At 39.7% G+C, this 72,089-nt stretch overlaps 1 long non-coding RNA gene across 2 annotated transcripts; it reads right to left on the reverse strand.

The window, feature by feature from the left end:
• Positions 1-6,214: 6,214 nt before the first annotated feature.
• Positions 6,215-32,333, reverse strand: LOC122688633. 2 transcript variants are annotated; one of them, XR_006339524.1, is made up of 3 exons: positions 30,684-32,333; positions 30,330-30,449; positions 6,215-9,986 (listed from the first exon to the last, which is right to left on the reverse strand). It is a non-coding gene; the product is annotated as an uncharacterized LOC122688633 (long non-coding RNA). The 2 variants fall into 2 exon arrangements; XR_006339523.1 differs by having other exon boundaries at positions 30,330-30,526.
• Between the last annotated feature and the right edge of the window lie 39,756 nt (positions 32,334-72,089).

A 72,089-nucleotide genomic window follows, 5' to 3' on the forward strand; every position in this document is an offset into this window, starting at 1 on the left:
AAGCAACTCAGAGAAAGACAAATATCATATGGCATCACTTACATGTGGAGTGTAAAAATATGACTCACATGAACTTATTTCAAAACATAAACAGACTTCCAGACATAGAAAACAAATTTATGGTTACCAAAATCCTTCAAGCTAGGCTTCAATGCTATGTGAACAGAGAACTTCCAGATATACAAGCTGGATTTAGGAGAGGCAGAGGTACCAGAGATCAAATTGCCAACATCTGCTGAGTCATAAAAAAGCAAGCGAAATCCAGAGAAACATCTATTTCTGCTTCATTGACCATGCTAAAGCCTTTGACTGTGTGGATCACAACAAACTGTGGAAAATTCTTCAAGAGATGGGAAAACCAGACCACCTTACTTGCCTCCTGAGAAACCTGTATTCAGGTGAAGAAGCTACAGTCAGCAACAGTTAGAACTGGACATGGAACAACAGACTTGTTCCAAATTGGGAAAGAATTATGTCAAGGCAGTATACTGTCACCCTGCTTATTTAACTTATATTTAGAGTACGTCATGTGAAATGCCAGGCTAGATGAGCTCAAGCTGGAATCAAGATTGCCAGGAGAAATATCAATAACCTCAGATATGCAGATGATACCACCCTTATGACAGAAAGCAAAGAGGAACTGAAGAGCCTCTTGATGAGGTTGAAAGAGGAGAGTGAAAAAGCTGACTTAAAACTCAATATTCAAAAAACTAAGATCATGGCATCTGGTCCCATCACTTTATGGCAAATAGATGGGGAAACAATGGAAACAGTGAAAGACTATTTTCTTTGGTTCCAAAATCACTGTGACTTCAAAATTAAAAGACACTTGCTCCTTGGGAAAAAAAGCTATGACCAACCTAGACAGCATATTAAAAAGCAGAGACATCATTTTGCTGACAAAAGTCTAGACGGTCAAAGCAATGGTTTTTCCAGTAGTCATGTACAGATATGAGAGTTGGGCCATAAAGAAGGTTGAGCACTGAAGAATTGATGCTTCCAATCTGTGGTGTTGGAGAAGACTCTTGAGAGTCCCTTGGAGAGCAAGGAGATCAAACCAGTCAGTCCTAAAGGAAATCAACCCTGAATATTCATCATAAGAAGTGATGCTGAAGCTGAAGCTCCAATACTTTGGCCACCTGAAGCTGAGACAACTTGTTGGAAAAGACCCTGAAGCTGAGAAAGATTGAGGGCAGGAAGAGAAAGGGGAGACAGAGGATGAGATGGCTGGATAGAATCACTGACTCAAAGGACATGAGTCTGAGCAAACTCTGGGAGATAGTGAAGGACAGGGAAGTGTGATGTGCTGCAGTCCACGGGGCTGCAAAGAGCTGGACATGACTTAGCAATTAAACAACAGCAACAGTGGAACTAAATGTGATTTTAAATTGTTGTTTTTATTTCTGTATTTTCTGAATGTTTTTCAGCGGATACACACGTTTTTGTTATAAATTGTGTATACATCCACACACACACATACATGTATTGTGTATGTGTATATATATATATATAGTTGAAAGGAAGGGAGAGAGATAATCTTGCTGCAGAACAGGCTTTTCCCCAGAGTACAAAATGAGGTCTCTGATGATGGTAAAGAAATGTACAGAAAAGTTGTTCATTAAGGACATGAAGATGAGGAAAGCACATCAGAAATCATTCTATATTAAGTTGATTCTGAAAAGAACTGCAGAGGGCACTAAAATTCTGAGTATTTTACACCACAATTTTTTTTTAAATCAGTGAATCCCCGTGGTACTCATGCAGTGATTCTGGCCTAACATCCACATGTGCTATATCTACCCTAACCCCTGTTTCACGACACTGCAAGACTCATGTCTGTCCAAGACCAAAGGTCATCAAGGCAAACATACACTTTGTATTTTTATCATCCCCCCTTCTTCTTGCTTCTTTGTCCTTCTATTCTCTATATTTTCTCTTGTTTTATAACAATACTTAACCGCCCAAAGCCCAAAATTGCCCTGACATTTAAGATTTGGACACTTCTGAGCCTAGCTTGTTTTGTTTGTTTATTTTTCCTCTTTATTTATTTATTTGGCTGTACCAGGTCCTAGTTGCAGCGTGTGGGATCTTCAGTCTTCATCAAAGATCCTTTAGTTGTGGCATGCAGAATCTTTAGTGGGATCTTCAGTTGCAGCATGTGGAATATAGTTCCCTGACCAGGAATGGAACCCAGATCCCCTGCATTAGGAGTGTGGACTCTTACCCACTGGACTAGGGAAGTCCCTAAGCCTAGATTCTTTTAAATTTTGGACCCGTGATCTTGAGAAAGTTACTGGCACGTGTTGGCACTTGTCCTTCCCTTTCTTCAGTGAAATAATTGAACCATGGTTCTCACCTCCTCCAACACACAAGAGATTTTATGGCAATGAATTACCATTAGAGATAGATCTTGAACTTCACTCAAGGTTTTCTCCCTGTGCCTCTGTTCCTGACCTAAAAAATATCTAGTTCCCAATCAAGGACCCTGAGAGAGTTGAATGAGTGCCTAGGGATTTTTCTCTTGTTCTTCCTTTTTCTCTTCTTTTATTCCTCCCTCTTTCTTTACCTTACTTCCTTTCCCTTTCTTTTTTCTTTCTTTTTGTATAGTTATTAATATTTTTAAAATATTACTTCTAGGTTAATGAATCCCTCTTGTCTTCCCAACTCTTCATTAGTGAGAAAAATGACAACTATCCAAATCTATCAATTACATTCCCATAATCAAACTTCCTCAGGAGTATCTATTAAGAACAAGCCTGGGAAAGAGGAGTTTCCTTCTTGGTAAACTTCTGGAAAATGAATCATTTAGGATGTCTGGTTGCTGATATTCAAATGTGGGCAGGGACCCATATGGATAGCCACTCACATTTTCATTAAAGGGGCCTTAGTGTACATGCCTTTACATCAACCATAGAGTCCCTCCTGCCCACACCTGCCATTGTGGGTCTGGAGACTAGGACCCTGAGCCACTCTGGCCCTGGGGAGCTGGCCTCTGGGCTTCCCCTTCTAGTGAGGTTCAGTGTCACTGAAGTTCTTGTCCAGTCCTTTCTCATTTTTACCCTCTTCTGGCCACCACTTTTAAAAAACATTCTAGCATTCTCATGTGTAAATGTCATCTGTGTGACTCCAATGGGAAGAAACGGTAGGATTTAGGGTTCAGAAATCCTGGTAGCAATGGGCTTCTTTTGTTTATATGTGTTGCTCAGTGCTGTTAGCTGCCTAGTTGTGTCTGACTCTTTGTGACCCCATGGACTGCAGCCTGCCTGCCAGGCTCCTCTGTCCATGGAATTCTCCAGGCAAGAATACTGGAGTGAGTAGCCATTCCCTTATCCAGGGGATCTTCCCGACCCAGGGATCGAACTCGGGTCTTCTGCACTGCAGGCAGATTCTTTACAGTCTGAGCCACCAGGGAAGGCCTTCTTTTGTTTCCTCACAGTCAAATAACTTGTGTGTTTAGGTGTAATTTCATTCTGGAGAGGTCCTCTGAGTTCTCCTTGATGACAGTTTCCTTTCAACAAGAAGAAAAAAATATTGCAGAGAAGCACTTTTGGAAGCAATCGGGGTGAATAATGAATAAAGGAAGCAATGAAAAGATAAATCCTTGGGAGCCTAGAAAGGAAACTATTTTTATCCATCTGAAAAGTAGTTCCATCATGTGTATCAAGGTTACATCAAAAGGTTATTTATCCAATGCAACTATGTTTCATAAAGCATGTGCTAAGAATTTTATACACATTTCTTCACTTATGGGAAGTAAATGAATAATAGATATAATCTCCATTATACAGAAGAAAAAAATGAAAGGTAAAAATTTCACCAAAGCTCAAGGTCTATACTTCAATTCCCTAAAATGTGAGTATTATATTAAAATAATTGCACCTACTTCATGACTTATGAGGGCTGCATGAAATAAGGCTTATAAGGAGGTTTGCACAGGTGAAAACTTGATAATTGTTAGCTGCTATTATAATTATTATTATGTAATAAATGGCAAATTCTGAAACCAGTATTCTTGTTCCTAATATATAAGTACAAAAAGGACAGTACTGGGCAAAAACAACAACAACAAACATACAACTGAAAAATGGGCAGAAGACTTACATAGGCATTTCTCCAAAGAAGACGTACAGATAGTCAATAGGCATATTAAAAGATGCTCGATGTTTCTAATTATCAGAGAAGTACAAATCAAAGCTGCAATGTTATCACGCCACATGGGTCAGAGTGTTTACAAATAACATTAAAACGTTTACAAATGACAAATGCGGGAGAGGGTGTGGTGAAAAGAAAACCCTCCTACACTGTTGGCAGGAATGGAGGTTGGTGAAGTCACTGTGGGAAACAGTATGGAGGTTCCTCATAAAAAAATAAAAATAGAATTACCATGTGATCTTGCAATCCCACTCCTGAGCATATAGCCAGACAAAATTATAATTAAAAGATACAGACACACCTCTATGTTCATAGCAGCACTGTTCATAATATTCAAGGCATGGAAACAACCTAAATGTCCATCAACAGATGAATGGATAAAGAAGGTGTGGTACATATATACAATGGAATACTACTTGGCCATAAAGAAGAGTGAAAATGCCATTTCCAGCAACATGGATACAACTAGAGATTGTGATACTAAGTGAAATAAATCAGAAAGAGAAAGACAAATATCTTATGACATCACTTATATATATGGAATCTAAAATATGGCACAAATAAACCTATCTACAACACAGAAGCAGACTCACAGATATAGAGAGCAGACTTGTGGTTGCTAAGGAGGGTGGGGAGGGGAGAGAAGGATTGGCAGTGTGAGACTGCAGATGTAAATTATTATATGTAGGGTAGATTAAAAACCCAGTCCTATTGCATAGCACAGGAAAGTATATTCAATATCCTGAGATAAACCATCATGGAAAAGAATATTTTAAAAAGTATGTATATGTATAGCTGAATCACTTTTCTGTACAGCAGAAGTTAACACAACACTGTAAATCAACTATACTTCAATAAAAATTTTTTTAAAAAGAGAAAGAACAGTGGTGGAAAGGCTGGAGCAGCATCAGGAAGAACAGCAATATAGATCAGGAATAATTCCTGAGCCCATAAAATGCTGTGTTGGGGACAGTGTCCTGACCAATAGGCATGTAGTCACCTGGTCCAGATAACAGTCATGGTAATGCGAAGAGACACCTTAATTCTTCTGGTGTAGCAGGTGCTACCCACACCCACTTAGGTACCTGCCCTTTTTGAAGATTTTCACCACACTTTAAACCACAGGAGAAGATACAGATACCTAACATTTTCTGTGTAAGAATGATAGTTCCTCCCATCCAAAATTTTATTTGCTCTTTCTTAATATGTGTTGTGCTTAATTGCTCAGTCGTGTCTGACTCTTTGCAACCCCATGGACTGTAGCCCGCCAGGCTCCTCTGTCCATGGGGATTCTTCAGGCAGGAATACTGGAGTGGGTTGTCATGCCCTCCTCCAGGGGATCTTCCCAACCCAGGGACCGAACCCAGGTCTCCCATATTGCAGGCAGATTCTTTACTGTCTGAGCTGCCACGGAAGCCCTTTCCTTAATATAACTCTTATCTAAAAGCAATAAATGTAGGTTTCATTTTGAAACACAAAACTTGCAAAATAATTTTGAAAAATAGCAGTGATTTGTGGTTGCCTCTTTCTACAAAAACAGAACAAGTCATTTTATATGTCTTATACTTCGTATGTCTATAACTGCGACTTATAATAATCTTCAAGAACTTGGGAGCACAATGCTTCTTTTGGGATTAGAAAACAGTCATTTAAAAAATTTCAGGGACTTCTCTGGTGCTCCAGTTGTTAGGACTCCATTCTTCTAATGCAGTGGGCACTGGCTTGATCCCGGTTTGGGGAACTAAAATTCCACATATTTTGTAGTAAAAAAAAAAAAAAATTGAATAAAAAAAAATTTACTGGACTTCCCTGGTGGTGCAGTGGATAAAAATCCTCCTGGCAATGCAGGGGACACTGGTTCAATCCTTGGCCAGGGAGGATTGCACATGCCAAGAGGCAGCTAAGCCTGTGCACAACTACTGAGCCTGCGTACCACAACTGCTGAAGCCTGCGTGTCTAGAGTCCATGTGCCACAACAAGAGAAGCCACTACAATGAGAAGCCTGAATACTGCAACTAGAGAAAGCCTGCCCACAGCAATGAAGACCCAGTGCAGCCAGAAATGAATAAATTACTTAATTTTTTAAAAAGTTGAAAGACCATGATCACAGAAACAAAATCTACCTACCTTTCTACAGGACTAAAGTAACAGAGGGAAGTGTGGCAAATATTTCATACTAAATTGGTTAGCAAAAATCTTGGCATTGACAAAGAAATCTTATTCCAGACTTTTGGAATCCACAGATATTCCCTTAAGGCAAGTTACATAAATTTTCCAAGCATGAAAATTTTCATTTACATAATGGAGATGATATAATGATATCTGCTTCTTAAATAACGGAGTAATACATATTGTGGAGTACACAGATAATCAACATAGTCCCTAGTACAGGATTAAGCAATCAGTAACTTTTATCATTAACAATCAGCAAAAATAATAAACAGATTCACAGCAGAGGAGCTGGATCATCTAAGTCACTGGAGAGTCACTCTGGGAACAACTCCTGAAAACCTCATGTAATTCAAAACATGCGTAAGACATCAAGATAGATTTTTTCTTTAAGAATAAATGTAATGAGGGAAATAATAGTCTGAGGGCATGTAAACCTAGGCAAATGAAATGGATTTTTTACACCCAACTTACTGTTTAATGCACAATCAACAATTTTTAGTGAGGGGAATTCAAATTATTTCAGTGGATATGCATAAAGTGAGATCTTAATAATATTTCTCACTGCTCACTGTTTCAAATTTGCTAATTCATATCAGTGTGAAATATAAACACACTGTTTATCCAAAAGCCATTCAGTATCAGAGAGAGGGTATTATAAGAAATGAGGCAGAGGGGAGTGTATCAAAGGATTTCAAGGGATATACTTAAAATACAGAGGAAAACAGTAGGAAATGTAAATCCTGCAACATCTAGAATTTAAATTGTTGGAATTTCTTTTACAACTGTGAAATCTATAAAAAGGTACTTTTTTTTTAATCTGCAAAGAAACCTGAAAAGGAATGTGAAATGATGACAAACTAAAACACCCCACTCCCAAGACACTTGCTGTGATGGAAGAGAACACAGAAATGTGGGAGGGAGAAGGTGGGAAATCCTACCAATTGCATGGACAAAAAACAAATTTCTAATAAAAGTTATGCCTGCAAGGTTTGAATTTCCATGCTTACATTTCTGCCTCAGAGTATAGATCAAGCCTTACCTGATGACCTAGCTTCCAGATTCCACACTTAATGTCATGTATTTAATCACATACTTGTCCAGAGATCACACAGAATGATAAGGTTTTCCTGCCACAATTCTAATGTCAGAAATTGGAAGAGAGAGAGTTTTAGTTCTGTTTTTGACTCTTAATTGGGAGAAGAAAGTTCTTTTAGCTTAAAAATTGAAGGCTTACATCTTCAATTTTTCCTATTTCAATTTTCAAAATGGGATTTAACTATACAGTTTATATGGCAGTGAACTATATCCATGGGATAAAGATGTTAAAAAGATCACATAAGTCAAAACTTGCATAATTCTAGATAGATTATTCCCCCCCAAAGAACAATATAATGTAAGAAATAGTATTCTCGTAATAATAATAATAATAATAATAAATAATCCTACAACATTACAGAGCATTTCTTAGGGTAAATTTTTAGTGTTTTTCTTTTCAAAACTAGACTTTTTCTTTGGAAATTATTTTAGATTTATAGAAAAGTTTTGCAAAGATAGTATAGAGTTTCCTTATACCCCTTACCCAGTTTTCCCTATCATTAACACCTAACGTTACTATAGTACATTTGTCAGAACTAAGAAACTAACATGGGTACTATTCACTGAATTTAAGATTTTACTCAGATTTCATTAATTTTCCCATCATGCTCCTATTTTTGTTCCAGAATCCAACACAATTTTAAAATATTTTTTAGTTTTGAAAAATTCATACTATTCAAAATTTGTGCAAACTGATAACATTTTAAAATCACACTTTCAAATTTGTGACATTAAAATTGGCACGCTGTTTATGCAAAGGTTTTCCATAGTGTTTAATACAAGGATGGCTGAAGAATTAACCTACCGCAGTGCCCTAAGCCAGTGTTGTTTAAATTGGAATGAGAAGTGGAATGGAGAGAGTGTATTTTGTACTAGGTTTCAGCTGAAGATTTCATTTGAATAAAATCACTAATAAGAAATCCAGGGGAAATATTAGAATACAGTGAGAAATACTAAAAAAAAACAAATAAGCCAAAACTGAAAATGATCATGTTATAAGAAACTTGCAGAAAATTGCCATAGGCATCATTTTTTCATACACATAGTTTAAGCTTTTTACTGCAAAGAGCATACAAGCAAACCAGGTAGCCACACATACATTGCAAAATATCGTCCATTTGTTTTCACTATACACGAAATTGTTAGCCAACTATATTGTTTTTGTTTATTCGCTAAGTCATGTCTGATTCTTTTGTGATCCCATGCGCTATAGCCTGCCAGGCTGCTCTGCCCTTGGTATTTCCCAGGCAACAATACTACAGTGGGTTTCCTTCTCCAGGGGATATTCCTGACCCAGGTATCAAACCTGTGTCTTCCACACTGCAGGCAGATAATTTACCATTGAGCCACCTGAGAAGCCCTATTAAAATATAAAGAGCCCTTACAAATCAACAGAAAAATGGACAGAGAGCACAGCCAATTTATGGCCAATAAGCATCTGAAAAACTGTTCAAATTCATTTTCAAAGAATACAAGCTAAACTGCAAAGTACATTTTTAATGTATCAACCTGGTGATGATAATGCAAAGTACAGGCTGATGTGCAAAGAACAAGGCACTCTTGTACATTGCTAGTGAAAATGAAAGTTGCTTAGACATGTCTGACTCTGTGAGACCCCACGGACCATACAGTCCATGGAATTCTCCAGGCCAAAATATTGGAGTGGATAGCCTTTCCCTTCTCCAGGGGATCTTCCCAATCCAGGGATTGATCCCAGGTCTCCCGCATTGCAGATGGATTCTTTACCAGCTGAACCACATTGCTAACATAGGAGTAAAATGTAAAAAATTGTTTTACAATGGCTTGGCAATACATGTGTCCAGTTACCTATTGCTGACTAATTAAAATATCCCAAAATGTAGTGGCTTAAGTCTACAACAATGTATTGTGTCTCACATTTCTGTGAGTTGGCTGCATGGTCTTACATGTCATGGAATGTTGGCTGAGGCCACGCGTGCAGCTGCATTCAGCTGGGAGCCCAGCCAGGGATGGATCGCCTAAGGCTTCTTTTCTTCTCCACATGGCCTTTCTTTCCATGTGGCCTCTCATCATTCAAGAGCCTAGCCCAAGGATCCTTCATGTCAGCTGGATTCCAAGAAAGCAAAAATGGAAGCTGACAGATCTCCTAAGGAGTAAGTCTGGAAGCGATGCTATGCTGGAGCCCATTGGTCATTTATGCCTGTCTCTTTCCAACTACATGCTCTGTGGTATCACACTGGTAGCTCGAAATCAGTCATGCTGGCAGTACTTATACTATGTGCTCAGTTATTCAGTTCTGTCCAAATCTTTGCAACCCTTCGGACCATAGCCCACCAGGCTCCTTTGTCCACAGGATTTTTCAGGCAGGCATACTGGAGTGTGTTGCCATTTCCTATACAGGGGATCTTCCTGACCCAGGGATCAAACCTACATCTCCTGTGTCTTCTGCATTTCAGGTGGATTCTTGGAAATTGGCAAATGCTCTAAATTAGGACTTTTAATTATTTTTCAAAAAGCTGAAAGTCACACAGCTTCACATCCATCACATTCTGTTTCTTCAAGCGAGTCACAAATCCAGCCCAGAGTCCCTGTGGAAGAAGAAACAAATTTTACCTCTTGATCTGAGGAGTGACAAAGAATTTGTGACCATATTTAATCCAACAGAGTCTTCCCTCTGGCCACAAATTATTTATATTCTTTCTCACGCAAAACAAAACAAAACAGACCACCTCCCAAGATATCTCAAAGTCTCATTCCAAGAAAGCATCAGCCTCAAAGTTCAATATTTCTAACTAACAAAAACCTACTATATAGCCCAGGGAATTCTGCTCAATATTCTGTAACAACCTAAATGGGAAAAAAGAATTTGAAAAAGAATAGATAGGTGTATATGTATATCTGAATCATTTTGCTGTACCCCTAAAGTTAACACAACATTATTAATCAACTATTGTTGTTGTTTAGTTGCTAAGTTGTATTCAACTCTTTTTGACCCCATGGACTATAGACTGCCAGGCCCCTCTGTCCATGGGATTTCCCAGGCAAGAATACTGGAGTGGGTTTCTATTTCCTTCTCCAGGGAATCTTCCCTACCCAAGGATCAAACCTGTGTCTCCTGCTTGCCAGGCAGATTCTTTACCACTGAACCACCTGCGAAGCCCCTTAATCAACTATATTCCAGTATAAAATTAAAAGTTTAAAAAAATGTTTTAAATAATAAAATAAACACCCACTTTAAAATTGAATTTTTTAAAAGTTCGATATTTCATGACCTGAATCATGCTCAGATGTGACTGCAGCTCCTCTGGGCCTAGAAAGCTGTGAACTGTGAACTTTCCCAACTCGCCTCCACTCTTCCACCCCTACCAGGCATTCCGTGGTGAGAAGTGGACAGGAAAGTCACCATGATGCTCTTATTCAACAACACAGAGAACAGGTTTATAGCAATTCTGAAATCTACCTGGACATAAGATAAGAAATCCTCTATACCCCACCCCCACCCAGCTCTGGGCCTGGGAGCTCCGCTAGGGCTGAAACATATCAAGTGACTTATCCCCCTGGCTTCTCTAGCTGACCTCTCTTCATTCAGGAGTCTAGGGCAAAGCTCTTTACAGAATGCTAGCTGGTTTCTAGAGAGCAACAGAAGAAACTGCTATGTCTCTCAAAGGCTAGGTCTGCTGATTCGCATTGTTATATAGCAAAAATCGACACCACATTGTAAGGCAATTTTCCTCCAATTAAAAAATAATTTAAAAAAAAAGGCTAGGCCTGGAATAGTAAGTGTCTTCATACCTAGTGTTTCCATATTTAGCAAGTAAAAATACAGAATGCCTCATGAAAAGATGCTCAACATCACTGATTCTTAAACACAAATCACAATGGGATATAACTTTATACCTGTCAGAATGGCTATCATCAAAAAGTCTACAAATAACATATTAATAAGGAAATGGGAAATGGGAACCTTTGTAAACTATTGGTGGGAAAGTACGTTGGTGTAGCTACTGTGGAAAACAGTATGGAGCATCCTCAAAAACCCCAAAATAGGACTTCCATATGACCCAGCAATTCTACTCTTGAGTATATATCTCAAAAAAATGAAAATACTAATTAAAAAATATACATGCACCCCAATGTTCATTGCAACACTATTTATAGCAGCCAGGACATGGATGCAACCCAGGTGTCCATCAACAGACAAACGGATTAAGAAGATTTACTCAGTCATAAGAATGGCTTCTGCCATTTGTAGCAATGTGGCTGGACCTAGAGAATATGTTATGTTAGTGAAATAAATCAGACAGGGAAAGATAAATACTATAGGATATCACTTATATGTGGAACCTAAGAAATAATACAAATTAACGTATGTGCAAAACAGAAACACAAACAGATACAGAAAACCAACTTGTGGTTACTGAAGTGGGGAGGGAGAGAGAGGAGAGACACATGAGGAATATGGGATTAACATATGCAAACTACTGTGCGTAAAATAGATAAGCAACAAGAATATATTGTATAGCACAGGGAATTATAGCCATTGTCTTGTAATAACTTACAACTGAACATCATCTGCAAAAATATTGAGTCATTATGTTGTACACATGACGATAATATTTTATACATCAGCTACACATCAATAAAAAGGTACAGAATACCCAGTTAAACTTGAATGTCAGATCACAAACAATATTTTAGTATAAGTATGTCCCACTTTTCTGTTTATTTGACAGTCTAATTTTACTGAGCATCTTGTATTTTACCTGGAAATTCTATTTTCACTGCATTCTGAAGGTCAAAGTAAGTCACTCAAGGATAAGGAAAGGAGATGTCATTTTGTGTGTGTGTGTGTGATCTTTGTTGCATCGTGTGGGATCTTTCTTTTTTTTTGCATTTATTTTTATTAGTTGGAGGCTAATTACTTCACAACATTGCAGTGGGTTTTGTCATACATTGACATGAATCAGCCATGGAGTTACATGTGTTCGCTATCCCGATCCCCCCTCCCACCTCCCTCTCCACCCGATTCCTCTGGGTCTTCCCAGTGCACCAGGCCCGAGCACTTGTCTCATGCATCCCACCTGGGCTGGTGATCTGTTTCCCTATAGATAATATACATGCTGTTCTCTTGAAACATCCATGTGGGATCTTTCATTGCAGCATGGGATGTCTCGCTGTGGCACATGGGCTCTAGAGCAAGCAGGCCTCAATAGTTGCAGCACATGAGCTTGACTACTTTGAGGCTTATGGGATCTTAGTTCCCTGACCAGGGATTGAACCCACATCCCCTACATTGCAAGGCAGTTTCTTAACCACTGGATGATGAGGGAAGTCCTGAGACATCACTTTTTTAAAATTTAACTTTTATTTATTATTGAAGTATAGTTGATCTACAACGTTGTATTAATTTCTGCTGTAGAGCAAAGTGATTCAGTTACACACATACATATGCTCTTTTTTATATTCTTTTCCATGATGGCTTATTATATGACATTGAATACAGATCCTCATGCTGTCCTGCAGGACCTTGTTGATTATCCATTCTGTATGTAACTGCTTGCATCTGCTAACCCCAGCCTCCCTCTCCATTCCCTCCTAACCCTTCCTTCCCCTCCTTGTCAACCATAAGTCTGTTCTCTAGAGACACCACTTATTGACGGATGAGTGGCATGCTTGTACAGGGCGAGGAGAAGTTAATGATGGCTATTTTTCAGACTATCACCCTTAGCAAAAAGCCTTGAAAATCTGCATCTCATTATAAAACCAATGATTCTATTTCTAGGGATTTTTTTTTAAGCACATGATTAAAGACGTGTCAAAGATTTAGCTACATGAAAGTTCACTGTAGAACTGCTTGTAGTGGTGAAAAATAGGAAAAACCTAGATGTACAAAAGATAAGAAATAAGTATATTTATAGTGGCCCTAATATGCTCAAGCACTGAGTTGACCCCTGAAGAGATAGTGGACAACATGGAAAACCTGTGGCTTCAGAGATTTTAAAGGCTAAAGGCACAAGATTGACATTAAACACATAACCATATATTTGCCTAATTGACTGTAAGCGTGCTAATTGCCACAAAGGAAAACTACTGGGTGCTATGGAATCACCAAGGGATCTAAACTACTGGGGACTGGTTTAGGAGAAGGAGCAGGAAACAAAGAGAAAACATGAGGGAAGAGAGCATTAAGCAGAGTGAAGAGCAAAAGGATCCTAAATGTGTATTTATTTACATGTAAAGGTGATCATAATAAATGGATATGAGATGCTCAAGAGACATCCAAGTGGAGATGCCGAATTGCATTTAGATATACAAGTTGGGATCCTGGGGAAGGTTAGATTTGGATATATACACCTTGAAGTTACCAGTCTATAATAGTCACTGGGCAGTGATATAGGAAAATCAGGGGAGTAGGGTATCACAAAGCAGCTTCCCGCATGGTGCTAGTGATAAAGAACCTGCCTGCCAATGCAGGAGTCATAAGACACATGGGTTCAATCCCTAGGTGGAGAAGATCACCTGGAGGAGGCCATGCAACCCATTTCAGTATTCTTGCTTAGAGAACCCCATGGACAGAGGAGCCTGGAGGGCTACCGTCCATAGGGTGGCAAAGAGTTGAACATGACTGAAAAAACATACCATGACTTAGCACGTACACATGCATGCAGGGTATCACAGAAGCCAAGAAAAGTTTCGAGGAGATCATGGTCACTTGGGACAAATGCCACTGAATTGTTATATAGATGAAGGCAAAATGTGACCACTGAGTTTGGTAACATGGAGGTTACTGATGAATCTTTTAGAAGTTTCATATGTAGTGGGGAGGACAAAGGCCTACATGAAATGGACTGAAAATAGGTGATGCAGTGGGGAAAGGCATTCATTTGAGAAGTTTTTCTGTGAGAGAGCAGGAAAATGGGGTAGCAGCTAGATAGGAATGGGAGGTCAAGAGCAGGTTTGTTGGCTGAAGGAATCAACCCCCTAGAAAGAGGTAAACTGATAATTCAGGAAAGGGACGTCTATTTGTGGGAGTAAAGTCTTTGAGAAAGTGAAAGGGGATGAGGCACAGAGCACAAGGAAAGGGTTGGCTTTATCTAGGAACAGGGATGTTTCCTCTTATGATAGCGGATGAAAGACAGTGGGTCCTGATTCAAGAGGCTGCAGAGACACAGTGAAAGGAAAATGAGAAAGTGTCCATTTACTTCTATTTCTCATGAAGCATGAATCAAATCCACCAGTAAGAAGGGGAAGAAAGAAAGGGGAGATTAGAACAGGTTCTCTGAGTATACTATACATCTCATGTTGATCCTGCTAATTTGAAAATTAATGCACGTATAGACTCTCAGTTCAGTTCAGTTCAGTCATTCAGTCATATCCGACTCTTTGCGACCCCATGAATCGCAGCATGCCAGGCCTCCCTGTCCATCACCAACTCCTGGAGTTTACCCAAACCCATGTCCATCAAGTCAGTGATGCCATCCAGCCATCTCATCCTGTCGTCCCCTTCTCCTCTTGCCCCAATCCCTCCCAGCATCAGGGTCTTTTCCAATGAGTCAACTCCTCGAATGAGGTGGCCAAAGTACTGCAGTTTCAGCTTCAGCATCAGTCCTTCCAACGAACACCCAGGACTGATTTCCTTTAGGATGGACCAGATGGATCTCCTTGCAGTCCAAGGGACTCTCAAGAGTCTTCTCCAACACCACAGTTCTAAAGCATCAATTCTTCAGTACTCAGCTTTCTTCACAGTCCAACTCTCACATCCATACTTGACCACTGGAAAAACCATAGCCTTGACCAGACGAACGAAAAGGAGTACGTCAAGGCTGTATATTATCACCCTGTTTATTTAACTCATATGCAGAGTACATCATGAGAAATGCTGGGCTGGAGGAAGCACAAGCTGGAATCAAGATTGCTGGGAGAAATATCAATAATCTCAGATATGCAGATGACACCACCCTTACGGCAGAAAGTGAAGAGAAAGTAAAGAGCTTCTTGATGAAAGTGAAAGAGGACAGTGAAAAAGTTGGCTTAAAGTTCAACATTCAGAAAACTAAGATCATGGCATCTGGTCCCATCACCTCATGGCAAATAGATGGGGAAACAGTAGAGACAGTGGCAGACTTTATTTTGGGGGGTTCCAAAATCACTGCAGATGGTGATTGCAGCCATGAAATTAAAAGACGCTTACTTCTTGGAAGGAAAGTTATGACCAACCTAGACAGCATATTATAAAGCAGAGGCATTACTCTGCCGACAAAGGTCTGTCTAGTCAAAGCTATGTTTTTTCCAGTAGTCATGTATGGATGTGACAGTTGGACTTTAAAGAAAGTTGAGCACCGAAGAATTGATGCTTTTGAACTGTGGTGTTGGAGAAGACTCTTGAGAGTCCCTTGGACTGCAAGGAGATCCAACCAGTCCATCCTAAAGGAAATCAGTCCTGAATATTCATTGGAAGGACTGGTGTTGAAGTTGAAACTCCAATACTTTGACCACCTGATGCAAAGAACTGACTCATCTGAAAAGATCCTCATGCTGGGAAAGACAGAAAGTGGCAGAAGGGGATGACAGAGAATGAGATTTGGATGGCATCACCAACTCAATGACATGAGTTTGAGTAAACTCCAGGAGTTGGTGATGGTCAGGGAGGCCTGGCGTGCTGCAGTCCATGGGGTCGCAAAGAGTTGGACATGACTGAGTGACTGAACTGAACTGAAAGGAAAGTAACCCTGAATATTCATTGGAAGGACTGATGCTGAAGCTGAAGCTCTAATACTTTGGCAACCTGATGCGAAGAGCTGACTCATTGGAAAAGACCCTGATTCTGGGAAGGATTGAGGGCAGGAGAAGATGGAGGGTACAGAGTATGAGATGGTTGGATGGCATTACTGATTCAATTGACAAGAGTTTGAGCCAATCAGGAGATAGTGAAGGACAGGTAAGCCTGGCGTTTTGCAGTCCATGGGGTCAGGAACAGTCATACATGACCTAGTGACTGAACAATAACAACAACAAAAATGAATAAGGGGCCCAACTCATAGCCTTCCAGAAAAGATAAATGAGTAAACAGATGACCTCCATTTTAATGCAGCATGCTTTGTGAGAAGATGAATAATTAATTTTGCTGGAGAGTCAGAATTAACAGAGACTGAGTGATGTCTGTCCTAGTGACTTAACCAATTATATAAATTGCTTATTTCCATATTAAAAAAGATAAGTAATTGGATAATGCATTTCTCATGACCCAGAGCAGACTGGACATGAATAGACTCTTGTGAGGCAAAGTCAATGTGATAAAATGCAATACACTACTGTAAATTTACACTACTGTAAGTTGTAAAAGTTTTGGAAAGGAGGTGACATATGAGCTTGTAGGATGAACAGCTGTTGGATAAAAGGCAGAGGAAACATGAGTAGAGGTGTGCAGCTGGCACAAGGTTCTGGTCACACAGAAAACAGAGTTAAATGTAGCTTGGGAAGGAAGCACCAACTAGGGACTGTGAGAAATAAAACTGGAAAAATTAGATGGGTGGCAGATTATTAGGGTCTTGTGTGAAGCTGAAGAGTCTGGAATGGATTCTGTAACCACCATAGCATCAGAAACTTACATGCGCTGAATGAAATGGTCAATTTCTATTTTGGGGAAGATAACTGACAGCAGCCTGCTGTGCTCCTTAGAGGCGACACATTCGAAGCCTGGAGAAGCCTGGACCCAGTTAATGTCCAGGTACAAAAGGACGAGGACCACAAATAAGGTATTGTTAAGTAGAGCAGCCACATTTACGATGTGCTTCTGAGCAAAGACCTTAAACTTTAAAACTCCTTACCTAAAATCAGAATTTGTCACAACACACCTATATCTGTGAACTGATGCTGACAATTATCAGACGGTATCACTGGAGAGTTTTTGGCTAACTGACAATGATATCATAACTGCCAGCTGGCTGATAGCAATCATAATATGCCACCCCAAGATAAGTTGCATTCTGATTTGACAGATATGTCAAAATGTGAAGAAGAACTGGTGTGCTTAGAGTTGATAAAATGGGAGCTCTGTGTTAAATACAAAATCCAAGCACTTCTCTCTCTTTCCAGTTTATCATCCTGGTTCAAGTGAACATCATCTCTTCCCTAAACTATTATAGAAGCTGCCTAACAGGTTTCACTAGTTCTGCCCTTAATGTCCCCTCCTCTCCTCCTAAATTTATCCTCAGGAGAGTCAAATCATGTCATTCCTCTGTTCAAAATCCCTAGTGGCTTCTTGTTCCGCTCAGACAAAAAAATCCAAATCCTCATGGAGGCTACTAGGACTCCTCATTAGCTCAGGTTACATGACCCCACCTCCTGCTCCTCTCCCTCCAGACAAACGGGTATCCTCCAACACTTCCACTGCCACCTCAGGCAATTTGTACTTCCCGATCCCTCTGCAAGACCCACTCTTCTTCCAGGTATCTGCAAGGCTCAACTGATAGTCTTTCATCAACATCACCTTTTCAGGGAGGCCTCCTTTATCTTCCTTTGTCTGATATTGTTTTGGTAGGGCAGCGATAAACTGGAAGACTGGGATTGACGTATGGGCCTCCCTGGTGGGTCAGTGGTAAAGACTCTGCTGCCAGTGTAGGAGACATGGGTTCGATCCCTGGGTTGGGAAAATCCCCTGGAGAAGGATTGGCAACCCATTCCAGTATTCTTGCTTGGGAAGCCCCATCGACAGAGGAGTCTGGCGGACTACAGTCCATAGGGTCACAAAGAGTCAGACACAACTTAGCAACCAAACATATACACACTACTATATATAAAATAAATAACTAATAAGAACTTACTGTATAGCACAGAAAACTCTATTCAACACTCTAATGACCTATGTGGGAACAGTACCTAAAAACGAGTGGATTGGCACTTCCCTGGTGGTCCAGTGATTAAGAATCCGTCTTCCAATGCAGGGGATGTGAGTTTGATCCCTGGTCAGGGAACTAAGAGCCCACATGCCTCGGGGCAATTAAGCCCTGCACATCGACTACTGAGCTTGGGCCCTTTAGAGCCCTCCAGTGCCACACCTAGAGCCGGCACGCTGCAAGGAAAGATCCTACATGTCACAACTGACAATTGACCCAGCCAAATAAATAAACATATATATTTTTTTAAATAAATAAAAATAAAAAAGACTGTATATATGTATATATATAACATTGTAAATCAACTATACTCTCATAAAAATTATTTTCAGTGACTTCCCTGGTGGTCCAGTGGTTAAGAACCTGCCTGCCAATGCAGGGAGACATGGGTTTGATTACTGGTCTGGGAAGATCCCATATGTCATGGGACAACTAAGCCTGTGCACAGCGCAGCAAAAAATAATAAGTAAATAAAATTTTAAAATTAATTTTAAAAAATAAATAAAATTGCTGTCACACACTTACCTGCAAATTCTCATTGACTGCCTCTCTACCTCCCTGTTTTATTAAAAAAAATTTTTTTTTCCTTATTTATTAGAAGGAAAAAAGAGTATAGTACCTGTGGACACATGGGCAGGCTCAGAGAGAGAGAGTCCTGGGTCATCCTCCCTGCTTTATTATTTAATTTTTTTGTCAGCACTTATCACTGTCTAATACAGCATATATTTTACTTGCTTATACTATTTATTGTCTACAATGTTAGTAAGGAGTCCCTCTCCTGATTCAAAACCTAAGTGTGACATTTCAGGCCTGACCAAAGGCAATTCAAAGGCTTTAAGCTGGAAGGCCTAGGGTTGGGAGGGGGGAGCTTCCCCATCCCCACACAGTCTCAAGGACTCAGAACCCCTGGGGGAAGTCATGCTCTTTCACTTCTAACCCAGAAGGCTTCATTCCTAGGTTTCTTTATCTAAGGCCTTGGGCAGAGATCTGCAGGCACCTCCAATGTGACCTCCTCATGGGTTTAGGGGAGAGCCTTGACAATTTTTTCTTTCCTCTGACTCAGTACCACCTACTTATGTAGCCTCAGCACGCCCCACCTCACTTTGCCATCCTCCCCTCTTCTCCATAAAACTGCAGGAGAGCCCCAGGTCTGTACTGATCCACCTGACCCTCACCGGAATGCCATTTCGTGGGGGAAATAAAACAGGAGGAAGCCTGCAATTTTCCCAGTTTTAGACTTTCTTATAGCATCACAAGAAGTGATTAAAGGCTTCACTCTGATTTTTGGCTTGTTTTAAAAAGCTATTACAATGGTTTTTTCCTTTCTTAGCTCAGCTAAGTTCCTGACAGCTTCACAAGGGCAAAGCTTTGACTTTAGTCTTTTTAGAGCTGTTTTATGCTCACAGCAAAATTGAGCCCCCACATGAGTGTAGCCTCCCCCACTATCAACAACCCACCAGTGGTACATATCACCCAGAGTCCACAGCTTACCTTCAGGTTCGATCTCGGTGCACATTCTATGTACCTGAGCAAACTGATGACAGGTATCCACCACTATGGTATCAAAGCCAGTAGTGTCACTGCCCTAAAGTCCACTGCCCTGTTCACTCCTTCTACTCCTGCAATAAATACTCATTTTACTGTCATCATAGCTTTGCCTTCTCCAGAATGCCATATTGTTGGGATCATATAGTACGTAACCTTTTCGGATTGGCTTCTTTCACTTAGTAAGTTTACAGTTCCTCCATGCCTTTCATGGCTTGATTGTCCATTTCTTTTCAGCACTGAATTATATACGATGGTCTGGGTGCATCACAGTTACTTATGCACCTTCACTGAAGGGTCATCTTGGTTGTTCCAAGTTTTGGCAATTACAAATAAAGCAGCTATAAATATCTGAGGGATATAATATCCCTCCCCCTAAAAGCATTTTCTTTCTATTCTACCCTTTTTGTGAGTTACAATGGGATAGTAAAGATCACCTGACAAGATCTTTATTGGTCTGCAATCTGGGTGTGTGACAGAATCAACAATGGACACAATTCCCTACATCCTCTGTTTCCTTTGAAATGAGCCCTGATACTTTTATGCCAGGCTTCCTTGGTGGCTCAGTGGTAAAGAATCCACCTGCCAATGTAGGAGATGTGAGTTCGATCCCTGGGTCAGGAAGATCACCTGGAGAAGGAAATAGCAACCCACTCTACTATTTTTGCCTGGGAAATCCCATGGACAGAGGAATCTGGCAAGCTACAGTCCACAGGGTCACAAAAGAGTCAGACATAGTAACTAAAAAATAATCACTTCTATGCCACCTCAAGGCACCCTAAAGTTTTCTGCAGTAGGGCTCATCCACCACTCAATATTCTAGGATTGTTTAACTTTCTTACTACACATTCAAACTTTTAAAATATTCTGTAAATAAAATAAAATAAAATAAAATGAAATATTCTGTACTGTTTTCTAACTGAACTGAACAATAAGATCTGAGGGACAAGAAGATCTTAAAATATTGCTGAGGGACAAGAGCTGAGGGACAGGAAGGTCTTAAAATACTGCCTCACCCAGATGACAAAGTTGTCCCTATTCCTGCCAGTATCAAATGCAACCAAGTAATACTGCAAAAATGATGGATAATAAGCCTCTTCTGCTTTCTAATGTCCATCCCATAGCTGAAGTCACCAACCAGTTCTTGCTGACCTGCCATTGGAAGAAAAACTGCATGCCTGAACTGACTGATGAGTGAGGGGTTAAGGACAAACTTGACTGGCATCCTATCAGTTCTCCCAGAACTCTAAGTTTAACCTGTCACAAAAGTTGAGTGAGTTGCTGGGTGAAGGAGTCTGCACATTTATTACCTCACCGTAGAGCACCTGGGCTCTACAGGTCATCAGATCCGTGACAACTATGCTGTTGTCAGAAGACTGATTTTTCTCAGAAGTGACAGAAGAGGTCATGGTAGGAGACCTAAAAGCCTATCTACCCTGCAGCTGAAAACTTAGTTCACTTTATGTGAACTATTTTTGTTTGTTGTAACAGCTCCAACTGACATTTTTCCAAAGAAGATATACAAATGGCCAATTAGCATGTGAAAGGATTCTCAAAATCATTAGTGATTGGTGGTGATGGTGGTTGGCAGTGGTTTAGTCGCTAAGTCATGTCCGACTCTTGTGCTGTAGTTCACCAGGCTTCTCTGTCCATAGGATTCTCCAGGCAAGAATACTGGGGTGAGTTGCCATTTCCTTCTCCAGGGGATCTTTCCCACCCAGGAATCAAATCCAGGTCTCCTGCATCACAGGCAGATTCTTTACCAACTGAGCTATGATGAAATCCCAAATACTGGAGTGGATTGCCATGCCCTTCTCCAGGGGATCTCCCCAACCCAGGGATAGAACCCAGGTCTCCTGCATTGTAGGCAGATTCTTTACCATCTGAGCCACCAGGAAAGCCCAAGAGGGATATGCAAATCAAAAATAGGTACCATTTTAAACCTTCTAGGATTCATAAAAGAAAAAATAGAGAAAATAATATTCTCTTGCTGAGGATATGGAGAAATTAGAACCCTCATACAATGCTGGTAGGAATTTAAAGTGGGGTAGCCACTTTGGAAATTAGTCTGAAAGTTCCTCAAAAGTTTAAATATGGAGTTATGATATGAACCAGAAATTCCTCTCATAACTATGTACTCAAAAGAATTAAAAAGTAAGTTCACACAAAAATTTTTACCTGAATGTACATTAGTACCATTATTCATAATAGCCTCAAAATGGATACAATCAAAATACTCACCAGTGAATGAATGGATGAAAAAAAGTGGCATATGCAAATGAAAGTGTTAGTCACTCAGTCGTGTCCAACTCTTTGCGACCCCATGGACCATCCACTAGGCTCCTCTCTCCATGAATTCTCCAAGCAAGAACACTGGAGTGGATTGCCATTTCCTTTTCCAGGGCATCTTCCCAACCCAGGATTGAACATGGGTCTCCCACACTGCAGGCAGACTCTTTACCATCTGACCCACCAGGGAAGCCCTGGTAAATGCATATAATCGAATATTAGTCAGCTATAAAAAGGAATAAACTACTAAGATATGAATGACCACTGAAAATCTATGCCAATTGAAAGAAGTCAGGCTCAAAAAAAATCACATATTGTATGAGTCCATTTATATGCAATGTACAGAATAGGCAAATTGATAGAGACAGAAAACAGGTTAGGGACTTCTCTGACCGACCAGTGGTTAAGTGCTTCCAATGCAGGGGGTGAGGGTTAGACCTTGGTTGGGGAACTAAGATTTTTTGGTGCAGCAAGACCAAAAAATAAATTTAAAGAATAATAAAAAGAAAATAGATTAGGCATTGTCAAGGACTGGAGGGAGAGAGGGTTGGAAGTAACTGCTAATAGGTATGATGCACCTTTGTGGAATGATGAAAATTTTCTTATCTTAGATTGTGGATTGTGCTATGCTCAGCTGCTCAGCCATGTCAAACTCTTTGTGGCCTGGCAGGCTCCTCTGTCCATGGGGTTTTCCAGGCAAGAATACTGGAGTGGAGTGCCATTTCCTACTCCGGGGATCTTCCCCACCCAGAGATTGAACCCACATCTCTTGTGTCTCTGAAACATCTAATTAATGAAATTTATAAACTATACCTAAATTGAAATCTGCCATATCAGAATAAGGAAGGCCATATAACATTAAAGGATTATTATTTAATCCATCTAAACTATTTATATTTTCCAGGGAAAAAACAACATTCATTCATAATCAGCTACTAACTGGGTAACCTCAGAAGGGAAAAATAGGTCCCAAAAACACTTTTCCAGTAAGCTTAGTCAGGCTTCCATATAGTAAACAAGAAACTGTGAAGGAAATGAACAAACAGTAGAAAAGTTTTATGTAAAAGAAAGTTTCAATAGCAATCTCAGTGATGTATGCTTGCTCTCCTGGCGGGTCCTTAACTTCTGTGTAGTTCATTCAGATGTCTTAGAATCAGCTGAAGCAGAATGTTTTACAAAAATAAACTAATATGAAAACCTTTTCCCAATGTTCATGCAAAGAAGATAATTACAATTTCAGATGTAACGCCAGACTCTTCCTTTTCACATGATGACCTCGTGGTTTCTTAGCTGTTACACATAAAAAAGGTATTTGACCCAAATTGACTCAATTTGTTATATAGTTTATAGAATGTCAGAAAAAAGAGAGAGAAACATTCCCCCTTCCTTCCTTCTTCCTTCCTTCTTTCTGTCTACCTACCTCTCACTATCTTGACTTTTCTCTACAAGTGTGTGTGTATGTTTTACAACTTGGCAGAGGCCGAAGGCATTTTGTTGTTTTGGAAATCAAACACATTTGTTACTCAGCTGATACATCCCACGTGACAATCATAGGATAAGCTAGTTGTTTTTTCCAAGGTATCACTGCATCATACTTCTCTTCCTGCTTCAAACTGGGTGTCCCTTGTCCTCAGAAATTTATTTTTTTGTTATGAACTTAAAGCTAAAGTCCATACTTCTATTAAAAAAACCTATAATCTACCCCCATATTTAAATGAATAACACTGTTCATTTGGTAAAAGACGGAAGTAACAATTGAGGAAGGCAAATGTTGGGTAAAAGACGTGCTTCTTTCATGAGCTTCTACAATCTCTGAGGCCGATGTGCCTCTGATCAGACCCAGAGCCCTTTCTCTCTACTGAGGCAAAATAATAGGACTGTCTCTTTTTCTTTCACATTCCTCTATCTAGGAATCCAGGCTGTCTGTTGGGACGTTTTCTCCCTCAGAGCTGGTTTTAGAGCTCAGATCAACCCATTATTACCCAGATAGAGTTTTGTTTTGTTTTTAACCCAGCTTCCCACGATACCCAAAACAGTACAAGGTCCTGCTTTCCCTGAAGATAGATGGCCTTGCCCCCTATCTCCCACAGTCCACATTGCATGAATTTAGCATCTACAACCTACAATAAATTTTTATTTATATATTTATAATATATTACCTTACTGTGAAACTTTGTTCTATAATTTTTATTTTTTACTATTATTATTTAGCCGTGCTGGGTATTCATTGCAGTGCACAGGCTTTGTCACAGAGCAGCGGTTTCTCTAATTCAGGTACGTGGGCTTCTCTACTTGTGATGTGCAGGCGTGGTTGCCCTGCAGCATGTGGGATCTTAGTTCCCTGACGAGGGATCAAACCCATGTCCCCGAAATTGGAAGGTAGATTCTCTACCACTGGACCGTCACGGAAGTCCCATTACTGGTCATTTGCAAAACTAGGTGAAAGAAGGCCCTTTGAGTTTCTTTAGCTTTTGTGCTTAATTGGATCGACATTCCATTATTTCAGCTGTTGGTTTTTCCACCTTAGGAAGGGAAAGGATGGAAATTCTTCCCTTGGAGGGGTGCCTTCCCGGCCTGGTGATAGGGAGCAGGCATTCGGTACGCTCAGCTTAGCCCCTGAACTTCATTGTTGCTTCTCTGCCCCACCTCTCCTCAAGCATCTCTCTTTCTATTTCTCCATGGCTTTTTATGTCAGGATCTGGCTGGAATGAGGAGACCTGAAGTTCCATGGAATAAGCTTTCTATGTCAGGATCTGGCTGGAATGAGGAGACTTGAAGTTTAGTCAATCTGGAGGGAACGTCATCAGGGAACCGAATTTTGGTTAATATCCATTCTCCAAACTGTCCCTTTGATTATTTTGTTTTTCAGCTGTAAGATTCTTGTGCCCACTTCTCAATGAGGTTTGAATTCATAGGGTTGAAAGGAAATAATCACTTCTTCTGTAGGAACAAAAACCCCCTCAAGGGACTTCCCTGTTGGTCCCAGCGGTTAAGAATCTGCCTTGCAGGGGACGCGGGTTTGATCCCTGCTTGGGGAACTAGGATCCCACAGGCCATGGGGCAATTAAGCCCGCAGGTGGCAACAGAGACCCAGAGCAGCCAATAAAAAATTAATTAAAGAAATCACACACACACAAAAGCCTTCCAACCTAGTGGCTGAAACAACAAAGGTTTATTTCTCACTTATGTTACTTGTTCACAGGGTCTCTGGTTGTTGTTTTTGACTATACACACCACACAGTGGGAGTTTAGGGGTTTTAAAAATGGCTTAAATATTAGCATCCCTGAGTAGAATTTTATTAGAAAACAGAATAAGAAGAAATATTCAGATTTGAATCCCACAATATAATTATCAAGACTGTCCCAGAGCGCTGTTTTCAAATCTAACTCTTTCTATTGGGGAGATATGTTTATAATAAACAATAAAAAGAGATATGATCTGCTGAATAGGCCTTTTCATATCCCCTGATTTATTTTCGGGAATACTTAATTCAGAGCTTTTCTTTGCGGTGTCGGCACTTTCCCTTTTTGGAAGTGAGTTGTACTAGACTGACCTCTATTATTTCTGGATTACATGCCAGTGATGGAAAGTGAATTGAGTGCTTTGAAGAGGGAAAAAAATCATTACCAGAAAGATGAATAGACTGATTTTGTACTGGGTTCCTAAAAGGGGGGGCTCTGGAAAGATCAGTGGTTTGACTTTTCTGGGAAACATATCTTCTTGGATGCTCTTCAGAGTTGTGATAAATTCCTCCAGCAGCAGGTGGGAGGTAGGTCTATTGATAGCAGACTCTGTTCGGGCCCACTGACTTCAAAGAGAGGCCTCTCTTTGCCATGTGACATTCAGATACAAAGACTGCATTGGCTCTCAGATTTCAGGCTTTTGGAAAAGAGTCAACAGCCAGCCAAGTTTACAAATTTATTCCTTTGCCATAGCATGAAGAAATGTTTTTCAACAAATATGTATTATTTTCTACTATGTGCCACACCGTGCAATGTGCAGACGACACCTAATCTACCTATTAGATACACCTAAAAGACCTATTTAATAGAGCTTTCATTATTGGAGGAAGGAGCTGAATCTAGCAGGTAAACAGCCTACAATTCAGTGTGAGAAATACCAAGCTGAAGACACATAGGGTACCAAGCTTATGTGTGTGCGTGCTTAGTCGCTCATTCGTGTCTGACTCTGCAACCCCATGGACTATAGCCCACCAGGTTCTTCTGTCCCTGGGGATTCTCCAGGCAAGAATACTGGAGCGGGTTGCCATGCCCTCCTCCAGGGGAGTCTTCTCAACTCAGGGATTGAACCCAGGTCTCCGGCATTGTAGACGGATTCTTTACCATTTTTTACCACCACGGAAGCCCAAGAATACTGGAGTGGGTAGCCTATCCCTTCTCCAGGGAAAATTCCCAATCCAGGAATCGAATCGGGGTCTCCCGCATTGCAGGTGGATTCTTTACCAGCTGAGCTACCCAGGAAGCCCTAACTAATCTTACACTGGAGGAAATAAGGGAAGACTTCCTAAAAGAATCAACCTGGAATTGTGATCTCAGGAACAACAGGACTTAATCAGTGGATGAGGGAATGAGCAAAGTCCCAGGGGCTGGAGAGCATATGGCATATTTGAAAGCACGGAGAATATAAAGTTACATGTGGGGTGAAGGAGAGAAATGTTTTTGTTTTTATGTTTTTTAGGGAATAAATGAACAGGAAAAGGCTTGAGGTTAAAGGGGTAAGCAAACGCAACATCATGGAAAGTCTAGCAAACCATGTTACAAAGTGTGACCTCTATCTTTATGGAAATAGTCATTGAATAATTTTTAGCAGGAAAGTGGCATGATTGAATTTGTTTCTGGAGGCCACTCCGGTTGCTATGTTGAAAAGAGATTGAGAAAGACAAAGTCTGGAGATAGGAGATTAAAACTCCAAAGCAGGATCTATGTAGCTATCCAAGAAAGAGACAATGGTCCTCTGAGATCATGTACTGGCTGTGGAATGTACAAGAGGGCAGATTCGAGAAAATTCTAGAAGGTAGAATTGACAGGACATGGTGACAGAGATTAATTATGTGGATGGTACAGGAAACGAGAGTGGAGACTTTAGCCTGACACTGAGATTGCTCAAGTCTCTGCTTGGACACTAGGTTGATAGTGGGGTCATCTATTGAAATAGGGGACCTAGAAGGAAGAACAAAATTTGAGTCTAAGATCTGGAAGTCAGTTTGGGACATGTTGACCTGAGGTGTGTAGTGGACACTGGCGATGGCCTAGTCGTGTCCCTGAGGCCTACAATTCAAGGACATGAGTTTGAGCAAACTCTAGGAGATAGTGTAAGAAAGGAAAGCCTGACGTCCACGGGGTCACAAAGAGTCAGACATGACTTAGTGACTGAACAGCAACAAGTTCGTGTATGTGAAGAAAGCGTCTGCATCTCTCTGTCTGAGATCATTCCTTGCCCATTAAAGTGAGTTTTGCTGCAGGGCACGTGTAGTCAGCTCCAAAGCTCCAGGGAGTTGATGTCCCATGAGTGACCACCTACAGTGAGGTACAGGAACTGATGAATCACAATCCCAGCTATCTTTCTCCTTTTGCCTCCACCACACAGCTTTTGTGATCTCAGTTCCCCCATCAGAGATGGAACTTGGGCCCTCAGCAATGAAACTGCAGAGTCCTAACCACTGGACTGCACGGGAATTTTTCTTGTCTTTCTACACACCACTTCTGAGGCATTTTCCACCCAGTGTCTAGAGGGTCCCATGAGACTAAGCCTCAGGTATCAACCATGATAGCTGTTCACTGACACATCCTCTGCTGATTCTCTTTCTTTTCCTGTCTCATTTCTCACTCCCTTAGAAGGCCTCCAGAGATCACCTCCCCCACAATAAACCATCTGCACCCATACTGGAGTATCAGAGTCTAAAATGAAGGTGTTTTTGAAACAACCAAGTGGAAGTTTCAGAAGGCACATGGATATGAAGATTGGAAACTCAGGTGGAAACTTTCGGCTGGAAGATATTTAATATTTAGGAGTCATCAACATATGCTTTCTCATTGAGATAGTGGATGTAGATAATTTTTAATTGTCTGTAGAAGAAGTGGAAGGCCAATCATAAGTATTATTTAGGGGAAAGGCAAGGGAAGCACTGACCTCAAATGGGAGTGAAAACGAACATCCAGAGAGGTTGAAGGAGAAGTGGGGAAGTGTTAAACCACACAAATCAAAGTAAAATTATCTTAGGACAGAGGAGTTATCAGAGATCTCTGAGAGAAGAAGGCAAAAAATAGTCACTGGATTTAGCTACAAGGAAGTAATTGGTGACCTTGGGAAACACAATTTCAATACAACGTGAAGGCAAAAACATCATAGATTAAGTCATGAATGAGAAGTGAGGAAAGTCTGGGCAGAGAACGTAGACAATAGCTGGAGAAATCTGCTGAAAAGAGAAGGGTTTCCTGTAAAGCTCCTTCAAATTTCTGCCTAACTTCCTTTCCTGCCTCCCTGGATTTGTGATTTCATGCAGCTGAACCAGATAATCAGGATAATCTCAGTTCTTTGAAGTCAGCCCCTTGGCAATCTTCATTCCATCTGCATCCTTCATCCCCCCTTGCTATGTACCATCACATATTCACAGGTCCCAAAGACTTAATGGATTCTTTTTTCATTCCTAGTTCCATTATTAATACTGTGTTATTATAGTGTTGTGTCAAATTCTTCTAGGACTAACCCTTCCAATTTGTGTGATATTCTTATACACAGTAGACTGTTGTACAATAATCTATGTTTGGCCTGAAAACAGTAGTGATTTTATTTATATTTTTATAAGAAACATAAAAATCAAAATTTCAAGCTGAATAGTAAATATATTATGTGGTAGAAAATAAACATTTATAGGACTTTTTCCCTAGCCTTCCTAAAATTGGCAAGATAGCCACTCAAAGATCATGAGGAAACAATAAACAGGAAACACCAATGGAAGCAGCAGCTACCTATAGGCTCCCGGAATGTACAATCTTTTTAAAATTCTTTTTATTTTTGATGTGGACCCTTTTTAAAGTTTTTATTGAATTTGTTCAATATTGCTTCTGTTTTAAATTTTGGTTTTTCGGTTGCAAGGCATGTGGGATCTTAGCTTCCCGACTAGGCATTGAGCCCCACACTCCTTGCATTGGAAGGTGAAATCTTAGCCACTGAACTGCCAGGGAAGTTCCCAGTTGATCTTTATTAATGAGTCTTCTCTGGACCAAGCTCAGATCTGGAAAGTTCTTCATTGGCACTATCCCTATAAGGCTTTAATGAGCCCTATTCCACTCTGATCTGGGAGGGAAGGAGAGAAAAGGAAAGGAAGCAGAAAGATGAGTATCATCAATGTGTACAAGGACCCTGGCCCATGAGAAGGGAGTGCAAGGTGGTGGCCAGTTCACAAAGGGGTCACAGCCCGGGCTGTGGGGCTGACTTGTGTGGTAAGAGGTGCTACCTGAAGACTGCTGATTGGCCCCAGCTGCTCCCAGCCTAAAGTACACTTCTTAAGCCATCATTCTCTAAGTGGAGAAGTCAAAGTCACTAACAACTCTGGGATGATTAGATTCCCAGATTGATTGGCAGATCACCAAAGGACATGAGGGAACAGGACACCATGCCAACAGGGAAGCAGGCAGCAGACCCTGGGAGTGTTGTAGGTCACCCTAAACACAGTAGACAAACTGGGCAGCAAAAGGAATTTAAACACCTTCCTGGAAAGTCCCACCCCTTCCTGGTCATGTGGAAAGTCCCACCCCTTCCTGGTCATGTTAATGACTTAGCAAGTGAAAACAGTTCACACGTCCTGAATACTCATTAAGCCTCGCTAAGCCTTTTATTGGGCTTCTCAGGTGGTGCACTGGAAAAGAATCCACCTGCCAATGCAGGAGATGTAGGAAACACAGGTTTGATCCCTGGGTTGGGAAGATCTCCTGGAGAAGAAATGGCAACCCATTCCAGTATTTCTGCCTGGAGAATCCCATGGACAGAGGAGCCTGGTGGGCTACAGTCCCTGGGGTTGCGGAGTCGGATACAACTGAGCAACCGAGCATACACACAAGCCTCCTACTAGATGCATTATAGACATTATGTGATTTAATCTTACCCCAAGTTCAGTAGGCTCCTTTAGCACCTGTAATGAAAAGAGAAAAAACTGAGGCCAGAGAAGTTTGGTTACTTACCTAAGGTCACACAACTGATGCACTTCAGAGTTGAGATTCAAACTCTAGACTGTGATTCCAGAGCCTTTTCAACCAGGAAATACTTTATGCAGCTTTCTCTTCAGGATCATCTCTTCCCCCCTGGATGGATAATTCGAACCATCAGCCCATTTTGCTCTATAGCAAGTGGCTTTTCCTAGAGCTATTTGAGTTGAAGTCTAGAAGAAATGTGTAAAATAAGTAGGCTATGAAAGAATTACCAGCAGGGGAAATATAAGAATGCCAGGGAGCTGTTTTGCTCTTTCCATGTCTTCAAGAAGATAGTTAACTTCCGACTGCTTAGGTGGGAATTAGGGAGAATATGTAATAGTTTACCTTAACAAGTACTTTAGTGTCTCCTCCAGGAACAAAGGTGACATGCGGTGTTTCACGCCATGTTTCAGGAAAGCCCGTTTGACTTGATTTTCCTTAGAGAGACGTGAAGTTGCCAAGCCAATGTGAGACAAGGAACTGGTGCTGGGATTGCTTTTTCAGATCTGACACTGCCCTGGATTCCTTGGTTCTTTACTTCCGTTGAGTCATCTTCGTCCTGGCACCTAAGGTGTGTTGTAACAGTGAACCATAAAACTGTGTTACAGGGTGGGTCATGACCATCCACCAATGTCAACTTGGCTGGTGCATTCACATGGGAGGGAAATTATGATGTGTAGCCACAGTATTCCTGTAATGATGAGACTCGAATTATTGAATACTTCCTGACTTTTTCTAAGAGAATCATGGGGAGGGTTAGGGTTGTCATGTTGAATAGGATAATATTATTGCAATATCAAATCACCAGCCAAACCCTGCTGACTCTTGGTATAGAAGCAAAATTTAAATGCTAAAATTATGAACTCTAGCTTGGAGATAGCTCTTGCAAGAACCCCCACATTTAAGTGTGTGTGTGTTTTAACCCAAAACATTTTTAGTTTATATATTATTATATAGTTATTTTGATTTTTTGCTTTTGAGATAAAATTCTATGAATTTTAACACATGTTTAGATTCATGCAACTACCTCCATGGCCAGGATATAGAACTATCCCATTATCCACCCTCCAAAAGAGACTCTCTCCTATCATCCCTCTATAGTCACTCACTCCCAGACCCTGAAAACCACTTATCTTTCTTCTTTTTTTACAGTTTGTCTCTGAGAAAGCCATATAAATGGAATCTTACAGCATGTAACCTCTTGAGACAGGCTTCTTTCAATAAGCACAATGCCTGGATGATTCATCCAACTTGTGTGTGTATCAATACTTCCTATCTATTGCTGAGCAGTATTCCATGGTATGAATGAGTCATCATTATTAACCTCTTAAAAATTCATTATATTTTTAATTGAAGTTTAATTCATATGCAATAAAATTAACCCCTTTACCTTAGTTTTACAAAAAAAATGAAGAAATGAGTCATGTGAACATCCTTACTCCATGAAAAGATAAACTTTAAACTGGAAACAGATTTTTGGACATGCCATGTTTGTCTGACTTTCTCCACTAGATGGTTTCTATATTTGGAGAATTGTTCAGTACAGTTCTCTTTCCATCTGCTTGTGCTCATGCTATTAACAAACATTCACTTCTTTCAACTGATTTCATATCGACTCTGCAACATCGTGCATTGTCTCTATTCTTTAGTGTTTTTTAATACATAATACCTGTACATTGCACAAAATACAAAATGGTACATACCAAGATAAATAAGTCACACCTACTCTCTATCTCCCAGTAACTCAGTTTCCTTTCTGGAACTAACAGTGTCCTCAATTTTTTTTTTAAAAGCATCATTAGAGGTATACTATGTATTTACAAATACATACATATATCAATGTATTAAAAGTTTGTATATAGACATACAAATATAGGTATGCACGCATACTCAGTTGCTTAGTCATGTCTGACTCTTTGCAACCCCGTGGACTGCAGCCCACCAGGCTCCTCTGTCCATGGAATTTTCCAGGCAAGAATACTGGAGCAGTTTGCCATTTCCTACTGCAAGGGATCTTCCCAACCCAGGGATCGAACCTGCATCTCCTGCATCCCCTGTATCAGCAGGCAGACTCCTTATCACTAGTGCCACCTGGGAAGCCCCACAAATATATATATTAATATATTTTAATATAAACTATAAATAGATGCATATAAAAATCAATGCATACATATGCATACACACATACATTTTCCCCACACACAAATGGGGGCATATTCTACCCAGTGTTCTGTACTTTGCCTTATTCTTTTAACTTCCCTTTTCTTGGAATTCTTTCCAGAAAATTACACTTAAAGCAGTATAGTAAGTCCATTTTACTCTATTGTTTGAGTGTATTATAATTTAAGTATCACATTACTGATGGTCCAGCAAGCTTCTAAACTTTGCTCACACAATGAATACATTATTTGTATCATTTCATTTCACACAGATGGAAGCATCTTTATAGGATAATTTCTTAAAAGTGGAATTTCTGAGTCAAGGGATATATTCATTTCACTTTTTGAAAGATTTGGCCAAATTATCCTTCAGGGCAGTCACATCGGTTTATATTACATTAGCAATGGATCACAGGGTTTCTACATTTTTTTAGTAACTAATTATTTTAACATGATTTCAGATATTAATGGATATTCAATGATAGGTATCAGAAAATTAGCATTAATAGCTTCTCTATTTTTATGACATTAACACTTTTGAAGAGTTTAGGCCAGTTCAAAAACTGTCCTTCAATTTGGGCCTTTATTTTTTTTTAAACAAAGAGCCAATTGCAAATAACTCAAAGCAAAATACAAGGAAAACTTTCCAGACATAGATAAGAACAAGAAAAATAAAATTCAAAAATATACTTAGTAAGAATACTTATCATTTTGGGGGGCGGGGATAAGAGGAGAGAAATGAGTAAGGGAAATTAAGAGGAAAAACCTTCCAGTTACAAAATAAATGAATCATGGGCATGAAATGTATAATGTGCAGAAATAGTCAATAACTATGTAATAACTTGTATTGTGACAGATGGTAGCTAGACTCATTGTAGTGACAATTGTGAAATGTAAAGAGATACTCAATCACCGTGTCATGTACTAACAGTACTGTAGCTTCAATTTATTTCAAAAACAAACCCATAGAAAAAGAGATCAGATTGTGGTTACCAGAGGAGGTAAGAGAAAGGAGGAATTGGATGAAAGTTAGTCAAAAGGTACAAACTACCAGTTATACTAACACTGTGATATAATGTATAACTAACTCTGTGGTATGTTATATATACATACTTATAAGAGTAAATCTTAAGAGTTCTCATCAAAAAGAAAATTTTTTTTCTATTTCTTTAATTTTCTATCTATATGAGATGATGGGTATTCACTAAACTTACTGTGGTCATAATCTCATGATGAATGTAAGTCAAATCATTATGCTGTATGCCTTAAACTTATACAGTTATATCTCAATAAAACTGGGGGGAAGAAAAGAAGGAATACTTACCATATTTTGTTTGTTTGACTACTTACCATTTTTTGAGCACTTCAGTTCAGTTCAGTCACTCAGTCGTGTCCGACTCTTTGCGACCCCATGAATCGCAGCACGCCAGGCCTCCCTGTCCATCACCAGCTCCCGGAGTTTACTCAAACTCATGCCCATCGAGTCGGTGATGCCATCCAGCCACCTCATCCTCTGTCTTCCCCTTCTCCTCCTGCCCCCAATCCCTTTGAGCACTTATTACATGGCAAATATTGAGTTAAGTATATTGCCTAGGGGTGGCAGTGAAGAGTTACTGGATGCTGAATTTGTGCCAAATGGAGTGCAAAATGTTTTACATGCATTTATCTCCTGTGTTCCTCATAATAATCCTTCAGTGTTCTCCATATAAGGCACGAGTAACCTGCAGTACAGACAGGCATAATCATTTGCCTCTGGTCATGAAATTAGCTCTCTTCCTATTCCTTTCCTCCCCTTCTCTTCTTCTCAAGTTAAAAAGTTAATATGCTCATCAAATCCAGGGGGCGTAAAGTAAAAGTGGAGTGCCTGCCGGCCTCCAGAGGTAACCTCTATTAACAACTGGGTGTGTTCATTTCCACACCATTTTCTATTAGAGCCAAGACTTAAATCCCATCTTTTCTGACTCCAAAGCCTTTTTTCCTAATGAATATTCAATACTGTCTTCCAGGCAAATAGCAAACTATATAATTATATACAATTATATACATAAGCTATAAAATGAAATGGCTCCTAAAACTCTTATCAATGGGATTATTATTGAAAAGCAGGAAAAGCTAAAACATATTAAGTACCATATCTCTGATACAAAGAGCCTTTTTATCCACAGCATAAAGAAGACTAAATTAACTAATCAATTAAAACTAAAAGAGCTTTTGACAAATGACACCCTGCAAGTACCTTTCATGAACTTGCCACTTAGCCAACTGTTGACTATAAAAATAGAAAAAATAAGGCACGTGACCAAAGAGGAGGAACAAAACCAGCTGAAATCGAAAGCAGTCCTGTTGTGCAATAGCTGATCTAGTTGAAGCTTTGCTGTAGAAGAGGCTTGGAGTCATTGGTTCCCACAAAACTCTTGCAGTTTCTAATACTAGATTACCCGTAGAGTACTAACTGTGTGGTTTCCCAATGAGGTTATAATGGTGACCACTAGCTCAGGCATGTTCCACTCTACCTAAGGTCAAGAAGAACAGCAAAGTATCAATGGTAATGGCACTGGGAAATAAAAACTCATTTCTTCAGGTCATAGAAGGATCCAATTTAAAAAATTACCTTTGCATATTGGAGGATGCCTCACTCTTCATAATCTGGGAAACTAGTCAGTGAGGAGAACCCAGCAGTTTCACTCAGTTAAGATTCCCTCTGCCTTCTACTTCCACATAGCAAACATATTTCACTGGATCTCAGACTAAAGACCTCTTTGTTAATTTTACCTCGAAAAATTTCCATCTTTCCTTTTCTTGTATTGCTCTTGTCCCATTTTGGTGTAAAGGTAGTTATACCTTCATAAAATAAAGTTCATGGCTTTCCTCCCCCTCCTTTCTCGCTTATAATTGTACATCTCCTAAAATTTAGGATTATCATTTCTTTAAAGGTGTTTTAAAATGCAGGATAAAATTTTCTGTACCTTTTCTTTTTGTAAGTGAAAAGAGGATTATTGGAAGAGTCCTGAGAACTTTCCATTTCTTGACTGGGTATTGGTTCATCTTTTTTTTTTTTTCCTGCAACTTTGTTAACTTTTGTTTTCTAGGAAAAAATACACTTTAAGTTTTCAGTTTATCGGTAAAAAATTCTTTACACTATTCACCCATAATTTTAAAAGTCTCTGATATTTCTCTAGTTATGTCCCTTTATTTACTCACATCTCTTTCTCTCATATTTTCATTCTCTGTGAGTTTCTCTGTCAATATTTAAAGAAACCTATTTTTATAGACTTTTCAAAGAAACAGCTTTGGGTGTTAAAAGTTTTTGTTTGCTTCCTCTTTGGGGGATTTATCTATTTTTGAACTTGTTCAGTTGAATACTGAATGCTTAATTGACTTGTTTTTAATACTTTTATGTAAATACATTTTCATAATTCCACTTTAGTCACAGGCTGGCAATAGAAAATTTCCTGGGTTTGAATCTCTGCTCTGTCACTAGCTATATAGTCTTGGACAAGCTATTTCACTGAAGCTCTGTGCTTCAGTTTCCCCTTCTTGTTGTTCAAATCAATTATTCATTATCCTTATTAATGTTTTAAATGCTGGATCCATCATGATCCGAGAGAGATGTCTTAAATTCTCCCAGTTTGGGGATGTACATATTTCAAGGCGTTTTTTGGGAGGGTGAGGGGGCAATACATACAAGTACATGATGATTCTATCCTCCTGGTAGACAATTCCTTATCTTAATAGTATATCCCTCTTTTTGCATTAAATTGTATTTTTGCAAGTATTAATATTATTATACCAAATTTGGTTTGTTTAGAGTAGATGTTGACAGATTTGTATTTTTCTGTATCATCATTTTCAAAGACACCAAGCTAGTGAATGGCAAAACCAGTTTTATTTCTAGACCCAGTCCTGTGTTCTTTTTTCCTGGCCATGACACATCCTAGGTCTACCTTCTTTCATGAATCAGCTGTCACTCTTCACTGTGAGGCCTCTGCCAAAACCTCAGCCTATAGTGACTGCTTCCTCCTCCTCTGAATGCTCAATGCCAGCAGTACTTATTCAGTCCTGAAAATGTTCTCTTCTAGTGTTGTATGTGCATCTATCCTGGAAGTCCCTTAGAAGCTAGAATAGGTTTTTTAAAAATTATTCATTTATTTATTTTTGGCTGCGGTGGGTCTTCATCACTACATGCAGGCTTTCTCTAGTTGTGGCAAGTGGGGCTCTTCTCTAGTTGCGGTGCTCAGGCTTCTCATTGGGCTGGCTTCTCTTGTTGTGGAGCACAGGCCCTAGGGTGTGTGGCTCAGTAGTTGTGGTGTGTGGGCTCAGTAGCTCTGGCTCTCGGACTTAGTGACTCTGTGGCACGTGGGATCTTCTGAGACCAGAGATCAAATTGATGTTCCCTGCTTTGAAAGGTGGATTCTGAACCACTGGACCACCAGGGAAGTTCCTAGAATAGGGGTTATTGATCAAGTTTTAGAAACCGAGAACTGATTGAAATTAAAAAGTGCTAATTTGGGGTTCGTTAGGACTGCAGGATACACAGATTCAAGAAGCAGTTGAATTGTGTTCTGCCAGACTACAAAATGGCTTATAAGGGAAGAAAACTGAAGATTACTATGAGTTACTTGAATTGTTTTTCAAGAATTATAATTGGAGCTGGCAAGAAGTAAGGGTGCTTATTAAGTAAGAATTGGTTGGAGTCCGAAAAGTTTGCCTAGTTACAAAGGGATACCTTGAGACCACAAGGTTGCAGCTGGCAAGTGTTGTTTTGAGTACAACTGGCAGTGTCTTTGGGTTTCCAGTTCAGTTCAGTTCAGTTGCTCAGTGGTGTCCGACTCTTTGCGACCCCATGAATCATAGCACGCCAGGCCTCCCTGTCCATCACCAACTCCCAGAGTCTACCCAAACTCATGTCCATTGAGTCGGTGATGCCATCGAACCATCTCATCCTCTGTCATCCCCTTCTCTTCCTGCCCCCAATCCCTCCCAGCATCAGGGTCTTTTCCAATGAGCCAACTCTTCGCATGAGGTGGCCAAAGTATTGGAGTTTCAGCTTCAGCATCAGTCCTTCCAATGAACACCCAGGACTGATCTCCTTTAGGATGGACTGGTTGGATCTCCTTGCAGTCCAAGGGACTCTCAAGAGTCTTCTCCAACACCACAGTTCAAAAGCATCAATTCTTTGGTGCTCAGCTTTCTTCATAGTCCAACTCTCACTTCCATACATGACCACTGGAAAAACCATAGCCTTGACTAGACGGACCTTTGTTGGCAAAGTAATGTCTCTGCTTTTTAATATGCTATCTAGGTTGATCATAACTTTCCTTCCAAGGAGTAAGCATCTTTTAATTTCATGACTGCAATCACCATCTACAGTGATTTTGGAGCCCAAAAAAATAAAGTCTGACACTGTTTCCACTGTTTCCCCATCTGGTACAGCTCAAATAGAGCTCAAGTTCTCATGGTGTGGAGATGTGTCTGAGACCAGATCCTCAATGGCCACCTGATTCCATTTTTGTATGCCTGAAGTGTGGTTAATTCATTATAATTTCAATTTGTCATCAAGATTATATATCTTCTGCTAGTGACTCCAAAATTACTTAAATAAGGAGGCTTAAAGATGCAATATGGTCAGGAAGAGAGTGCCTAGGAGACTTGACTGGAACTTGAATTTGCATAGCAGACATACTATTTTTATTTGTAGTGATTGGGTGGTGGGTGTTACAGAGTTGGGAAGAGGTTAGCTATAGCCCCACAAAGCATCCTTTAAGCCACCACTGTCCTTGCCTACGATGGTGATTTCCAACAAATCAAAATTACCACGGGAGTCAGATTTTTAAAAAATACTTATTTTCAGGTCCTACTCCAGAGCCACTGAGCTAGAATCTCTTGGGTAGAGTCCGAGATTCTAGTGTTTAAGAATGTCTGCTGGGAAATTTAAGCTGAAGGTATCTTAGCACCTTCTTGGCAGGTAGTAACTTCTTGTGAATACAGGGTGTGCGTCCAATCTGGAAACATAAGCAAACACATAATAAATGCTTTAATTGCTACTGTATATTATAATATACAATTAAGTGATAATTCTGCTTCCCAACACCTATTGCTACTGTTAGATTAGTTAAACAAGGAGACCATTAGACTGAGGTAGCTTTAATATCACACCTTAGTAGCTTATGTAAGCAAACCAAAACCTAAGGCTGAAATGCATCCAGCTGAAAAAATCAAAACCTAAGGACAACCTGCCACAAATAGCCAACTAGGCTTCCCTGCATAAGGCAACCACCTAACACTATAACCAATCAAATTATTTCCTTGCATTGCTTCCACCTTTTCTCTATAAAAGTCTTTCCCTTAACTTCTGTCTGTGAAGTGGTTCCTAACCATTTCTGGTTTGATCTGGCCAAGTTCCAGTCAATTTTTGCTCAAACTTTTTATTTTTATTTATTTGCTCAAACTTTTAAAATTTTTAGTATGCCTCAGTTTATCATGTAAGACTACAGAGAGCTTAGTGTAAAATATGCTCTAGTCAAACTGATTTTGTTGTTATTGTTTAGTTGCTAAGTCATGTTCAACTCTTTGGGACCCTGTGAACTGTAGCTACCAGACTCCTCTGTCCATGGGATATCCCAGGCAACAACATGGGAGTGGGTTGCCATTTCCTCCTCCAGGGGATCTTCTCCACCTCGGGATGGAAACCACCTCTTCTGCATTGGCAGGGGGATTCCTTACCCCAGAGCCACCAGGGAAGCCCAAGTAAGCTTTTATTTTTTGTTATTCATTGTGAAGGATATAAAAGAGGAATGAAATAATGGAAAATAACACAAAAATGTTGGGTTGGCCAAAATTTCATTTGGGTTTTTCCATACCATCTCGTGGAAAAACCCAAAGAACACAAAGGAACTTTTTGGCCAACCCAGTAATAATGACTACCATCTATTGAGCACTTAATACATGTCATGCACTTTATTAAATGCTCTACATGCACTGTTTCATTTATTATTTATTAGACTTAACCTTCTGTGGAGACTGTAATCAGGACCAACTTATCCATTATGCTCACTAGGTACAATGCGTAGGACCCACAAGGCTTTTAGAGGTCCATGAAAATGTTTAAGTTTCTTTTAGAATAAGAAGGGAAAATAAAGGAATATAATCTTCCCTGGATATTAGTTTTTCTCACAGCCATAAAATGTAATTTATAATATTTTTTATGGAGTAAGCATCCATGAGGGAAAAATGCCTTTGGGCCTGAGAAAGTCATAATGTAGCCCTTGCTATAATCATTCCCACTTAACAAATAAAGAAACTGAGGCTCAATCAAGTGGAGAAATAAAACATGCCACAGAGCAAGAAATGGTAGAGATAATTTTGGATATAGCTCTGAGGGACTCTACTGATGACCCTTTTAATTACTACACTGTACATTAGACAACATTATGTAACAAGAAGCTCACACCAAATTTGGAAAACAAATTTGTTTAATACTAACCAATTAGAAAATACTTCAGGGAAAGGAAAGAATATAATTAACTGCCAAAATTCAGGGACAGATCCATACTACATAGGACCCCAGGCTTTTACAACTTGAAAGATCTTCTTTCAGAAAAAATAGTAAAATATAAATAAAAGTTAGGCCTACAGTTTTTGGAGGGAACTGTCCCAAGAAGGGAGCCTTCAAATGGAAGCCTCATTGTGTGTGTGTGTGTGTGTGTGTGTGTGTGTGCGCACAGTCACATCAGTCATGTCCGACTCTTTGCTACTCTATGGACTGAAGCCTGTCAGGCTCCTCTGCTCGTGGGATCTCCAGACAAGAATACTGGAGCGGATTGTCATGCCCTCCTCCAGGGGATCTTCCCGACCCAGCTGTTGAACCTGCGTCTCTTACATCGCCTGCATGGCAGGCAGGTTCTTTACCACTTGTGCCACCTGGGAAGCCTGGAAGCCTCATTAGCTCCATGGCAAAGCCATCTCATCTAAAATGTCCTTGCACCTGAAGAAGGCCAGACAGGAATGAATCAGTGTCAGCCAGGAACACCAGCAGAGAATTTTAGGAGGAGATGGGACTTTGAAGTGTGGCTCTGACTGGGCACCCTGAGTGTAAAGGCAGTGGGGGGAGTGTGAACACTGTCTGTTCAGGGGAGGACAGAAAATGCTAGCTGCCTGAAACCCACAGTGACACTGGCCAGAGCGGAGCCACTGGGTTTGCTGAGGAAGGCAGTACCTATTTGAAATGCCAGGATGGAAAGTCTGCTGGGAATGTTCATACATTCCTCGGTCTGACAGCCTTACCCGGTGAAAGCCATCAAAAAGATGAGAAATCAGGACTTCCCTGGTGTCCAGTGACTAAGACTCTGTGCTTCCAATGCTGGCGCCCCAGGTTCAATCCCTGACCAGGGAACTAGATCCCACATGCTGCAACTAAGAGTTCTCATGCTGTGATGAAAGATTCTGCATGGTGCAATAAAGATTGAAGATCCTGCATGTCATAATTAAGATCCAGCACACCCAAATAAATAAAAATAAATCGTTTTTTTAGAAAGAAAAAAAAAAGAGAATGAGAAATCTGGTGCCAAGGGCAGGACTCTTAGGAGGGGTGGAAAGAGGCAAAGAGATCTAATTGAAGGACTATTATGGGTTTATTTTAATGAGTGCCTTATAAATTATGGGTGGCAGAGAGAAAGGAGGAATGAAATAAGAGAAAGAGAGAGACGAAGAATGAAAAAAGATCAATCAGGCAAATGTGAGGACTAGATGGGGCTAAGAGTCAGAAATAATTTTTACATTCTGAGCCTGGTCAGTTGAAGGAATAGCTTTGGGACTGCCAGAAATGTGGTGGTTAGATGCGGTTCTAGAATAGCTAAATCCAGCTATGCCAAAAACTCGAACTAACTGGGCTACATGCATCCCTGGGGGAAGCTGAATCCTGGGACAGGGAAGGATCCTGAAAGAACTTGAAGAGGCTCTGCTGGTGTATTAGCCTTTGCAGTCTTTTCCACATACCAACTCCCCATCGGATCAACACATTCTTTCTCCATTATGTTATCAGCATTTAGAACCCCCAGTCAGGTCTTACCCTTCTAACTGACTTAGAAGCATTTTGCTTTCAAGGTGGCTTTTGTTGAACACTATTATGAGATGAGCTATAATTTCACTCTCAGGGTTTCAGATGAGCTATAATTTAACTCTCAGAATTTCAGCCTATCCTGTGCCTCTCTCCAGGTGAGTGGTCAAGAAAACTACACACAATGAAAATAGAAAACATAAAGAGAATAAATATGAGAGGGCATTACCGAGATATACAAAACGGGGATATGGAATTAGAAAGAGGGTGGAGTCTTCCGATGATTCAAAATACATTGACTGCATACTTGTTCCACATCAAGCTCTTTGCTTGGAACAAAAGATATTACTGTGAAAGAGACGCGGTGTCTGCTTTGAAGGTATGTGAGTTTTCAAGGATGGCTGTTTGGGAAAGTGACAGGGTCAGAGAGAGGATTAAAACAGCAGATTCTAGAGGGTGGGGAGCAAGATGATGAATTTAGTCAAATTTGATGTTCTGAGAAAGGTATGCTACGTCTAATACACAATTGCGAACATGGAAATGGTGTTCGGGAGAAAAGGCAAGGCAGGGGATACAAATGTTAGGGTAGAGAAACCAGAGGCAGACATAGAGGATGAAACTATTGTTTCCAAGGCTAATAGGGGAGTATCAATGGAGGGTTGTTTTTTTTTTTTTTTTTTCCAATATTTATTTATTTGCCTGCACCAGGTAGTAGTTTTGGCAGTCGGGATTTTCAGCCTTTGTTGTGGCACGTGATTAGTTGGAGCATGCAAACTCTTACTTGTTTCACGTGAGATCTAGTTCCCTGACTGAGGATTGAACCTGGACCCCCTGCATTGGGAACACCAAGTCTTAGCTACTGGGTCACCAGGGAAGTCCCCAGTGGAGGTTTTCAACAGAATGACAGTTGCTTCAAAAATCAAAGAATGATACAGAATTGGTAAAAGAAAGGAAAAGTGTTAAAGAGTGGTGAATATAGCACAGACAAGTTAGCCAAACTTGGAGGAGGATCAACATCAGATCTTGCTTTTTGAGACAGAAATTTCGCTGTAAGTACTTCTTTACCCACATCCCCAAATGGTGATACATAGATTGTGTAATTCCTCATTTCTAAACATTACCCCATGAATTATTTAGCTATAGTTTCTAAGTATATGGGGTTGTATTGGTCATGATAGATATATGACAGATATAGCTATAGATATACAGATTTGACTAGAGAGAAATTTAAGAGGATTGATTCCATGGTGGCCACAGACTGAGAAGGCAACTGGAGACACTGAGGCAATCCAGAGATTAGCAACAGCAAGAATTCATTACCAATTCTATGCCTGCGGGGACAACAGAAGGAGGTGGCTTCATCCAAGCTTAAAGCTGAACCCATCTGGAGTGAGTTAGAGCCAAAGTGGGGACTGCCCAACAGAAGCTGGGAGCCAAGAGAGACAATCCAGAGGAACCAAGAAACATCCTTCCTTTTCCCTTTCTTCCTGCTAATCTAGGTCAGTGCTGTCAGGGCCTCCCACTATCAGAGCCCAAGGAAGCCTGGGAATTGTAGTTCCCATTCATACAGGGACGAGTAAGGGAAAACAGCAGAGGAAGGGATGATCTTTTTGTTACTGATTTATAAATTTATTTTGCGGTGATCAAAGATTGTAGTCTATTTGACAATAATTATTTTTTATTTATTGAAACTCATTTTGTGGCCTATGACACAGGTTTTGTAAATGTTCCAAGTTTTGTTGAAGAGTATGTATTCTCTGTTTTGTTTGGGGGCAGTGCTCCACAAATGTCTTTCAGACTTGGTTTGTTAGTTGTGTTGTCTACATCATAAAGATATTAATACATCTTTATCCATTCAACTATTCTGATGGTATGAAGTCAGGTTTTGAAAGAAGTTTGTTAAAAATCTTTCATTGTGATCATGGATTTATTAAATTCACATACCAGTTATGTGAAAAATAAGGAACATGAATGGAAATAGTTGGAAGGCTGGTACACCAGGCCAGGTGAGAAATGATGGTATCTTAGCTTAAGATGGTAAGAATATAGAGAGAAAGAGAAAGAGAAATTAATGCTGATTTCTAGGTTCCTGGCTTGGGAAACTGGGTGAATAGGGGTATAGTTCACATACATGGACTAACACTGACCAGGGATTTTTGCTTGAGCAAATTACATACATTCTCTGAACTCAGTTTTCTTATTTATAAAAATGGGTATAATAGATTTTATTTCATAGGGTTATTGTGATGGTAAAAGAGTTAATATATGAAAAGTATTTAGCATCTAGCTAAATAAATCTTCTAAAAAAGCTTTTATTATTATCAACTAATGTATGGTTAAAGAAGTGAAGGATTGGGTTTAAGGTGGGAAATCAAGATTTCCTAGTGAAGCTCATTATGTTTGAGTTGTTTTGTCCATTACTTTTTAAAAAAATACTTATTTTTACTTATTTATTTAGTTGCACTGTCTTAGTTGCGACATGTGGGATCGTAGATCTTGGTTGCGGCATGAGAGCTCTTAGTTGTGGCATGCAAGATCTAGTTCTGTGACCAGGGATCAAACCTGGGCCCCATACTTTGGAAGTGTGGAGTCTTAGCTACTGGATACCAGGGAAGTCCCTGTAAGTTACCTTTTAGTAAAGAGAGTCTGAGTAATCTCGGCAAACACTGCTTAGGAATGAAAGAGGACAGACTTGAGAAAAGACCACTGTAAGGTCCAAGACCACCTACAAGAGGTGGCAGAATCAAGGAAAGGAGAGTAGACAATAGCTTCAGGAGCAAACAAGGGTCACTTCAGAATGAGATGGAATAACTGAATAACAGCCCACAGGTACTTTCTGCTTATTTTTGTTTTGCAGTGCTACAGTGTTTTGTTGTCTGGCTTGATTCTAGCTGAGGAAGCCAGTCATCCTCAAAAGACTGCAGAAGAGCAGAGCTCTGGAAAAAAAAAATGGTTGCAACAAACAGAGCAACATTAATTTACCTCCTGTGTGATTTATCATAAGATTAGTAAATAGGTTACTCTAGCAACAGGTTGTTGAGAAGCCTGTATTAAACTTGTGGTACAACTGGAAAAAGTAATTAACCTGACACATATTCATGAACACATTTGTTTCCGGCTTTGAGCTACTGTGTGGAATAAAAATGGAAATTATGAATTCCATAGTATGCACTGCCTTGGCAGATTTTAGTGTGTGATTATGCATGACCACACCTCTCCTACAAGTTTGCACAGGCTTAGGAATTTTCTTATTAAGGTTGTTACACAATCTGCAATTTAGCAAGGGCATAGGAATGAATGTAAAAAGTATTCCCAGGCATATTCATCTTGATTTATAATTATGTGTCCCCCTTCACTGGGTTAGTGCCAAATTACTTTTTTCTTGTCTGTAGTGTTAAGAAGGAGAGCTTTGCTTTAAGCTTATCGTAATTGAAGTCATCTTTCATATATCAGTTTTAGATTGGTCTCACATAAATTGTAAGCTAGATTCAATAACGAAGCCATCATCACACTTCACATAGATAGAAAATAAAAAGCAAGTTCTGTGTGAAGAGAGTTAACATGTACTTTGACTCTCTTGCCCTTCTGTTAGTGGGCTAACACAACCAGTGAAGGGATATTTTAAGGCTTAAACCCAATATGTGGAGAACTAGAAAAGGGATCATTTTGGAAGTTGGATAGCAGATGAATACATAGGGATAGAATAAAAAGGGCTGAGAAGGTTGAATTCAATCAAACAATAGATAATGCTAAGAAGTAGTCTGATTTACAGAGAATCAAGGACTTAGAAACTAGGACTTCCCTACAAGTCCAGTGGTTAAGACTCTGGGCTTCCCCTGCAGGGGGCACAGATTCCACACCTGGTCGGGAAACTAAGATCTCACATGCCACAAAAAGCAACCCAAAATGGGGGAGGCTCGTCTATTCACTCATTGAACCCTCACTGTGGGCCATCATGTGCCAGGCACTGAGGACACACAATAGTTGGGATGACCTCGTCCTTTTTCTTGAGGAACTTAAAACCTCAGGAAGAAAAATGTTGGGGTGGGGGATGCTGCAGTAGTTGGGAATGCCTTCTTGGAAGACAAAGTAACTTTTGCAAACCTGTCAAGAAGAGAATAAGCAGAAGTAAAGGAGGGATAAAGAAGAGATCCCGCATGCCATTTGGCAGCAAAAAACAAAACAAAATCAATTTTAAAAAAACCTAGAAACTAATGGCAGCAGGTCCTTATGGAAGTGAAAATAAAAGGCATATAGATTGAATAAGGAGGATAGTTAGGAAGACTGTTTTAGAATGAACTGGATTCTTAGGCTCCTCCCCAGATCCAAGCAACATCCAGAAACTTCCCCTTCCTTAACTGGCAGAGTGATGGTTTATCTTTAAAATGAAATAAAATAGATGGTCTGCATGGAAGAATATCAGTGCAATTGAGGGCGAGAGAGCAGGACTGTCAACAGGGGAATAAATGAATGTACGCACATTTGCTTTGGAGACATAACATGCGATCTTTCACAGTTCTGAGTCCAGGACACAGAAAGCTAGATCTTCACCCTCCTGACAGGACACTGAAAGAGCCTTCTCTTGGAATATGGCCAGGCCATGATGAAAACCATGACATTGGAAAGATACTGACATCAGAAACTTCCCCATTAAACAGCCCACCGTGATGCTCATAAAGAAAAACTCACATCAGACTAGCTCATCTTTCACCTCCTCAGAGCTTCCAGTCAATATTTTACTGTCACACACTTAAATATTGTCAAGTACAAAGACTATGTATGAGAAATCTGAGGAAAGCTAACCTGGAAGATACAAAATAAAATAAAGGGAAAAAAGTAATGTTGAAAAAATAAAGACACAATAAAGGTCAAAAACATCACAAAGTGAAATGTCTGTTAACTATGAAAAAGAACAAAAGTCTCAGTTCAGTTCAGTTGCTCAGTCGTCTCCGACTCTTTGCGACCCCATGGACTGCAGCACCCCAGGCTTCCCTGTCCATCAACAACTCCCGTAGCCTACTCAAACTTACCTCCATCATGTTGGTGATGTCATCCAACCATCTCATCCTCTGTCATCTCCTTCTCTTCCCGCCTTCAATCTTTCCCAGCATCAGGTTCTTTTCCAATGAGTTGGTTCTTTGCATCAGGAGGCCAAAGTATTGGAGTTTCAGCTTCAGCATCAGTCCTTCCAATGAATATTCACGACTGATTTCCTTTAGGATGGACTGATTGGATCTCCTTGCAGTCCAAGGGAGTCTTAAGAGTCTTCTCCAACACCACAGTTCAAAAGCATCAATTCTTTGGTGCTCAGCTTTCTTTATAGTCCAACTCTCACATCCACACCCGACTACTGGAAAAACCATAGCTTTGACTAGATGGACCTTTATAAAGGTAAAGTAATGTCTCTGCTTTTTAATATGCTGTCTAGGTTGGTCATAGCTTTTCTTCCAAGGAGTAAGCATCTTTTAATTTCATGGCTTCAGTCACCATCTGCAGTGATCTTAGACCCCCCCAAAATAAAGTCTGCCACTGTTTCCACTGTTTCCCCATCTATTTGCCATGAAGTGATGGGACCAGATGCCATTATCTAAGTTTTCTGAATGTTGAGTTTTAAGCCAGCTTTTTCACTCTCCTCTTTCACTTTCATCAAGAGGCTCTTTAGTTCTTCTTCGCTTTCTGCCATAATGGTGGTGTCATCTGCATATCTGAGGCTATTGATATTTCTCCTGGCAATCTTGACTCCAGCTTGTGCTTCATCCAGCCTGGCATTTCGCATGATTTACTCTGCATATAAGTTAAATAAGCAGAGTGACAATATACAGCCTTGATGTACTCCTTTCTCGATTTGGAACTAGTCTGTTGTTCCATGTCCAGTTCTAACTGTTGCTTCTTGACCTGCATACAGATTTCTCAGGAGGCAGGTCAGGTGGTGTGGTATTCCAATCTCTTGAAGAATTTTCCACAGTTTCTTGTGATCCACACAGTCAAAGACTTTGGCGTAGTCAATAAAAATAGATGTTTTTATTGAATTGTCTTGTTTTTTCTATGATCCAACAGACGTTGGCAATTTGATCTCTGGTTCCTCTGCCTTTTCTAAATCCATCTTGAACATCTGGAAGTCCACGGTTCATGTACTGTTGAAGCCTGACTTGGAGAATTTTGAGTATTACTTTGCTAGCGTGTGTGATGAGCACAGTTGTGTGGTAGTTTAAACATTCTCTGGCATTGCCTTTCTTTGGGATTGGAATGAAAACTGACCTTTTCCAGTCCTGTGGCCACTGCTGAGTATTCCAGATTTGCTGGCATATTGAGTGCAGCACTTTCACAGTATCATCTTTTAGGATTTGACATAGCTCAACCAGAATTCTATCACCACCACTAGCATTGTTCATAGTGATGCTTCCTAAGGCCCATTGACTTCGCATTCCAGGATGTCTGGCTCTAGGTGAGTGATCACACCATTATGGTTATCTGGGTCATGAAGATCTTTTTGTGTATAGTTCTGTGTATTTTTGCCACCTTTTCTTAATATCTTCTGCTTCTGCTAGGTCCATACCATTTCTGTCCTTTATTGAATTCTACTCTCAAATAAATAAACAGAATTCTACCCCCAAATAAACAAACAAGTAAATAAGTGGAATGTTCCAAAAACACAGTGAATGTCTTAGAAATTAAATACAGTAACAGAAATAAAAATATTTGAGAGAAAGTTTAAAATATAAAGTGAAGGAATTTTATCAGCAAAAAGAAAAGAAGACAGAAAATAGATGAAAAAACTCCAAGACAATTAAGAAACTGATCATGGAAAAATTGGCATTAAAAAAGAGAGGAAAAATAAGAGAAGATGGAAAGGAGAGATAGTTAATAATCTGAATTTCTAGACTGAAAGATTTACCAAGTGAAAACAGATTCACGCTAGTACAACATTGTGAAATTTCAAACATTTAGGCCAAGGAGAAAATCCTGCAAGACAGTAAAGAGGAAAAAAGTTCAGATCATACACATAGGATCAGCAATCAGTGAGAACAAAAATGTTCCCCCACACGTGTTGTTTGGCAATTGTTGTTAGGCAATTGTTCTATAGTCATGGTAACAAGTGGCTATTAAAATGGTTTAAAACTCTTAATCAATCAAATGCACCTCCTCCCCCAACCCTGGAAGAATATGCCTTTGCAAACCAACCAATCAGCATGAGTTGCTCACTTCTGATCATTGGCCCATCAGGGATGGTCTCACTCCAATAAACACACCCAAGGAATTGTGATTCTGCAGATGATGGCAACACACTGATGCCTCTGAAAATCCACCAGTCCCTGAATTCTGTGCTTCCCCCAAACCCCAGACAAGCTTAGCAGTCTGCTTTGCTTAGAGAAATTATGCCTGACCATCATAGCTCTCCTTTACCATAGCAAGCAGTATATCCAGCTTTACTCTTTTATTTCAGATATTGAGTGGTGGTCTCATTAGCCTTTGACATAGATTTTTAATTTCTGAACAGGAGTACTTGAAGCTACAAAGCAATGGAGGAAGACTTTCAAAATTCTTAAGGAAAATAATTAACAACTTGGCTCAGTGGTAAAGAATCCATCTGCCAATGCAGGAGATGTGAGTTTTATTCCTGGGTTGGGAAAATCCATTGGAGGAGGAAATTGCAACCCACTCAGTATTCTTGCCTGGAAAATCCCATGGACTGAAGAGTCCATGGGGTCATAAAGAGTTAGACACAACTGAGCATCCATGCAGAGTTCTACACCCAGCCAAATTATCATTTAAATGTGAGAATTTCTTTAAAAAGACATTTTTAGACATGCAAGATCTTAAACAATTTACTTATCATATACCCTTCCTTGGGAAGTCACTGGATGAAACCAACCAAAAGGAAGATGTGGGTTACTGGAAATAAGAGACCCCGTATAGGAAAAAAGCAAAAGACAGTTCTAGAACAGCAATCAAGAGAATCCCAAGATGGCAGTTTTAACCCCACAGCAAACCAATCCATATTGTAGCTTGTGTCAGCTACCTAATGCCGTGTAACAAATAAACCCAAAATGAAGTGGCTTAAAAAGTCTTTAGCTCATGCGTTTCTGGGCATTTCTTCTGGCTGATCCTAGCTAGGATCATTCATGTATCTGTGGTCAGTTGGCAGGTTAGCTGGGGGTGATTGGTTCTAGATGGTCACACTCACATGTCTGACAGGTGGTGATGGTGGCTAGAGCCATTACAGTGGCTAAGCTATAATCCTTTCTTCATCCAGAAGGTAAGCCTTACTTTTAACCTTGCAGCAGGATTCCAACAGCCCAAAGCACAAGATAATTTCCAACTACTATGTCATGTTTGCTAACATTTCACTGGCCAAGGAGAATCACATGGTCAAGTTAAGAATTAAAGTAGAAAGTGTACTTTAAAGTTGCAAAGCAAGGGACTTGGCTATTAGAAAGGGAATTGTTGGACATTTCTGTTAGCAATCTACTGCAGAGTTTAGAAGAAGTTTCCAGGAGAAAATTCTCTAAGAAGATGAAACTGGTAAAATGTAACTGATGTGTCTGAACATATTGAGGGAAGATTTAGACAGCTGTTAAAGACTTTGGTGTTGAATTCATGACAAATAAAAAGATAATTAAGCAAAGAAAAAAATACAGGCCATTACTAACTCTGAGGATAACAGAATGTTGTTAGCAAATAAAACTAACCACAATTTGCAACAGATTTAGTGTTAGTGTTTAATTGGTCATAAATCAGCCAGTTAATACTAAATATTGAATGAATGAAAATTACAATTTGACCAGACTTCCCTGGTGGCCCAATGGTTAAGACTCTGTACTCCTAATGCAAAGGGCATGGGTTCGATACCCGGTTGGGAAACTAATATTCTCACATGCCATGCCATGCAGCCAAAATGAAAAAAAAAATTGACCAAATTGTGAGAAAAATGAGTACAAAAAGTAGGTACAAGTAGTGGGGCAGGAAGGATAAGAGTGCTGAGTCCTACTCTCCCATTCCTCTTCCTGAATGGAAAATCAAGAGATCATATCTAAAACTGGAAAGTTAAGAAATAGTGATGCAAAAATGTTATCTAGAAAAATGTAGGCAAATACCAAAATAATCAGGTGAAACTGGTGCCTCTGGGAAGGAGGAAATGATATGTGAGGGGACCTGCTGTGTTCCACAAAAAGTCACAAAGAAACATTTGTCTTCAAAATTATGTGCATGGTCACTTAAGTACAAATAAAAACCAAAAGAAAAAAGACAAAGAAGAAAGTGATAAGTATCTTTAATCCAGACTGATATGTAATAATCTCTAATATCAAGTGACAAAAATTAAAATGTGGAGTAGTTTGTATACTAAGCTACTGTTTGCATTTTCAAAACGGAGGCGGAAGTGTCCCTGGTGGCTCAGTGGTAAAGAATCCACCAGACAGTGCAGAAGACGTGGGTTCGATCCCCGGTTTGGGAAGATCCCACACGCCTTGGAACAACTAAGCCCATGCACCACAACCATTGAGCCTGTACTCTAAGGCCCGGGTATCACGACCACTGAGCCCATGTGCCACAACTATTGAAGCCGTGTGCCCTAGAGCATGCTCAGCAACAAGAGAAACCACCGCGATAAGAAGCCTGTGCACTGTAACTAGAGAGTAGCCCCTGCTTGCCACAACTAGAAAAAAGCCTGCAAAGCAAAAAAGACCCAGCACAGTTAAAAAAAAAAAAAAAAGTAAAAAATAAGTAAATAAAATTATTTTTTATACATAGGTAAATTTTTTAAAAATGGAGTGGGGATTTCCCTGGTGATCCAGTGTTTAAGACTTCACCTTCCAATGCAAGGGACAAGGGTTTAATCCTTGGTCAGGGAACTAAGATTCCACATAACTCTTGGCCAGAAAACAAAAAAACATAAAACAGAAGCAATATTGTAACAAATTCAATGACGACTTTGAAAATGGTCAACATTAAAAAAAAAAACAAAAAACAGGGAGTGGAAACCATAAATATATACTTGTATTGCACAGAATGGGCTTCCCAGGTGGTTTAGTGGTAAAAAGTCTGCCTATCCATGTGGAAGATAAAGAAGACATGAGTTCTATCCCTGGGTAAGGAATATCCCCTTGAGGAGGAAATGGCAACCTACTCCAGTATTCTTGCCTAGAAAATTCTATGGACAGTGAAGCCTGGTGGGCTGCAGTCCATGGGGTTGCAAAGAGTCAGACATGACTGAGCACGCATACACATACTCATTGCTCGGAATAATTCATCAGAAAGCTCTGTTGAGTCTACCCTCAAAATAAATTCCAGTCCCAACCATCCCTTCCCTTCCATCATTCTCATCCTCAGGAGAGCCATCACCTCTTGCCTAGATAAGGCTAGCAACCTCCTCGTTACCTCAGTGACCTCACTGCCGCCATCCTTCAGTCTAATCCCCACACAGCAGCCCAAGGCATCCAGTTAAAAGGAATATTAAATGACATTATCCCCCACCCCCCACCCTCTCCCTATTTAAACCTTTAAAGTGTGTGTGTTTTTTAAATCAAGTTGAGTAATACCATATTCCTCTCCAGGTCTCCACAATCCCCTACGATCTGGTTCTGACCTCATCTTATTCTAGCTCATTCTTACTTCAACACATGGTCCCTTTGTCTAGAGTGCTTTTCCCAGAGACTGAGCCTGGCCTGTCACCCAGATCTCTGCTCAGATGTCAGCTCCTCACAGGGACCTTTGCTCATCCTTGTCTCTGTCTCCTCCTTCCCCACTCCCCATCTACCTATAACCTCTGTCACCTTACCCTGATTTATTTTTCTTCATCGCACTGATCACCATTTGACATTTAGTTACATATTGAATGTTTAGTTGTTTACTAGCTGTCTCTCCCAACAGCATGTGCAGTCCCATTAGGGAAGACCCCAAGCACCTAAAACAGGGCCTGGTGCAGAGTGTGTGCTGAGTCACTCAGCTGTGTCTGTTCGAGACCCCATGGGCTAGAGACCACCATGCTCTTCTGGCCATGGGATTCCCTAGGCCAGAATCTGGAGTGGGTTGCCATTTCCTTCTCCGGAGGATCTTCCCAATCCAGGGACCAAACTCATGTCTCCTGCACTGGCAGGAGGATTCTTTACCATTGAGCCAACTGGGAAGCCCCTGGGGCACAGTAGCTATTAATAAATTTCCTTTGAATAAATTAACTTACAATGAAAAATACAGAAGAACCCCCCCCCCCCCCCCCCCCCGCCAATGCTGGCCAAATATTTATCATGAATGCTTTGCAGAAGGCAACTGGGAACTTGGGTGTCAGGGGTGAGAGAGCAAGAGAGAATTATTTTCCACTTGCCTAGGTCCAGTGGTCTTTAACTCCTCCAGCACTGGGAGTCCAGACTGCACCCCAAGGTGGTGCTGTAGAGAACCCAGAGTCCAGACAGCACCACCACGGTGATGCGCTAGAGTGAAGAAGGGAAATGTGAGAACATCTATTTAGATTTACTTTTTTCCTAAAAGAAAGAAAGTATTATTAACATTCAATTCATCTACTTTGAGTCTGTGTATAAAATTTATAAATTATATTCTGAATTACATGTTCAACATGTTTTTACTGACTAGGATATGAAATTCAAAAGTTTGTTCTATAAGTTGGATGACAAACCAATGACCTTTAGGTCTTAGATAAATCAGACATGTTTGATGTGTCCCAATCTGTTTAAAAGTGTATGAATCAACATTAAAATCCAGAAATTTCACAGAACATCTCAGGCGTGTGGGTTGTTTGAGGAACCAGAGTTGTTTGCAGTGCTGGTCCTTTGATACCCGAGGGCCACATGGGCGCAGCCCGATTTAAAAATACAAGTGGATGCTGGCTCACTGAGGTTTTCCCTGTCAGCTTCCTGTAGGTTCTTAGATTCAGCTCATCTCACTCTCTGCAGACATTTTACCTTAAGGCCCTTTCTGAGTCTTTTTCTCAGTTTCAGGCAAAGCGTTTTTATCTGATAGCAGTGAACATGCTGAAATTTGCTAATAATCAACTTAAAACAAATAAAAGAGATTGTGTTTAGAGCTATCCCTATTTCCACATGACACTTACTCTTTCCATCTACTGAGTAACAGAGGGAAGAGCAGGTGTTGGCACAACCATGATTAATGAGAGATTGTGTCCCTGTGAATCATGGTGCCTGGGATTTGTCCCAGCTGGGAGCAGACTGACAGCCACTTCTCTATAGCCCACAATTTCCCAATTATATACAGTCCTTCGCTGTTATATATGTATCTACAGCCCCATAGAAACTTCTTGTAAGAATTACTGAGTGTGTAGTACTTCTGAGTTCCTCAGAGCATCAAGTATTGAGGATATTTAATAAAGGCTTGTTGGTTAAGTGATTAACATTAAAAAAGTGGATACTGCCAGTTCTTATAACTTATATCACCATAGTTTACATAGTTAAATATATAGAGATAGTAAATGAAGTGTACATACACACACATGCACACACACACACACATTTAAGAAAAGCTAGAAGGAAGAATGTCTTCATTTTATTTTCCGGTAGTGCCCAGGGAACTATCGTTGCTGTAGCAATCAGATGAATGGATGGATAAATGAATGAATAAAGTTCACAATATCCACCTTGATCATAATCACAGATACTATTTACTAAGTATTCTCTGTGGACTGGCCACTGAGCTAAGTCCTCAACATAATTTTCTCATTTAATTCTCACAGTCATTATCATGGCCATCTTTTTAATATTACAAATTAAAAAAATAAGGCTTAGAAAAATAATATAAGTAGTCAAGAGCCACATAACTATTAAATGGCAGATCCAGGATTCAAGCCCAGGGTGTCCCAAAGCCAGTGGTCTTTACTAAGAAATACCAAAAGCAAAGAAAACCCACTGGATGAGAAGTTGAAATTTCTCCAATAAAATATTCTCATACAATGACATGGCTGTCACTGAAAATAAACTCTAAAATCAGCATATTCTGTAGAAGCAGAAGTTAAACATATGTTTAGCCAAATTAATAAATGGGGAGAAAAAAGTACATTCAGTTTAAAACTCAGAATAAGTACATGACCAAGGGAAGCTGAAACCTTGAAAAATAGTAGACAATTGGAAATTACTTGTTACAATAGTGGGAAATGCTTTTCAACCACAACTTCTATTTATTGTAGGCAAGAAGTAGTGACTGAATCATTTTTTAAAAATGTAAGATCAAAACTCCAGTTTCATTCATCCAATTGGAACATTTCCTTCATGACAAAGGCCCTATTGAGCTGAAGAGATCTTAAACATTTGAAGGCTTAGGCTCCACACGCAAGGAGTTTACCATCTGCCAGAGATGCTGAGGTGTCTACACGCAACTGGAAAAGAACACTTGGTCAAGTGAGGCCCAAGCTGGAAGGTCTTGCCAGTCAGGCAGAGAATGTTAGACAGATGACTGTCACTTGGGAGCAAAGGGTTAAGAGGCCACTCTCTGCCCAGGCTGCACGTAACACCATACCATGTAGTTTGTTCACTACAGAGAAAAAGAGATGTGGTAACCAGAGTCCTTCATGAGATAAGATAAAAGCTTTAAGTAAATTAATCGGAATTGTTCTGAACATGATAAGATAAGGGGTTTTGATGACTGAGGGTGAGGCAGCCTAAGAAGAGATCTACATATTTCTCCAGCAGGAAAGTGTTACACAGTTCAAGGCAGCTTGCTTAATAGAAAGGAAAATATATAACTTTCCTTTAGATGAAAAGTTGAGTGTCTGGTGTGTGTGTGTACGTGTGCAAGTGCAGAAATATAAAGGAAAAATTAAAGAAAAACTTCTAAGCTGGTTGGTAGACCATTCATGGGGTGATGTAAAAGAGGTTTTGAGTTTACTTTAAAACTTTTTCTCTCTAATAGAACAAATACTACACAAATATACTTTCCTTGTAAAAATTATAAAAGTTACAGGTCAAAATAAACTCTCCTTTGGCTATCTCTCAGTTATACCCTGCCTGAATCCCAACACCTCCTCAAACGATCTTCTGAAATTTGAGGTGCAAGTACATGTGGTATTTGAGAATAATGACAAAAAAGGAGAAAAATATTGCAGTAATAGTAACACTGATTTTCTCTTATTTAAGTAGGTGCTATGCTAGAAGTCCATGGACTATATGGTCCACCGGGTGGCAAAGAGTCGGACACGACCGAGTGACTTTCACTTTCTTTCATGCTAAAAAGTTACCAAATAAATTATTAGCTCATCTAGCTGATGTTTTATGAGCAACTAAATGCCAAGGACTAGGAATACAATAATGACCTCAAAGAACTTGCAACTACTTCCTAACTTGGTGTCCTTCTACTATATACTGATAAAGAAAGCAAGACTGATAAAAAAATAAATAAAAATAAATTAAAAAAAAAAGAAAGCAAGACTTTGAGAGATTAAGCAACTCACCCAAGGCTGCTGTGAGATAAGTGGTAATACTGTGGTTAAAAGCCTGGACTGTACCTCTTCAAAGGCTGACCTTCTTTCTTCCACTATTGCTCAACTGTTTTTAAACTGTTTATTTTAAAACAATAGTCTTGGGCTTCCTTGGTGGCTCAGTGGTAAAGAATTTGCTTGCCAATGCAGGAGACTCATTGGTTCGATCCCTGGTTTGGGAAGATCTCCTGGAGAAGGAAATGACAATCCACTCCAGTGTTCTTGCCTGGGAAATCCCATGGACAGAGGAACCTGGCAGGCTACAGTCCATGGGGTTATAAAAGTTGGACAGTGACTCAACCACCACCACCCTCAAAGTTCAAGTTGTGCAAGGTCATCAGGTCTAGTGAATGCAAAACCTGAAAGTGTCTGGGAATCACAAATTCCTGTCCCTAACCCAATATTGAGAGCCCTAACTAAATACTACTGGTGTTCCCATAAGAACAAATTAGAACACAGCTACAGAGAGGGAAGACCATGTGAGGAACCAGGGAGAAGATCGCCACCAACCCAAAAACAGGCCTCAGGAGAAACCAGTCCTGCTAATACCCTGATTTGGAATTTCCAACCTCCAGAACTGTGCGAAAATTAATTTCTGTTGTTTAAACCACCCAGTCATGGTACTTTGTTATAGCAGCCCTAGCAAAGTAACACAGGCACTATCTGGTATTATTTGCCCTTTGAATGCAAGAGAATTAATGATTCTGTAAGAGAAGAATGAGATAAAGGGGTCAATAAAAATAAAAACAAGAGAATGACTTTCACTTTCATCAAATTCAATCTCAGGAAATGGTGACGGTAACAATAAATGAATGAAAAAAATTGGACAACTGCCAGAACAAACCTTTGTTGGGGAAAGAGAACCAAGATTTCTCACTCTAACAGAGATGCCTGTGTTTTCTGTCAGTGGAGGAGAAAACTTCCTGAGCTCAATGACAAAGAGGTGAGGAAAGGCTTCCATGGAAGACATGGAGGTAAAGCACAAAGGAAATGAGAAGCATCATGCAGATATGTAAACTATTCAAGATGGAAGAATAAAGGAAAAGAAGGAAATGTGAGTTCTGAGATTAAAGGAAGTAAAACATTAAGAATTTAAGGAAGTAAAAGGAGTTCAAAAGAAGCCTAGAGAAGCTAAAAATAAGCCATATATGTGGGCCAAGTGTTATGTAAACCGGAAACAGGTCACTGAGATAGCAGTAGATCACTCAAGGTTACAGGCACAGTTTATAGATATCAGAGAGGAAAGAATTAGGGTATAATTTTAAAACAAGAAGTAAAGTAATATGTGAAGAAAGACTGGGTTTGGTCATCTACTTTTTCATGTTTCCTGGAGCCATTGAGTCAATAATTTTGACTCAATAATTTTAACACAAAATTTTCCCCATTTTGTGTTAAGTTTGAAACCAACCAAAATAATAAAATAGGTATGAATGAAGGGAAGAAAAGTGATACATTTCTTTTTTGTTATGTTGAACAGATTAGATATAATTTACCCTCAATAGACCTTATGGGCAAGCCAGTCATCGCATGGCCCCCTTTGGGAAAACCTGCCATGTTCCACCATGACTGTTAGCTAATCCTTTAGCTCCCAGTTCTCCTACCTCAGCTGACTGGAGCCAGGAAGGAGCATGTGACCCCAAAACAATTTTATGGATTTATGGTCTATGAGGAGTTTTGACATAGAACCTTTGTCCAAATAGGGATTTTTCTGGGTTAAGCAGACACTCTCTTTTAGAAATTTGACAAGGAACTGAAAAATTATGAATAAACTGAAGCTTAAGTTATCAGAAAAGAGAAGCCAAAATCACAAGGTATTCATAGGGGAGCTGAGAAATCGGTGGGCAGAAAAAGGAACAGTGGCAGGGCAGATGGAGGGATGCTGAGTCACAGCAGTGGGCTCTGAATTTGCCAAGACAACAAGATGACTCAGCAGCAACTCTCCACTGGATGCCTTCAGTTCCTGAATGACTGCCAGTGTTCATGAGGACTGAGTCCATCACTTTCCCCAAATTCCAAGAAGGTTCTTAAAAGTCTTTACTTCCACGGATATCCTCACAGTACCTCTACTTCCAGCCCTCAAATGAACCATTGTTCTTTGTAATGAAAGAATATTGACAACATCTCAGGAATAACAGCACTGGCTAATATTTATTTAACACCTATGTGACAAGCACTAAGGGGTTAACTTTACATGTTCTTGCTTGTGTAATGTTTTCAGCAATCTATGAGGCACTACTATTATTCTTACCAATCTATAGGTAGAGATCCTAGTTTAGAGAAGTGATCTCTCCTACTTAAGGTCACACAGTGATTCTGTGGCAAAGCTGGTTCTGTCTTCAGATTTGTACAACTTCAGAACTCAAACATATAATTAAATCTAACTCCAGCCAAGTCCTTCTCTTTCTTTGGGGTCATGTTGCGACTAGAAAGTGAGATTCAGTTACTCCAAATCATAAAATTTTATATGTAATGATTAGAACTTATAGGGAAGAAAAAAAAAGATTTATCATGAATTTTACATGCTCTAAAATAATATAATTATGCATCTTCTGAAACTTTGGAAACTTAAGGAAAGTTATGAAAAACTTCCCCCAAGCAAAACACAGTGAAGGAAAATTAATTACTAATTTCAGATGCAAAATATGTGCTAGCTGTTATTTTAATTACTGTTTAAGGAAAATATGTATTTTTCTAGTTTAACTCTGACCTTAATTTAATGGCAACCCACTCCAGTACTCTTGCCTGGAAAATCCCATGGACTGAGAAGCGTGATAGGCTACTGTCCATGGGGTTGCAAAGAGTTGGACATGACTGAGCCACTTCACTTTCACTTTAATTTCCCTAAACTAATTTTCCTCACAAAATCTTAAGCTCCTCAACAATGAATTCTCTACAAAGAGGTTTTTAGAAACCAAACTTGGGTATAGAAAAGAAACTACTTTGCATAAAAAAAAAAAAGAAATGAAACTGTAGAGTTTAAAATATTTATATGCAAGGGAAAAAGCCTTTGAAATATAAAGTGCAAGATTCCAACTCTTTCAATTATGCTAAAGAAATAACTAAAATTTACTTCTCAAAAATTGAGAAATTTAGCAGAGATGTATATTGTTTCCTTCACTGCTGGAGTCTCTGGCAAAATAATAGGTGCTCAATAAAAATATATTAAATAAAATGAAAGATGGCCAAACTGAAGATAATGAGATTACTCTCTGGATTCTCTCTTTAAATTACACAAGAATTTGAACACGTCATTTAGCAACTTTGGGTACAAATTTTATTTATTTATCGTGAGGTTTTTTTTTTTTGTTTATTCAAAACATATTGCAAGAAGATATGTTCTATCAAAATTAACAGCACAGTACTGATTTAGGAATAGGCAAAATAATTAATGGAGCAGACTAGAAGACAGATTTTTTAAAAATTGAAGAATAGTGGATTTACAACATTGTATTAGTTTCAGGTGTACGGCAAAGTGATTCAGATATATGTATCTATCTACATATACACACATGTATAAGTACATATGTATGTATTCTTTTTCAGATTCCTTTCTGTCCCTCCCTCCCCTCTCCTGTCCCCTTCGGTAACCATAAGTTTGCTTCTATGTCTGTGAATCTGTTTGGTAAACAAGCTCATTTGTATCATACTTTTAGATTCTACATATAGGTGATATCATATGATATTTATCTTTCTCTCTTTGACTTACTGCATTTAGCATGGTAATCTCTAGGTCTATCCATGTTGCTGCAAATGTCATTATCATTTTCTAAGGCTGAGTAGTATTCCATTATATACGTATTTCTTTATCCAGTCAACTGTCAATTGATATTTACTTTGCTTCCATGTCTTGGCTATTGTGCATAGTGCTATATGTAAATGACCAATAAACATAAAAATCCACCAATTATTGGTATAAGTTGATATAACCTTTTGGAGGCCACTTTGGCAATATGTCTCAACAGCATTGATCTAACTAAAAATGAAGGTGCAGAGGAAACAGCACTGGTTTTGAAGTTAGACTGAACTGGGTCTGACACATGCCTTTGCAATTTACCAGTTGTGTGATCCAGAGTGAGTTGCTTAACCTATCGGAGCTCCTTTTCCCCCTCCTCCAGATTTCCTGCCAGCTTTAATTAGACTTGAGGAATGATTCAAGGGATATACCCTGAGAAAATCATAATTTAAAATGATACATCCCAAAACCACTACAATATTGTAAAGTAATTAGCCTCCAACTAATAAAAATAAAAGAAAAAAAAAAGAAGAAAACGTTAATCTTGGTTATTTGGCATGATTTTATTTTATTTTTTATTTCCCTATATTATTTCTATACTGAGTTGTAATATGTAACTTGTCATGAAACAACATTATAAAAGGTTATTTGACCACACAAAGTTTAATAGAATATATTCAATCAAAAAAAATAAAATAAAATGATACATGCACCCCAATATTCACCTTGGCATGAGTTACAATAGCCAGAACATGGAAACAAGCTAAATGTCCAATAACAGATGAATGGATAAAGAAGATGTGATACACACATACAATGGAATATCATTCAGCCATAAAAGGAATGACCTTGAGTCATTTGCAGAGATATGGATACAACTAGAGTCTGTTACACTGGATGAAGTAAGTCAGAAAGAGAAAAACAAATATCATATATTAATGCACACATGTGAATCTAGAAAAATGGCACAGATGAATCTATCTCCAGGGTAGGAATAGAGACTCCGATGTAGAGAGCTGACATATGAACATGGTGGGGTAAGGGGAGTTCAGGACAAATTGGGAGATGAGGATTGACATATATACACTAATGTGTGAAATAGCTAGTGAGGAGTTGCTATTAATATAAAGCACAGGGCGCTCAGCTTGGTCCTGTGATGACCCAGAGGGGTGGGATGAGGGTAGGGGTGGGAGCGAGGCCTGAGCGCGAGGGTATATATATACATAGAAAAAATAATCCATCAGAAACAACTTTTCATGAATGGATAAACAGCTTTCAAATTTTTATATACAGAAATGTTTGCAGAGGGTGAAAATTAAAAGAAAGAAAAGAAACAGAGAAAGAAACAAATGAAGGATAATTCTAGGATAACTGAAAAATGAAGATGTAAACAATTATTTGCAAGCAGACAACACAGCTTAAGAAGTGAGTAGTAACTTGATCAAATTATTGAAGAGACATTTTCTTGGGTCTGACAGTTTTTCTGTGTTCATTCTTCAAATATCAAAGCAGTATGTGCACACATTTATAAAAAAGTATCAGTGATGCTGAAGAGCTACTGCAAAAGGTAGGAATACCTGCTGCTATATCCCAGCCTTACCCCACTCCTTTGTCTCTACCCAAACCCTAGAAGACTCAAACTTGAGAATCAACTAAGTTTAGCTTTTTAACAGCTACAGTTTTGTTTTTTTTTTTTTAATACTTTTGGGTGGTTACTTCCTGATCTCTCAGTAATACAGTCATATCAGGACTTTTTCTTTATCAAACAAGACTTTATATATGGACTTCCTTCACATTCTGATACATGAGTACTTAGTTCACTTACATCCTCCCCACCACTCAACATGAATATCTCACTATTGTTGATTCCACTATTGTAATATTAGGTAATGCTCTTTAGTTCCTCTTTGCAATTTTCTTACTCTATGTATTTTTGTTTCCTGTTCCGTTAACAATGACCTATAGCTCTCAACACACCCCTTCCACTTCCAAAGTTCTTTTACTGCTGTCCTCTGTAAGATTTCAATGAAAAAGTTCAAAGGACTAGCATAATGGAATAAGAAGTTCAGAGAATTCCATGGTGGTCCAGTAGTTAAGACTCAGTGCTTTCACTTCCGTGGGCCTGGGTTTAATCCCTGGCTGGGGAACTAAGATCCCACAAACTGTGCAGCCAAAAAACAAAAAAAAGGAATTAAAAAAAAAACAAGAAGTTCAAACAACATTACAAAAATTGTGAAATAGTTCATGCACACAGACAATAATAGAGACTAATATAGAAACACATACATATATCCACCACTCAGCTTAATCAAATCTTAACACTGTACATATTTACTCCCCTTAAAAAAAAGCATTACCAACCCATTAAGGGCCTCTATACTATTTCTCTTTACTAGTGTTTATCATTACATCAAAAACCTATCTCATTAATTCCATGTTTACCATTCTAACACATGATTTTATATTTTTAACACATACTTTGACATCTATATATATGATAAACACATTTACATATATTCATGTATATTATGTATCCATGTATTATTTATTAATGCTGACATTTTCAAAGTAAAAATTTGCTGGGAATTCGGGAGCACTAATGTCTCTAAATTCTGAGATTTTGGGGTAACTCTTATTGCAAGGCAAGCAAAAAGTTCTAGGAGCATGACTCACAAGGCACACAGTCTGCCATAAAAGGGTAAAAAACAGTAGCTGGGTAGCTTATGAGGAAGGCTACAGTACCAAAGGACAGAATCAGGAAGGTGATTTTTTAAAAAATATTTATCTATTTAATTATTTATTTTTGGCTGCACGGGGTCTTAGTTGTGATACGCAGTCTCTCTAGTTGTGGGATGTGCGGGCTTAGCTGCCCCATGGCAGGAGGGATCTTAGTTCGCCAACCAGGAATGGAACCTGCATCCCCTGCACTGCAAGGCAGATTCTTAACCACTAGACCAGGTACCTCAGCTGGTAAAGAAACTGCCTGCAATGCAAGAGACCTGGGTTTGATCACCGGATTGGGAAGATCCCCTGGAGAAAGGAATGGCTACCCACTCCAGTATTCTGGCCTGGAGAATTCCATGGACTAGAGTAGGTGACCAATATGCTACTGCAGAAGAGTGGGGAAATAACTCCAGAAAGAATGAAGAGACAGAGCCAAAGAGAAAACAACGCCCGGTTGTGGATGTGACTGGGGATGGAAGTAAAGTCTGATGCTGTAAAGAACAATATTGCATGGGAATCTGGAATGTTAGGTCCATGAATCAAGGTAAAGTGGAAGTGGTCAGACAGGAGATGGCGAGAGTGAACGTTAACATTTTAGGGATCAGTGAAGTAAAATGGACTGGAATTGGAGAACTTAATTCGGATGACTGTTATATCTACCACTGTGGGCAAGAAGCCCTTAGAAGAAATGGACTAACTCTCATAGTCAACAGAAGAGTCCGAAATGCAGTACTTGGGTGCAATCTCAAAAATGACAGAATGATCTTCGTTTGTTTCCAAGACAAACCATTCAATACCACAGTAATCCAAGTCTATGCCCCGACCACTAATGCCAAAGATGCTGAAGTTGAATGATTCTATGATGGCCTACAAGACCTTCTAGAACTAACACCTAAAAAAGATGTCTTTTTCATCATAGGGGACTGGAATGCAAAAGTAGGAAGTCAAGAGATACCTGGATTAACAGGCAAGTTTAGCCTTGGAGTACAAAATGAAACAGGGCAAAGGCTAACAGAGTTTTGCCAAGAGAATGCACTGATCATAGCAAACATCCTCTGACAACACAAGAGATGACTCTAAACATGGACATCACCAGATGGTCAGTACTACTACCGATATCAGATTGAGTATATTCTTTGCATCTGAAGATGGAGAAGCTCTATACAGTCAGCAAAAACAAGACCAGGAGCTGAATGTGGCTCAGATCATGAGCTCCTTATTGCAAAATTCAGACATAAATTGAAACAAGTAGGGAAAACCACTAGACTATTCAGATATGACCTAAATCAAATCCCTTATGATTATACAGTGGAAGTGAGAAATAGATTCAAGGGATTAGATTTGATAGACAAAGTGCCTGAAGAACTGTGGATGGAGGTTTGTGACATTGTACAGGAGGCAGTGATCAAGAAAAAGAAATGCAAAAAGGCAAAATGATTGAGGAGGCCTTACAAATGGCTGAGAAAACAAGTGAAGTGAAAGGCAAAGGAGAAAAGGAAAGATAAACCCATTTGAATGCAGAGTTCCAAAGAATAGCGAGGAGAGATAAGAAAGCCTTCCTCAGTGATCAATGCAAAGAAATAGAGGAAAACAATAGAATGGGAAAGACTAGAGATCTCTTCAAGAAAATTAGAGATACCAAGGAAACATTTCATGTAAAGATAGGCACAATAAAGGACAGAAATGGCATAGACCTAACAGAAGCAGAAGATATTAAGAAAAGGTGGCAAGAATACACAGAAGAACTATACAAAAAAGATCTTCATGACCCAGATAACCACGACGGTGTGATCACTCACCTAGAGCCAGACATCCTGGAGTGTGAAGTCAATGGGCCTTAGGAAGCATCGCTATGAATAAAGCTAGTAGAGGTGATGGAATTCCACCTGAGTTATTTCAAATCCTAAAAGATGATACTGCGAAAGTGCTGCACTAAATATGCCAGCAAATTTGGAAAACTCAGCAGTGGCCACAGGACTGGAAAAGGTCAGTTTTCATTCCAATCCTAAAGAAAGGCAGAGCCAAAGAATGTTCAAACTATCGCCCAATTCCACTCATCTCACACGCAGGCAAAGTAATGCTCAAAATTCTCCAAATGAGGCCCAACAGTACATGAACCGAGAACTTCCAGATGTTCAAGTTGGATTTAAAAGAGCAGAGGAACCAGAGATCAAATTGCAAACATCTGTTGGATCATAGAGAAATCAAGAGAGTTCCAGAAAAGCATCTACTTCTGCTTTATTGACTATGCCAAAGCCTTTGACTGTGTGGATCACAACAAACTGTGGAAAATTCTGAAAGGGATGGGAATACCAGACCACCTGACCTGTCTTCTGAGAAATCTGTAGCAGGTCAAGGAACAACAGTTAGAACTGGACATGGAATGACAGACTGGTTCCAAATAGGGAAAGGAGTATGTCAAAGCTGTATATTTTATCCTTTTTATTTAATTTATATGCAGAGTAAATCATGAGAAATGCTGGACTGGATGAAGCATAAGCTGGAATCAAGATCGCTGGGAGAAATATCAGTAACCTCAGATATGCAGATGACACCACCCTTATGGCAGAAAGTGGAGATGAAAGTGAAAGAGGAAAGTGAAAAAGTTGGCTTAAAGCTCAACATTCAGAAAACTTGGATCATGGCATCTGGTCCCATCACTTCATGGGAAATAGATGGGGAAACAGTGGAAACAGTGTCAGACTTTATTTTTGGGGGGCTCCAAAATCGCTGCAGATGGTGATTGCAGCCATGAAATCAAAAGACACTTACTCCTTGGAAGGAAAGTTATGATCAACCTAGACAGCATATTAAAAAGCAGAGACATTACTTTGCCAACAAAGGTCCATCTGGTCAAGGCTATGGTTTTTCCAGTGGTCATGTATGGATGTGAGAGTTGGACTGTGAAGAAAGCTGAGTGCTGAAAAATTGATGCTTTTGAACTACGGTGTTGGAGAAGACTCTTGAGAGTCCCTTGGACTGCAAGGAGATCCAACCAGTCCATCCTAAAGGAGATCAGTCCTGGGTGTTCATTGGAAGGACTGATGCTGAAGCTGAAACTCCAATACTTTGGCCACCTCATGCAAAGAGTTGGCTCATTGGAAAAGACCCTGATGCTGGGAGGGATTGGGGGCAGGAGGAGAAGGGGATGACAGAGGATGAGATGGCTGGATGGCATCACTGACTTGATGGACATGAGTTTGAGTAAACTCCAGGAGTGATGGACAGGGAGGCCTGGTGTGCTGCGATTCACGGGGTCACAAAGAGTCAGACATGACTGAGCGACTGAACTGAACTGAACTGATTTCTAAGATAACTACAATAAGACCCTGTGTTTGTATAATGCATTACAGTTTGCAAAGTGCTTTTGTGGCCTACCTCATAGAGTGATGTGAGGTAAGCTCAGCTAAGGATGCGCCACTTCCTCAAAATGGATATGGGATGATGAAGTAGCAGTGGTAAGGGAGGGTGCCTATAGGAACCACACAGAAAGCAGATTTTGGGGTTCAGTTAAGGAATCTTTGCTAGGTTCCACTACTTCAAGCTCTCCTTCCATTAAAACACGGGCAGGACCAATCCCTTCTCCTTGGATCAGTGTCATTCAGAGACAGCTCAAGGACAGATGGTCTTAGACGAGTTGAAACTGAACGTTCTATTTTACATACTTTACTAACAGAAAATACTCTTAAAGGCGATCAAGAGACCAGTGCAGGGCATAGAGCATTTCCTCACAGTAAAAATGACAACATGCTCCAAAGTCTAAACCTACTTGGAAGTTGCAGAATTGAATGGAGCTTTGAAAGTAACAACAGGGGCTGTGTACCCAGACCACACAATATGGGCCTCCCCAGATATTTCTTGTAAGGGATCCTGGGGCAATGTTGCTGATTACAGGATGTAGGCTGCTGGCAAACTCTATGACAAGCGTGGCAAAGGAAGTACAGAGCAGAAAATAAGAATGAAAAAGCAGGTGTTAGTTGTTCAGTCATGTCTGGCTCTTTTGCAAGTACATGGACTGTAGCCCACCAAGCTCCTCTGTCTATGGAAGTCTCCAGGCAAGAATACTGGAGTAGGTAGCCATTCCCTTCTCAAGGGGATCTTCTTGACCCAGGGATCAAAGCTGGGTGTCCTACAATAAAGGCAGATTCGTTACTGTCTGAGCCACTAGGGAAGCCCCAAATAAGGATGGCAGTCTTCAAAAGTAAGAAAGGAAGGTATTTAGGGGATTCAAGTCAAACAGGGTATGTGTCTACATATATAAAATACATACTGATCTCAGTTTCAGCTTATTTAGAAGAAGTCATTATTTATATCTACTAGGTAGAAAAAACATAGCTTCAACCATATTTTAACGCTTGAACATATGTGAAAGAAGGAGGAACAAGACTCAAAATAGAGCACAGTATTTGTAATATATTCACGTATATACATTTATATACATGGACATGCACATGTGTATGTATATATGCACACACACATACACATATATTTGTAAAACAGAACTTTATGAAGTGAAAATAAAAAATAAAATAATTAGGACAAAACAGAAATGTCAATAAACTCCATAATATATCTCACGTTCAGAAAATAACTGCCAGTTAGACCCAACATAGAGATTCTAATTAGCATCAGTATTACCCCTGTTGTGAAGCCTTCTCTTAGCTCCCTTTCTTCCCGTTACAGCTGATGACTTCCCCTCTATGTATGACCCATAGCACTTTTCACTTTGAGCCTTTTTTAGCCTCAGTCACCATCATGATAGGTTGAATCATAGGTTTCTTTTGTTCTCCCAAACAAGCTTGAAGAATAGGATAAGGACCATGTTCTACTCACTTTAATATCTCTGACATCCAATTCAGTGATTGGACAATGTATATAGTCTATTCATGCTTGCTGAAACTGAAACTGAGCCATCGTCTCTCACAGAGAGATTTTTGTCTTGTGGAAGCAAAATCTTCTGACCTTCCAGTCCAGTTCTCCCAACTTGGTTCTCTCCTTTAGGCAAAGAATCAACATCTATCAAGCTAAGTTATTTTCCTTCTTCTGTAGGGGAATAAAGACGAAGAGTTTTTCCCCAGAGGCTAAGATACTAGTTTTTCTTACATGGTGTTAAAGGGAAAAAAAAGAAAGACTACTGGAGACCTAAGACTGACTGCTGATCGGAAAACCAGGGAACTTGACTCAGACAGAGGAAAAGGTCTAGGGGCCCCTCAAGGATGAGGTTTAGGGAAGGAGAAAGCAGGTATATTTTTTAAAGCAAAGACACTCCAACTGTTTTCATCCCATATTAGGAAAGCAAAATGTCTTGAGTGACGTTGGTTGGCTGGTGCTACCTGAATCTACTGTTTGCATGATTATGGGGCTGGTCTTCTTTGGGAATATGGTATATATTTGGGCCATTTTGAGATCATAGTATGTAGGTACCTCATGATCTGCCTGATGGGGATGATGGAATCACTGGGGTGTCAGCAGGCTTGGTGGACTGGTCAGAGTTCAGCAGTGCACACAATTACCCTGAGGTTTGCAGGCAGCCTTCCCATCTCTACTTTTGTCAAGAAAATCAAACCCAGTTCTTGCCACATAAACTGTGAGTGACTCCACTTTTCAACAGTCTTCCTTCTCTGAGGTAAGGAAAGGGATGGACATTCATTCAGTGCCTACTGTATGTACTTAGAAACTTGACAAATGACATGAGGTCAATATCACCACTTTATGGAGGATGCCACACAGCTATTAAGTGGTAAATCTAGGGTTCAAAGCCTGGTCTAGTCTAGCTTAAAAATTTGGTTGATAGTTGATAACCTCTGATGTGCTTCAACAGCATCAATAGGCCACAAAACACTCACACTATTAGTGAATGACCTGGACAGTTAGTTACAACATAGAGACCCAGAGGTCCATCCCAATCTGGATTTTTTCTACATCTTAGAGGCCTTGTGTTATTTTGTTAAGTGCAAGATGAGAAATTTAGACAGTCAAGAAAATAGACCAGTAGCATAAAATGCTCTCTAATTAGATGGAAAGTAAAAAAAAAAAAAAAAAAAAACTAAACTAAAAACAAAACAAAACAAAAACCTAAGTGGAAATAGCGAAAGGCTGAAAGTTTTTAGGACATAAGAATCTAATTAACCATATCTAATGTTTTATTGATTTTGATGGTAGAAAAGCAGTATGTAAAAATACATGAAACAGAAAGTGCCCTTTATGATACAACTCACTAAAATTCAAATGAAGTAATAATGCACCTGAAAGTGTTTTAAAGGCATAAAGTGCTATATAACTGTGAGGGGTTATTTGAATAAGAAAGCTTTCCTAGGAGAAACATGAAACATTGGTATTTTTGCCTCTCCTCTTAGAACGACAGCAGTTTTGAGAGTTGCTCTTTGCTGAAGAAACAACTTATGCTTATTTTCTCAGTTTGGCAGGATCAGGTAGAGAACAAAATTAGCCTTCAGGAGGAGAAACCCTCTGAGTCTATGTGAGGCTTCACAACTGTAGTCTGAACCGTGGCCAAAAAGGCTGGTTAGCACTTTTAAAAGTATTTTTAGAAAAAATACATAGTGAGTGTGATAATCTAAATTAAACATTAATGGCATGCCTAGAGACTTTGTACAGTGAAATATTTTTACTTTAAAAAATCAATTTTTATTTTATGCCTTGTACATATTCAATCTGCTTTCATCAGAGTTCTTTCTGCCCTGTCAACCCTGTTCTTACTCCCACCCCATCAACCTCTGGTTCTTTCTTCTCTAGCCTTACATCTCTCATTGTACTTGGGAGAAATGTGATTTTACTATTGTTTTCTCCTAGAACTGTGTCTTTTGATTCTCTGAGGTGTCTGATCAAATACTTTCCCTCTGAGTCGGAGCGCACATTGTGCCTTCTTCCCTTCTTCTTGTTCCCTATCTTTGTCCCCACCACCTTGGAGCTTCAAGTTCCCACTACAATTTCAAATTTAGAATATTTTGCTGTTCCTCCCACGGAGCTTAAAATGCCTCTAATTACATTGTTTCCCAAGTCTCTCTTCTCCTTTGCAATTTAGATACAGCACAGCAGAACAGTCTGCCTGACTCTCCCCTCTGATCTGTCATGTCCTTTTGAACAATTTCTGTCCTATGTTAGTCTTGCCTCAATAAGGGCCCAGCACCTCTTCTGTGTCTAAAAGGACTGTTTCACTGGTAAAGTCAAAGGGCCAAGGAGCTGCTAAATGGCAAGAGGCTTTGCTGTTTAGCCAGTGCCATGTTGCTATTCAATTCCTGGCTGAAAATAAATTTCAGTCCTATTTACCTAAAACATTTACTTCTATTTCCTATGATTGCAAGTTCTTATTTCAATCTGGATGTGCCCACAAGTGTAAAGTAAGATAAAAGGTCAACTGTTTCCATTGGTCCAAAGTAGCCTTCTTCAAAGACAATGAGGTTTAGGGACTTCCCTGTTAGGACTCCAGGTTTCTACTACAGGGTTTATGGGTTTGATCCCTGGTCCGGGAACTAAGATCCTGCAAGCCGCATGGTGCTAGATAGTTGTTAAATATTCTCAAGTTTGAGCACTACATGAGAAGCTGTGGTGAGAAAAAACAACAGATATAAGTGGCAGGACAGTATTTTGAACATTAACTGACATTCCCCTCATTCCCACATATTCTTTCCTGTTATCTCTACCTCTCCCAGCACCCTCACCCTCAGGCTACTAATTATTTTGCCTTTAGGCTTTAAGAAAAGACTGCTTCCTGATGTTTTTGCATTTCAAAAAAGACTTCAAAATCATAGGAAAGAGTTGAAGAGAACAGTCATTGAAGGTGAAAGATTCAGTTCAGTCACTCAGTCAGGTCTGATTCCTTGCGACCCCATGGACTGCAGCATGCCACGCTTCCCTGTCTAACACCAACTCCCGGAGTTTACTCAAACTTATGTCCATTGAGTCGGTGATGCCATCCAACCATCTCATACTATGTTGTCCCCTTCTCCTCCCACCTTCAGTCTTTCCCAGCATCAGGGTCTTTTCAAATGAGTTAGTTTTTTGCAATAGGTGGCCAAAGTATTTGGGTCTCAGCTCCAGCATCAGTCCTTCCAATGAATATTCAGGACTGATCTCCTTTAGGATGGACTGGTTGGATCTCTTTGCAGTCCAAGGGACTCTCAAGAGTCTTCTCCAACACCACAGTTCAAAAGCATCAATTCTTTGGCACTCAGCTTTCTTTATAGTCCAACTCTCACATCCATCCATGACTACAGGAAAAACCATAGACTTGACTAAATGGGCCTTTCTTGGCAAAGTAATGTCTCTACTTTTTAATATGCTGTCTAGGTGGGTCATAACTTTCCTTCCAAGGAGTAAGTGTCTTTTAATTTCACGGCTGCAGTCACCAACTGCAGTGATTTTGGAGCCCCCAAAATAAAGTCTGTCACTGTTTCCAGTTTCCCCATCTATTTCCCATGAAGTGATGGGACCACATGCTATGATCTTAGTTTTCTGAATGTTGAGCTTTAAGCCAAATTTTTCACTCTCCTCTTTCACCTTCATCAAGAGACTCTTTAGTTCTTCTTCACTTTCTGCCATAAGGGTGGTGTCATCTGCATATCTGAGGTTACTGATATTTCTCCTGGCAATCTTGATTCCAGCTTGTGCTTCATCCAGCCTGCTATTTCACATGATGTACTCTGCATAAGTTATAAGTTTCATAATCATGGTGACAACATACAGCCTTGACGTATTCCTTTCCCTATTTGGAACCATTCTGTCATTCCATGTCCAGTTCTAACTGTTGCTTCTTGATCTGCATACAAATTTCTCAGGAGGCAGGTCAGGTGGTCTGGTATTCCCATCTCTTGAAGACTTTTCCATAGTTTCTTGTGATCCACATAGTCAAAGGCTTTGGCATAGTCAATAAAGGAGAAATAGATGTTTTTCTGGAACTCTCTTGCTTTTTCGATAATCCATCGTATGTTGGCAATTTGATCTCTTGTTTCTCTGCCTTTTCTAAATCCAGCTTGAACATCTGGAAGTTCATGGTTAATGTACTGTTGAAGCCTAGCTTGGAGAATTTTGAGCATTACTTTGCTAGCGTGTGAGATGAGTGCAATTGTGTGGTAGTTTAAACATTCTTTGTAGTTTAAACAGTTCTTTGGGATTGGACTGAAAACAGACCTTTTCCAGTCCTGTGGGCACTGCTGAGTTTTCCAAATTTGCTGGCATATTAAGTGCAGCACTTTCACAGAATCATCTTTTAGGATTTGAAATAGCTCAACTGGAATTCCATCACCTCCACTAGCTTTGGTTGTAGTGATTCTTCCTAAGGCCCATTGACTTCACATTCCAGAATGTCTTGCTCTATGTGAGTGATCATATGATCACGATTATCTGGATAGTGAAGATCTTTTTTGTATAGTTCTTCTATATATTCTTGCCACCTCTTCTTAATATCTTCTGCTTCTGTTAGGTCCATACCATTTCTTTTCTGTCCTTTATTGTGCTCATCTCTGCATGAAATGTTCCCTTGGTATCTCTAACCTTCTTGAAGAGATCTCTAGTCTTTCCCATTCTATTGTTTTCCTCTGTTTCTTTGCACTGATCACTGAGGAAGGTTTTCTTATCTCTCTTTGCTATTCTTTGGAACTCTGTATTCAAATGGGTATATCTTGCC

Source organism: Cervus elaphus, chromosome 33, assembly GCF_910594005.1.
Source record: "Cervus elaphus chromosome 33, mCerEla1.1, whole genome shotgun sequence".
NCBI lineage: Eukaryota > Metazoa > Chordata > Mammalia > Artiodactyla > Cervidae > Cervus > Cervus elaphus.